Source organism: Lemur catta, chromosome 19, assembly GCF_020740605.2.
Source record: "Lemur catta isolate mLemCat1 chromosome 19, mLemCat1.pri, whole genome shotgun sequence".
Lineage (NCBI taxonomy): Eukaryota > Metazoa > Chordata > Mammalia > Primates > Lemuridae > Lemur > Lemur catta.
In genome coordinates, this window is record NC_059146.1 from 31,529,630 (window position 1) to 31,601,718 (window position 72,089).

At 36.8% G+C, this 72,089-nt stretch overlaps 2 protein-coding genes and 1 pseudogene across 5 annotated transcripts; 2 read left to right on the forward strand and 1 right to left on the reverse strand.

Annotated features, from left to right (window-relative positions):
* Positions 1 to 6,136: 6,136 nt before the first annotated feature.
* LOC123624232 lies at positions 6,137 to 7,914 on the reverse strand (annotated as a pseudogene).
* Positions 7,703 to 33,516, forward strand: ZNF566 (zinc finger protein 566). Of its 4 annotated transcripts, none has more exons than XM_045532211.1 (5): positions 7,703 to 8,041; positions 15,943 to 16,012; positions 18,809 to 18,935; positions 19,258 to 19,356; positions 32,083 to 33,516. In XM_045532211.1, exons 1-5 carry the CDS (start codon positions 7,920 to 7,922, stop codon positions 33,105 to 33,107), a joined length of 1,443 nt encoding a protein of 480 aa, XP_045388167.1. In that variant the 5' UTR covers positions 7,703 to 7,919; the 3' UTR covers positions 33,108 to 33,516. The 4 variants fall into 4 exon arrangements, with proteins under 4 accessions (XP_045388167.1, XP_045388168.1, XP_045388169.1 ...); XM_045532212.1 differs by having other exon boundaries at positions 19,261 to 19,356; XM_045532216.1 differs by having other exon boundaries at positions 7,969 to 8,102.
* A 7,857-nt stretch (positions 33,517 to 41,373) lies between these two features.
* On the forward strand, positions 41,374 to 61,966 carry ZFP82 (ZFP82 zinc finger protein). Its single transcript, XM_045532205.1, has 5 exons — positions 41,374 to 41,545; positions 48,085 to 48,152; positions 49,430 to 49,556; positions 51,922 to 52,014; positions 59,629 to 61,966. The coding sequence occupies exons 2-5, from the start codon at positions 48,144 to 48,146 to the stop codon at positions 60,996 to 60,998; spliced, it is 1,599 nt and encodes a 532-aa protein (XP_045388161.1). The 5' UTR covers positions 41,374 to 41,545; positions 48,085 to 48,143; the 3' UTR covers positions 60,999 to 61,966.
* The last annotated feature ends 10,123 nt before the right edge of the window (positions 61,967 to 72,089 follow it).

A 72,089-nucleotide genomic window follows, 5' to 3' on the forward strand; every position in this document is an offset into this window, starting at 1 on the left:
AGGGAGAATCATTTGAGCTCAGGAGTTCAAGACCAGCCTGAGCAAGAGCGAGACCCCGTCTCTACTAAAAATAGAAAGCAATTAGCTGGACAACTAAAAATATATAGAAAAAATTAGCCAGGCATGGTGGCGCATGCCTGTAGTCAAAGCTACTTGGGAGGCTGAGGCAGTAGGATTGCTTGAACCTGGGAGTTTGAGGTTGCTGTGCGCTTGGCTGATGCCATGGCACTCCAGCCCAGGTAACAGAGTGAGACTCTGTCTCAAAAAAAAGAAAAAAAATATTTCTAAAATTATATCTTTACTTTAAAATATGAAGTAATTTTTAATTGGTTGGCAACTTAACAAATGCAATTAGTTATATTTATTTTTGTGTGTCACATTACTGATCTGTGCATACTCAAAAGTTATAGCATGATTTGCAACAGGTTGGTTGGGTGACATACACTTAAGGATCATATCATTAAATAATAGGTGCACATACTTGGAAAGAATTAGTTTTTACTGAAACCTTTATCAGAAATTTTAATACTCTGCATAACCAGTATTGGCACTAGAAATTAGACTTCTTTTACAGAGAGAGACAGGAGTCTCACTCTATTGCCCAGGCTGGAGTTAAGTGGTGTGATCCTGGCTCATTGCAGCCTCAAACGCCTGGCTCAAGCAGTCCTCCTCCAGCCCCCCAAGTAGCTGGGTCTACAAGCATGTGCCACCACACCTGGCTAATTTAAAAAAAAAAATTTATAGAGATAGGGTCTCACTATGTTGCCCAGGCTGGTCTCAACCTGGCCTTAAGCATCCCTCCCACCTCAGCCTCCCAAAGTGCTTGGATTAGAGGCATGAGCTACCATGCCCAGTCAGAAATTAGACATTTTAAAAATGAAACCATGTCATCCTTAAATTTTTTTAATAAGCCATTGAAGAAAACATCAACTTCTGAATTTCAGCTTCAATTTTAACCTGCAGAGTAATTTTCTCTATTCTCAGACATACCCAATCAATCCCCACCTCCCTTGTTTGTTCACTTGGGGAAATAGTTATAAAAAGGGAGATCTCCGACCTAAACAGTATTCTGTTACTTGGAGCAATCTTTGTGAGAATGTTTATTTGATTTCTTTGCACAATAACTTGATATAGAGAAAGCTGTTAATGCTTTTTTTGAATAGTGATAAAGATGAGTATACGGCCTTTCAATCTTAGACATTTTAAATATATTAATTTCTTGTAAACTCAAAATAACAAAATGCTAATATAATTATAACACTGCTTATTATTAGCATTTTTGAAGGTTGGTCTTGAGATAAGATTAAAAATGGTAGGGGTTGATTTTTCTGAGGTAATATGCTCAAATAATATACATGTATATCCACATGAATCTAAACTATCCTATTTTCTTCCATTCCTCATGTTGCACTACTTAAACATTCTTTCATATTTCTTAAGTGGTTTGCCCATGTACTCATGCAGATTTGAAGTCATCAGAGCAACTAGGCCTCTAATTCAGACCAAACTAGGAGGACTACATTTTAGTGCCTTGAGTTGCCCGGGGTCCTGGACCCAGCAACAAGGATTATGAGGGCCAGATAGAGTAAAAATGAGCAATTGCTACATAGTATTCTCTGATATTGTGTACCGTAAATTTATTCAGCCCCACCACCATTGATTCACTTACTGCTCGTTTGCCACCGTAAACAGTATTACAATAAACATTAATATAATCAGCCCTTAAATTTCAGGTGTCTTTATTTCTGTGGGGTAGATTATAGGGAAGAGATTGCTGGATCAAAGGAAATATGCTATTTTAAATTTTCAAACAGATGTTAGTTAGAGTCATTTCCAAAAAGATAACAAACATATCCTCTTGCTCTACAATAAATAGCATGATACTACTTAAATTTATGCTTCTTTGATGAGTATAAGCCCAACTTGCTCCTAGATTTGCTTGTTTGTGAATTTTCATATTCTTGGCCCATTTTCCTGCAGGAGTATATCTTTTTGCCATTTTAAAGGCCTTAGAAATTCTTCTAATTTTGTCATAAGAATGATTTTTCCCTAAAATGTTTTTTTACTTTCTGTGTAACCAAATAGATCTTAATTTTTTCTAAACTTCTGGATTGGTTAAGAAGATCTATTTAATGTAGATTGTGCATGTAATTTCTTAAATTTTCTTGCAGATTATTTATTGTTTCCTTTTTCAATGTGTAAATATTAATCTAGAATTTCAATTTTTAATGTCATATAAAATAAAGGTTCACTTATTTTCTTCCAAATGGGTTTCCAATTATACAAGAACAATTTGTTAAAATAATTCTTCTGTTCAGCAGCCAGTCACACAGCTCTGACACAAATCTGCCATGTCCACCAATATCAATCACAGTTTTTGATGGGCAATTGAACAAGCAACAGAGTAGGCTTTAACCTAGCACTAGGTTTATTAGCTTTGCCAGGGCAAGAAAACACTTTCACAGCATTTTCATCAGTCCTGCAACTGCCCAAGCAAGCACAGCTTACAGGGGCCCAGCACTGCGCGGGGGAGAAGAGCTCAAAATGAGTGTGGTTTATCTCAGCACTGGGAAACATTAACAATCTTAATCCAGGACATCTTTCACTAGTTCAGCTGCATCTTCTAGTGTCAATGTCACATAGAGCCCAGTTAGTTGTAAGAGATGCAGCTGATACTTAAGCACAGGGAAACCACAGTCCTTGGTCTCCCAAGACTTAAAATACCTTAGTTACATGGGCTACCAATGTCTATGTGCAAATTCACAGCACTCTCCATTCAGGTGCAGGCTACAAAATGGAGTTTACAATGGAATACTTCAAGGAAACAGTGTGGTAGCAAAGCAAATCCAAGGTCACCTTTCCTGACATGGGTCAATGGGAAAGGACTGCTCTTAATCCTTTACTGACAGCATCCTTTTCCTATCCGACTGAAACTTTGCCATGTAATCCTTTACCCATATTATCCTTTCCACATTCACCTGAAACTGCCATGTATTAAATTTTCATTTGTACTAAGATCTTTTCCAGTATTCTGTTTTACTAATCTCTTTTTCTATTCCTGTACTAATTTTAATTAGTAACATTAATTTAACATTACCCTTATTGTATTCATATTTTGATGTTTCATAATAAAATCTCCCTTGGCGTTTTTTCAGTTTTACTGGCTAATCTAAGTTAATTTTCTTTCTATACAAATGAGTATGGTTTTCTCAAATTATAAAACCTTTTAGTATTCTAATTACATTTAATTATTTACATTTACTTTGGGAGAATTGACATTTATATTAAGTCTTTTTGTTCCAAAACATAGTATGCTGTTGCATTTGTTCAAATTATGCTTCATGTCCTTCAGCATTAGGATTCTGAACAAAATAATTTGAAATGTATGCCTGCTTGATACCATTATATACAAGAAAGTTTTGTTCAGTGAATAAGAAATATGCCCCTCCTGCTTCACTCCACCACAGTCAGTTACATATGGGATACTTACCAGATACTTACTATGTGCTCCTAATGGGAGCCAATCATAATTCTGAAAGACACAGTCCCAAGCACCATAATCCCAAATGTTAAAATCCCAAAAGATCAAAATCCCTAAAGTCTAATATTCCCAAAATCACACTCCCAAAAGATCAAAATCTCAAAAATATAATTCTGGAAAAAGTAATTTTAGAAATTCTTTAAAAGTTATTTACATTTTTAAAGGGAGATTTGAGAGGCAAAAACAGGACAGACACTTCCTCAGCCACTTAATAAAATAGGCAGTAATAACTATACATATTTTTATAAGCATAAACAGGTATACTTGTGACAGTCACATGGACATAACAGTATGAGCAGATGAACTTTATTTTTAAATAGCTAAAAAAGGGAAATGTATAAACTCATATCGCTATGCTTGATAATTGTGTGCACCCAGCTTTATGACTATAGTAATCTGAAATACCATGCTGAAAGATCAATCAAAAACTGCAGTGGGTCACCAATGCACATGCAATTGCCCAAAGATCTGAGATCTTGAGAATTTTTCACAAGTGCAGATGTAAAAATGAAAAAAACTCTTCATGTATTGAAAAAGTTTCAACATTTTTACTTAAACACACAATACTTATACACAAAGCCAAAGTTGCAATAATGAACTTTCATGGAGTAAAATTTGCAAAAGTTGCATAAAATGAATTAGAACAATCTAAGTCTCTAGACAATTTATACGTCCAATATTGGAAATGATTTGAACATAAAATGCATAGTGAATTGTAAAAAATAGTGCTGACAGTTTAAATAGTGAAAAAAATCCTTTAAAAACCCCAAACCAATGATAGGCACTCTTAAAGCCCTGACTAAAGCATTATAAAAGCTATCCATGTAACAAAAGCATCTGTACCCCCTTAATATTTTGAAATTAAAAAAACAAAAAAGCTAAAAAGAAAATTTGACATATGAAAAAATGTATTACAGTAATAAATTATGGACAGTTGCACAAAGGTAATCCATTAGAGCTGTCTGATATTCACAATTATTCACTACATTTTGAAGTCTTGTATCACAATGAATAGCTACTTTCTTGTTCTGGACATGGCTCTCATTAGAGAACACATTCATTTTCTATGTGGCACTACTCTTTTGAAATTCTATGAATTGTGATACAACAACATGAATAGTCCCTATTAAATTTTCCCATCTTCTGTGCCACGCTTCTGTGTTGTTTTGCATACTCAGAAATCCATTCCCCGTGCACTTATATACAGACCACAAACTTGGTGGAAACAATACTGATGATCGAACAGCAACCCTGTTGCATAAGTGTATTCCTATTCAGTAGCTTGGCTGGCTTTCTTCAAGCAAATGCAGCTTTAATTCATTAAAATTAAAAATCCTTCATTATCAGTAATTACATTAAGTGAACATTGTTTCAGCTCTTTGAGCAAAAGACAGAGGTTGGCAAACTAGATTTTTTAAATGATACAAATATACACTGTGTACCAGAGAATCACTTTAGCTCTAAAGACACAAATAGGTTGAAAGTGAAAGAATAGAAAAAAGATATCCCTGTGCAACATTATGGACAACTGCACAATCAATAGGGCCTGTCTCCTATAACCATTCTGCCTTCTAGGCCTCTGGGCCTATGATAGGAGAGAGCAGCCTCAAAGATTTCTGAAATGCCTTCAGGGACTTTTTCCCATTGTTCTATCAGACTTGACTCCCTTTGTCTGTGCTAGGATCTCTAACAAGTAATAGCTCAGTTGCACCTGTGGATTCCTTGCCTGAAAATGCTCTTTCCTTCTCTATCGTATGGCCAGGCTGCAAATTTTCCAAAATTTTATACTCTGCTTTTCTTCTAATTATAAATTCCACCTTTAGGTCACTCTTTTGCTGCTCCATTTGATTCTGCAACTGATGACATTCTGATCGCTCTGATGCATGGAGCCAGATCCACTCAGGACCCAGCCATCCAGCAGAAACCTTAGCATCACCCCTGCCAGGCCACTGAGGGAACAGATGCTCCCCTATGTCAAGCCCTGTGACTGGGGGCTAAGCATGCCTCCTCCCCCACGAGGAAGCCAAACAGGGGGAGCCTCAGATACCACAGGCCCCACTTGGGAAGCCTCAGGCAACTGCCTAAGTGGGTCCTAGGTGTTGGGGGAGAACCTTGGCCTTTCCCACACTTCTTGAACCACCACTGCACTGTACATTCATTAGCAGTACCTGGGCCAAATGTTGTTACTGTTGCGAGTTGTCTCCTCTGCTTTACGACCCATTTTGAACTCGAATAAGAAAATCACTCGAATCTGCTTTCTGTCTAACATCATTTCCATAGTCTAAAATAAATATAAAATAGATAGCAAGTAATAAGTCATTAGCAAAAAAAATAAAGCAAGAAATGTACATTAAAATTATGTATAACATAACCACATTTATTTAAGAATGTATTCCAATATTAAAGGGCAAATTTCAACAATGCAAAAACCACAATTACTTTTGCACCAACCTAATAGTTAAAATGTAAATTTCCCTCACATTTATATATAGATTTAACACAATTCAATCATTCAACAGTATTTTTTGCAGACTGAACAAGCTGATTCAAAAACATACATGGAAAGACAAGGGAACCAGAATAGTCATACAAATGTGAAAAAATAAAAGCTGTATAACACAAACTACTGATTTTAAGACTTATTGTAGATCTACAGTAATCAAGACTGTGCTGTATTAGTGCAAGAATACACAGATAGATACAGGAATACACAGATAGATAAAAAGAACAAATTAGAATCCAGAAGTGGACCCACAAAAATATGATCAACTGATTTCGACAAAGGTACAAAAGCAATTCAATATAAAAAGGATAGTCTTTTCAATAAAATGACAGTGGAATAATTAGACCACCTATGCAAAACAGAATATTATGTCTAATACAAAAATAAGCCTTATATTTTATACAAAATTTAACTAAACATGGATCACTAAATGTGAAATGTAAACCTATAAAACTTTTAGAAGAAAACATAGGAGAGAGCTTCCTTATCTGAGGTTAGGCAAATTAGATAATCATACTGAAAACTCTTACATGACTAAAATGGGTAAATTTTATTATATGTAAACTGTACCTCAATAATGTTGACATTTTAAAAGTACACAAAGAAAGTGGTTAAAAAAATCTGTAAAAAAGCAGCTGGTCTCTCAACCTTCTCACCAAGGTGATTATCACAATATTACTCTGGGAGGATATAGCATCTTATTATCTAGAGAAATTTAATCAGAAAAGCAAATGACTTGGGGATAATAGTTCAAGCAGATGGCATATGAAAACAGGATAAAGTTACTTTCCTAGCCCCTTTCGGCTAATTAACAACTTTTTAGCTCATATTAAATTTGAATGAACATCTAGGTATCACCAAATAATTGAGGAACACCTTGAACATAAAAACTAGATCTATAAAGCAAGGACCAGAACTTGTCCAAACAAACTACTGCAGAGAGCCAACAGCAAATACTATAGCAATGTAGCAATGAAACTATTAATAATAAGGTCTTATAAAGAAGTGTGTTTTTGAAAGTCATCAGTATAAAAGAAGGCTTAGAACAAAAAGTTGAATAAATTTTCCAGAATGTAGAAAAATAAAACACTAGGAAAAAAGAGAAAAAACAGAAAATTAGAGAATAAATCCAAAGTGCTTCAACAACTGCCCACCTCACTGCCCCTCATCCTCCACCATGCATAAAGAAGTCAGTAGCTCAGAACAATACCAGCCTTTGCAATTTCGGAAACTCCTCTCAGCCACTCCAAACCCGTCAAAGGTATTGTGATTCTCCCCTTCAGCCTCCCCAGTCACGTCGCAGGTTCCTGGTCTCCACCCCTCCTACCTCCCTGACCGGCTTCGGTCTCACAACCTCAGGTTCTACAACCCCTCTGCACTGAGGAACATCAAGATAAACGCGCCCCTGAACAAAGGCCAAAACTGCAACCCAGGAAATCTGCGCCTGCGCACTGTTTGGGTGCACTAACTCCTAAAAATCTTTGGAATTTGGCCAAGCGCAGGTTTATCTGTGAGAGGAATTAAGATGACTTTTGAGCGGTCCACCAACTCTTTTCCCTGCTCCGAACTACATTCCCCAGAAGGCTCGGGTGCAAATTATCTTCGCAGGCAAACTTCCTCTCCTCTTCCCGAAGCTGTGCAGCTCCCGGGATAGTAGGGCAGGTCCGGGAAGTAAGCCCATCTCAAACGCATCGTCTGAGTGGCCTTCCTTCGGAGCCATGGCCTAAGCTTGAGCTGGGGCTCCGTGAGGCCACCGGGGCGCGGTTGGATAAGGGACGCAAACCTGTCGGCAGGGCCACAGTTTAGCACTGAGAGGAATCCTGACGATCGCCAGCCATCTTGCCCGCTCCTCCGTTTCCCAGAGGACGCCTCGGCATGACCGTGCTTCTCGCGGGAATTCAGCCTCAAAGTCACGCGCTGGCGGGACCCTCAGGACTTCACCAGCAACTACTCCTGCGCGGTGAGGGGCTCTTCTTTGGAAGCTTGGAAGGCCTGAGGTCAGGAGGCCAAGGAAAGGGCGGGCCAGAAGCTGAGCCTCGGCTTTGTGCGGTGGAGGAGGTGAGATTGAAATTGTGTGGTTGTGTTTGTGTCTTGGTATGTGGTGAATGATCGTGCGTTTCTGTCAGGCTGTTCTTGTGACGAGTGTGTGATTCTAACGATAACACTGTGTGCAACACAATCGGCGAGTCTGTGACTGCCGGTGTGACAGGGTGAAAGCCTGTGGGGTCTGTGTGTGACTGAGACCATGTGCAGTATTGTGTGCGGATGTGGGGAGCCTGTGACTGGTTGGGTTTTATCGAGTTTGTCCCCATAGTGGTGTGTGATTGTGTGATAGCGTGACCGCGTGCAGCAGAGGACAGGTGGGGATACCTGTCTGTACTGTTTGTTTACATCTCTGTGTGTCTGTGGTTAGTGTGTGATCGTGATTGTGACCAGGTGTGGGTGTGCGGTGCATGCGCCAGTGTGGTTGTGCCTTGAGTGTCCCCTTGGTGAATGTGCTATTGTGCTTATGTGACCTTTTTGAGGCCCTGGATGTGTGGCCCTGTTGGTGTGGGTCGCCTGTAGCTGAATGTCCCCATGGTGGGTGTGTAATTAGGATTCTGCAATTTGATAAGTGTGTGAGGTTTTATACTTATGTATACCTCTCTAGGCATTATTCTCTAGCTTTTCCCTGTTTTGAAACTTTATATGAATACTGTCATACAGTCTTTTGTCTTTTTTTTGTACAACTATGTTTGTGAGAATCATCCATATTAGGTATAATTTCACTTCATTGTTTCTTTGCTATATTGTATTCTAGCCTTTCAAGTATGCCACAAATATTCATCACTTCTAGTAATGATAGACATGTGAGTTATTTCTAGTTCCTGATTTTATAAACAATGCTACCACATTCTTTTACATAGGGTACACGTTTATTTACCAATCGAATTGCTGAGTCATATATCTTCCACTTTACTAAATATTGTTAAAATACATATTCAAGTGGGTGCACAAATTTGTGCTTGCACAGCAATGTTTGAAACATCTTATTGTTCCATATCCCTATCAAAAAATAGTTCCAATAGTTTTTTTTAATTTTTAATGAGTTATATATATAAAGTACACAAATCTTAATTATACAGTTGTGTGTAACACTCTCTTAGGTCAATATAAAGAACTTTGCCACGATTCCAGATTGTTGCCTCATGATCCTTTCAGTCATTTCTCCCCCACAATCTATTCAGAATTCTGTCACCATTATTACCCATTCTTGAACTTCAGGTACATATGGAATTATGTAGATTTTACTCTTTTATGCCTGGTTCCTTTTGCTCCATATTATGTTCATGAAATTCACCCATGTTGTTCAATGTAATTAGTTCTCATTACATTTGGGGATGCATTGTAATAAATTAATTGATTGTACTGTTAATGGATATTTGAGTAGTTTCCAAGTTGAGGCTATCACAAATTATGCTGCTGTTATGAACATTCTACTATGCTTTTGGTGATCATGTGAATGTTTTTCTCTTGGGTAAATAGTTATGAGTGGAATTAATTGCTAGACCATAGGGTAGGCATATGTTTTATACCATCAATTTTTCATGTGGTTGTTTCAGTTCACATCCAACAATACGTGAGAGTTCCAGTTGCTCTCCATCCTCTCCCTTATTTGGTACTGTTAGTCTTTTAATTATTCTGTTTGTTGTGTAGTAGAATTTCATCTTAGTTTTAATTTGCATTTCCTTGATGTGAAATGATTTTCAGCATTATTTCACATGTTTATTGCCATGTGGATACCCTCTTGTTTGAAGTGCCTGTTCTGGTCTTTTTGCCCGCTTTCCCCGTTTTAATTTTTTTTTATTTTTAAAAATTTTGGAATTCCCATATACTCTTCATTCAGTTGCACATAGTACAATTATGAAAACCAGGAAATTTACACTGATACAAGACTTTTAACTAATTTACAGACCTTATTCAAATTTTGCTAATTGTCTTTTTCTGTTCCAGGATTTAATCCAAGGTCCCACGGTGATTTATTTGTCTTGTCTCATTAATCTCCTCCCATCTGAGATAGTTCTTAGTCTTTTTTATCTTTTATGACCTTGATACTTTTGAAGAGTATTGGCCAATTATTTGGTAGAATATCTTTTAATTGGGGTTTGTCCAATGTTTTCTCATGGTTAGATTTACACTATGCATTTTTGACAAGAAGATCATGAAATGATAATTGAGCTCTTCTTAATCTATCATGTCAGGAGTTATATGATATTAGTATATCTGATTACTGGTGTTAACTTTGATGACTTGGTTAAGATATTTTTTGCCAGGTTTCTCCTCTGTAAAATTACTGTTTTTCCCTTTTTACTTAAGTATCTTGTGAGGAGACACTTTGAGGCTATGCAAAAATCCTGTTTCTCATGCTTTTGCTCATTAATTTTAACATCTTTTGAATCTTTTGATGGTTTTTTTCTATAACAGTTGTTATTGTGATGTTTGCTTAATGGTGATTTTCTCTTTCCATCATTCCTTCTGCATTTATTGACTTAAATTCTACTATTAGGAAGAGCTGTCACTTTTTCCCCATCTGTTTATTCAATTATTTATTTATGCACTCATGGGTATTTATTTTATTCTATGGGTTTTAGTCCATTATTATTGTTACTTATTTTGCTGCTCAAATTGTTCCAGAGTTGGCCATTAGGAGCTTAAGTTGGCTCCTGTGTTCGTTCAACATGCCATCACATTTTTTAGCCTTTTTATTTTTTTTTAAACTTTCTGGCACCATAAGGTGTTCCAGGCTCATCTTGTATTTTCCCTCCCCAGCCCTGGAATTAGCAATTTCTGCAAGGAGCCCTAGTTTCTTTCATTAGAGAATTGATTTATAAACTAAAATCTGGGCATTTGATGTGCTCATTGCTGACAGAAAACATTAGATTTCTGGGCCAGAGATGAAGGATGGTTTGTTGCTAATAGCAGTTGTCTGAATATCAACATTCTCTTCCACTGGTTCACTTATACCCACAAGGTGATGAGAAATACACAGGTATTTGTGTGCTCCCATGAGCTTAGGGAACCTAAATCTTTTATTAATCGGTATTAAGCGTGCCTGCCATTTGCTAGAGAGGGAGACTGTCTCTGTCTTCCAAGGCTGTTCACTATGTAAATATCTTGGAAAAATAATCCAGAACAAAAGCACTTAGTATCTCTGGTTGCAAGATGTGCAGAAACATGCAAGACCCATGGAGAATTGTCTCCCATCAAGTTTGGCCATTTCCTTCTTACTCCAGTCTCCAACAGTGAGAAAACTGCCTCTCAGTATCAGTAATTTGCTCTATCCTAGAATACATATAAAGTAGTTTCAGAATTGCTAACCCACACCTTGTAAAAAACAAATTTAATAACTACAATAGAGTATTTATATTCAATTCTTTTCTTTAACCTTGCAGTCTATAGTCAAAACATTTTCCAATACTTAATTTAGTTGTTTTCTGCACCACTCCTTTCAGTGTAGTTTTGTTACTACTAAACTATATTTACAAGATATTTTATACATTTAGGTTCATTTGTTACATTTTGGGTTCCCTCACATCCTGATTGATTGTAGCATGCCTCAATATTTTGAGTGTGAAAACATTATCATGGTTTCTGTCCACTCCCTGTACATACTCAACTTCACTGGTTTCCGCTTTATCCTTCCTGATTTCTTTCACACAAATGAGCAGTTACATATATTCTTTTTGCATTAAAGGTACTCTTCTGTACATTGCTTCTTTCACTTAATGATATATCTTGGACATCATTCCACAGCAGTCTGAAGAGATACTCATAATTCTTGTTTAGCAGCTACCTAATACTGCTGTCTATGGACTTATCATAGTTTATTTAGCTACTCTCTTATGTATGGACATTTAAGTCATTTACAATTTTTTGCTATTAGAAACAGTGGTGTAGGCCGGGCGCGGTGGCTCACGCCTGTAATCCTAGCACTCTGGGAGGCCGAGGTGGGTGGATCGTTTGAGCTCAGGAGTTCGAGACCAGCCTGAGCAAGAGCAAGACCCTGTCTCTACTAAAAAAATAGAAAGAAATTAGCTGGACAACTAAAAATATGTAGAAAAAATTAGCTGGGCATGGTGGCGCATGCCTGTAGTCCCAGCTACTTGGGAAGCTGAGGCAGTAGGATCGCTTGAGCCCAGGAGTTTGAGGTTGCTGAGAGCTAGGCTGACGCCACAGCACTCTAGCCCAGGGAATAGAGTGAGACTCTGTCTCAAAAAAAAAAAAGAAAAAGAAACAGTGCTGTAATAAATAACTTTGTGTATATGTATTTTTGTATTGCTAAGTGTTATACTTAGGGTAGATTCCTAGAAGGGAGATTGCTGGGTCAAAAGGTAAGTGCTATATAGTTTTGTTAAGTGTTGCCAAATTCCCCTCTAGAACTTTTGTGCTAGTTTTCATTCCCACTTGGAATGTATGAGCATGCCTGTTTTCTCCCACAGCCCATCAACTGACTGTGTCATCATGCTTTTTAGTTTTCACCACACTAATACATGAGAAATAGTACCTTAGAGTTGTTTTCTTATTTCTTTAATTACCATTGTGCTTGAACATTTTTAAGTCTTTTTAAAGATTGCCTGCTTATATCTTTCCCCATTTTTTTCCAGCAGGTATTTATTTAATCCTTTGTCTTTTATGATTAGTGCTTTTTTTGTATCCCTCAAAGTCTTGAAGATATTTTCCTATCTTTTCTTCTAGAGGCTTTATTACTTTAGCATTTACATCTAAATCTGTAAATTTTGAATTAATTTTTATGTATGGCAAGAAGTAGGGGTAAAGGTTGACTTTTTTCCCCAGTGGGGTACCCAGTTGTTCCAGCACTATTTATTGAAAAGACCATCCTTGCCTATCTAAATTGCAGGGAAGTTTTGTCATAAATCAGGTGATGTGGTTCTCTTTCTGGACTCTGTATTCTGTTTAGTTTTATTTATTTCTCTATTCATCAGTATTACTGTCTTGAAATCTGCAGTATTTAGTCCTCCAACTTTTTTTCTTCTTCAAGACTATCTTGGCTACAGTAAGCCCTTTCAATTTCTCTATAAATGTTAGAATCAACCTGTTAATTTCTACCCCCTCCCCCCAAAAATCATTGCTGAGATTTTGTTTATAAATCTATGTGTTAATTTTGGGAGAATTGACACCAATATTGAATCTTCCAAGTAGTACATATGGTATATCTCTACATTTGTTAAGATCTTTAATTTCTCCCACCAATTCGTTATAGTTTGCTGTGCACATCTTTTGTTAGATTTATACCTGGGCATTTGATGTTTATTGTTGAACCTTTAAATAGTATTTGAAGTTTTTTATTTTACAGTGTTCTGTTGCTAGAAGTACAATGATTTTGTATATTGTCCCTCTATCAGACCATCTTGTTTACTTCACTTGCTAATTATAAGAATTTATAGATTATTTAGTATTTTCTGTCTGTATATCTTATCATTTTATAGATTATTTAGTATTTTCTGTCTGTATAACTTATCATCTGTGAATAACCACAGTTTTATTTCTTCCTTTCCAATCTTTTGCATTTTATAAGAAATAATACACATTATTCTTTTTTTCCTGAATTCAGAAAGAAAGTTTTCAGTATTTCAACATTAAGTATAATATTAGCTGTAGTATTTGATTTTTTTCCTACTTATAAGCTAATAAATTAGGCTATTTCACAAATGCTGGCAGGAAACATGAGACTCTTGGATCAGAGACAAAGTCTTTATTACTCATAGCACAGCAAGCAGCATGGGCATTAGTTTTTATCAGTTCCTCTTTCCCTTACCTCCCATGTAGACAGCATGAGGGCCCACATGGATGCTATTCATGCAGTGGATTTCATAGCCACTGGGGAACACTGAGCCTAGAGAATCCATTGCTTTTATAGAAAGCAGTAAGCAAGCCTGCTGTTTGTGCAGAAGAGATGTTATCTTATCTCTCAAGGTTATCAGCTGCATAAATAATTTGCAGAAATGACCCAGGTAAAGAGTAGTTAGAGCCTTACTTTCTTGGCACACCCAGCAAGATGTGTAAGAGTGTGAGAGACGTATGGTACACTGTCTCCCAATAGTAGGTATTGCATAGATACTATTTATCAAGTTGAGGAAGTTCTATTTCTCATTTGCTAAGATATTTTTACATTAATGAGGGCTGAATTTAGTAAAGAAAGGAGCAGATCCCCTAGATGCAAGAATTCAGCCTGGGAGGTTGCCCTCCAGGGGAAAAGATGAGGAGTGTTGGGAGTGCAGCAGGCCTAATATGAAGCTATTGAAGTGGGAATGTTTCGTGCCATTCTGTTTGGAAGGTACAGCACTTGAGGACATCCCTTTAACCAGGGGAAGGCGAGGAGGAGACACCAGAAGGGGGAGCTTAAAGTGAGGAGTGTAGAAGGAACTGTTTCCAAGTCTTTCTGGATTATTTTTGATTCTTTAGTATCTAGCACAATGCCTAGCTATTATGTTTAATAAGCTGTTTGATTGATAAACGAATACTAAGAGCTTAATATGTAGTAGTAATAATAATATAAATGAGTACACTTAGATTTTAAAGAAGAGACCTTTTTTTATTACTTTGGTTTTCATTTCCTGGAATATGTGTACTCCTGGGGAAATGTAATGAATGTCTAGGAGTAGAGGAAGTCATTAGAGAATTGGTAACATGGTCCTGCTTGCTGTGTAGTCAATTTTATGTGAAATAATTGATAAGTTGTTTAATGATCAAGGAGTTTTGTGCATAAAGAAAAATGTTGACTGCTCTTTATAGTTTGTATAATGTACAGTTTATAAGTTCTTGTATCTAATAAACAAAAAACCAAAATTTTCTTAAACATTTAAACATTGATCACTAATTCAGTTACTCTCCTTTAAACAATTTAGATTTCTATTAGTTTTTTAGTATAACTTATTCTTTTGGACACTTTAAACATCTTAAAATGAAGGTGTTTATAAAGAATACATATAATTGTTATAAGTTTTATTACTATCCTTATGGTCAAAAGCTACTCTAAAGCATCAGTGATGTTAGTTTCTACGTTATTTCTATTTCCATTTCTACATTATTTCTATACTTTTTTATTATTTCTTATTGTTACTGTTATGCTAATATTAGCATCTTCCTAAGGTTTCAATATTATTATTTTGTTTGATTTTCTGAGTTTCAGTTATCTTAAGCCAAAACCTGTTAAACCCAAAATTCTTCTCAAACTAGGCAGGATAGTTGTTTCTTGGTCAGCACTTGGGACCTGATTGTACAGTCCAAGCACATTGAAAACTGATTTTACCAAGGTATATCCAAACTTAAAATGCATATAATCTTTGAGCAATTATACTTTTAGGAATTAACCATTCAGAATTTATAAATAGATACAATAATGTATGCACAAGGATATTTATTACAGCATTGTTTGTTATAGTGAAAGACTGGAAACAACTCAAATGATCATTGGCCTCTGATTAGCTGAATAAATTAAGGTATATCCATTTAATGGAATACAGTGTAGCTATTAAGATAATCCTGTAGCACAATATGTATTAGTTGGGATTCACTCCAAGATATATTATTAATAGGTAAAAATAGCAATGTTTACAACAGTGTGTATAATATGCTATAATTTGAGTAAAAAATTTTATATTTTTGTATGTGTGTTGTGTGTATACAAATTTATGTTCTCTAAGCCATATTGGGTTAACCAAATCCATCCTGCTCCAGTCAAAACCTGGCATCTTTGGAGCTTGGGATTATGAGATATTTGCCCATTCTTCTCACTGATATCCCTCAAGTGTTTGTGTGGCATGAACAGAGGGGAAATGATCATATTGGGAGCTGTGAGGCATGTGGGGTCTCATGTATCTTCTTTTGCCTCCCCCAGCTCTCTACCCTTTTCCAAAAGAAGAGCCCAGAGAAGGTCCTTTTCTACAAGTATCAAAGCTATGGCTCAGGTGAGATACTGTTTCCTTTTGCTGAAATAGAGTCATTTTTACCCCTAGTGCATGTTAACATTTGCTTTCCTCATCATGATGCTTTTTGGTGTTAAAAAACAAATGAAAAAACAAATCTTTCAGACAGTTTAGTTATTATAAGCAATGCTAAGTTCTCTTACCCTTGCTGTAAAGGAAAAGTTCTCTAACAGGCCAATCAATAGAAAGAAGTAGTTAAATGATCATTGTTAGAAATTTTACACTTTTAACTTACAATTAACTATTAGTCAGCCAAGTGGTTAGATAACAAGTTTCTCTGAAGAAGTTTTAATCAGATTAAAATCCTTCAGAAAATTGCTTATCTTCTTCCCATAAAGAGACTATGCATTATATAAAAATGATCTGACCTAGACCAGGTTTGGAATAATTTCTTTGACAGGGTCCTCCTTCAGAAACTTGACCCTCATTTCCTCCTAAACAACCCAGTGCCCTCTCCAGTTTTCCCTTTTTTTTAAAACAATATTTACATACTCATTTACTAAGTCCTTCAGCATCTCCAATCTCAGACTTCTGCCAGAAATCATGATAGGACATAAATGTGCTCCTCCCATTGAATTAATGAATCTAATTTTCTTGGACAGTGATTTAATGGAATAGAAATGAGTAATTAGGGAATCCTCATATGGAAAAGCCCTGATTAGCTCCACAGACCTGGGTTTTCCAATAAGAATTTATGTGTGATGGTTTTCTTCAATTTTAGTCTTAGTACATGGCAAGATCTCCCGATTTATGAGCCTTTTAGGTTTAAGAGTATGACTAGTGGTTGGTACAAAGCTCTGGTACCCCACTAAGCATCCATGAAAAAGTGACATCAGTGATGCTATTGTGTTAATCTTGATCATCCTCCATCAATTTTTTGTAGCTCAGTTACAAGGGGAATTTACAGCTGGGCAATGGGTAGTCATAAGTGAGAGTGAGCCAACAGTCAGGTCTTTAAAGATCACCTCCAGCCCAAATGTCTAAAGGCAAAAGAAAAGTTGTGGAACCCGGTACAGTGGTTCATCCCTGTAATCCCACTGACTCCAGAGGCAGAGGCAAGGGGATCGCTCGAGGCCAGGAATTTGAGACCACCTTAGGCAACATAGTCAGACCTTATCTCTAAAAAAAGTTTGTAAAAATTAGCCAGGCATGGTGTTGCAGGCCTGTGGTCCCAGCTACTTGGGAGGCTGAAGCAGGAGGATCACTTGAACCCAGGAATTCAAGGCTGCAGTGAGCTATGATTGTGCCACTACACTCTAGCCTGGGTGACAGAGCAAGACTTTGTCTCTAAAAAAGAAAAGAAAAGTTGCCATATATATGCTCACAATAGAATATTATTCAGTGAGAAACAAAAATGTGCTTATGAAAAGCATTTGTTGTAACAAGGAATAATTCTTATTATATTAGTAGTGGGGCAGGAAAATGATCAGAGTCTTCTATGCAAATTTAATTTTCTAAAATACAATATTTTTAAAAGTCATTTTACACATGTCTGCAAGGAAAGTAGTATGATTCCAGCCTTGCCCCATCACCAGTCCTACTACCAAAAGGCCAGTGCCCTCAACTCTTGGATGTGGTTTTTTAATTGCTGTTTTTTGATGAATCCATTTTACTCATCTCTTGATTTACTGCAAAGCAAAAAGGAACATTGTATTCCCATGTTACACTTTCCATTTTTCCTGACTTTGCTGTTAATTATATCACCATTTTTGGTTAAATCAATAGTGTACACATTATTATGGCTGCAAATATCATTCTCTGCCAAGTCAACTCATGGTTTTATTCTATATAACTTTCATTTTCCTAGAGTTAATTGCTTTTGTCCCCCCATTTGCTTAGTTGTTCATGTATTTAAATTCAATATCTCCAGTACCACTGCCACATGCCAATCAGTAAGTCTTTTATGTGGTCAGACACATCAGTTCCTTTTAAACACAGAGACTTTCCTCCCTTTTCTCATTGTCTCCTTGCTCCCATCTGGTCTGGGCCTGCTGCCCAGTTTTCCAAAGATTTCTCTTTTGCTGTTTTTCCTGGATTTTCTTTCACAACTCTCCTGTGTACATTACCTGTTTCCTTAATCCCATGTCACTGTCTTCTGGTTTACTCCCTCATTTTTGTGGAGCACATCCTCCAGTAGTTTCCTAAGAAATTGACTTGAGTCCTTGGATGTCTGTTTTCTACACTCACAACAGAATGATAGTTTAGTTATGCAATTCTAGGTCAGAATTTATTTTCTCCATGAGAATATTTTAGAGTTGTTCCTATTGGTTCTTGCTTTTGGAGATGTTCTTGAGAATTCATTGCCTCTCTGATTCTTGATGCCTTTTAAATGACCTTCTCTCCTCTCTGGATGCTTTTAATATCTTACCTTTATCCCTTATTCTGAAATTTTACTCTTAGCTATTTGGGAGAAGGAGAGGGAGAAAGAAGATCCCATGTATTGTTGATTTATTATATGACAAGTATTATGCTAGGCATTGTATATATAATTTCATTTAATTAGGAAACTCCTCTTAGCTGAATTTTATACCTTCCCAGCATTGTTTGAATAATGGAAGTATCCCACTATACTCAGGTAGTTTTGTCTGGAAGAAACAGAATGACATGGAAGCACAGTGATTCAGTTGTGCTTATTTATTTACAGTCTTCCACTTGTGTCCCAGATATTCATGTGCTCGTTATATTTCACTTCTTCTACCTTAATTTTTTTCTTCTCTCTTTCCTTCACAAAAACATTTCTTTTCATTAATCAAGTCATGTACACGGTTGTTGTTCCAGGAGTCAGTGATGTTCAGTGATGTGTCCATAGACTTCTCTCAGGAGGAGTGGGAATGCCTGAATGATGATCAGAGAGATTTATACAGAGATGTGATGTTGGAGAATTACAGCAACCTGGTTTCAATGGGTAAGGACATCTGTCCGTAATAATTCAGATTCTGCTCTTGGAAGGCCTACTTCCCCAATGTGAAATGCTTACCTACCTTTCAGAAACCAGTTGGATTTCTACATCCTGTTCTCACATGAATGTTCTGAATATTGTAGAGTTAGAAAAAGGAAGCTGTATTGAATTATGGGGCATGTTTCAAGTCTTCTCTTATGTTTTATAAGTCTGCCGTCCCTTTCTTTGACTCTTTCTGTAATGTCATGTCTTTCTTTGCACTGAAGGAACTAGATTTAAATTCTGGAACATCTTCATTATAAATTTGTCTCATTATTTCTTTCATAAGCAGGACATTCTATTTCTAAACCAAATGTGATTTCCTACTTGGAGCAAGGAAAGGAGCCCTGGTTGGTTCACAGAGAGCTGACAAGAGGCCAGTGGCCAGGTAAGTGAGGCACAGCTGATACCTACCCATTGGTCAGTGTAGAAACTGCATCTTTGAGATGCTATTCGGGAAGCTCCCCTAAAAAGCTTTAGGCCTGTTGTGCAAACATAAGATTTTTTTCAGCATGAGCTTGCAAATGATCCTACCTTTTTCCCTTTACCTAACATACTACTTTGCCTGCTTTTTTCCTCTTGTACTTCTCTCAGTTCTAACTAGCTGGTGCCCTCCTCCATCCTCTCTAATAATATTTAGTATTACTTTCTTTCCATATTTTGGGTCCATTTCCTTCCCAGCTTCTCATCCTCTTTTGTATTTAGTCTTGTAAAAGCATCACTGTCTCCTGAAATATATTTTTTTCTACATTGCCAAAGACTTATTTTTTTAACTAGGTATTTTTAGATGTAGGAGTTTATACCCGCATTGATTCATTGATACTTTTTACCAATATTTACTGATTTTCTAACACATGAGATACTCAGGTGCCACACAGATTAAAAGGAAATAAGCAGGCTGGGTGCAGTGGCTCACACCTGTAATCCTAGTACTTTAGCACTTTGGGAGGCTGAGGTGGGAGGATCTCTTGAGGCCAGGAATTTAAGATCAGCCTGGTCAACATAGTGAGACCCCATCTCTACAATTAATATTTTAAAAAGTCAGTCGGGGATAGTGGCATGTGCCTGTCATCCTAGCTATTTGGGAGGCTGAGCCAGGAGGACCACTTGAGCCCAGGAGTTGGAGGTTGCATTGAGCTGTGATCACACCACTTCACTTCAGCCTGGGCTATAGAGCAAGACCCTGTCTCAAAAAAAAAAAAAAAAAGGAATAAGCAAGTTCAGAATTTATCACCTAGTAGGAGTACTAGAACATGTCTACAAATAACTTCTACAAAGTAGTACCACCATAAGAGAAGTTAAAATAGGAAGCTTAGCAGAAAGTGAGAGCTAAAGATACAGAAGAAGAGTTGATCCACATAAAAGTTATAGGGGGATATTTGGGCATGCATGTCATTTACTTTAGATAGAGTTAGAAATACAGGGCCTGTATCTCTATGGAGAAGTTAAGAGCTGGCAAAGATAGAGAGATTTGGCATAAAGGAAGAGCCCCTATTGTATGCTCAGCGCTACTCTCAACATTGAGGTTATAGTAATGATTAGAACATGGGAAATCTCTCTTCCCAGAGCTTAACACCCCACCCCTGCCCCAGTGCAAGGAAAGATTGAAAAAAATGAATAAATAATATATCAGATGATATTAATAGTAAGTGCTAAAAAGAAAAAGTGGAGAAAGGTAATAGAGGGTGCTGTTTTATGTGAAGTGGTAGGAAAAATTTTTTCTGATGAGGCAACATTTGGGCAGAGACCTGAAGAAGTATAGCAGTAAGTCATTGTATGTGGTTATGGGAGGAAGACGGCTCCCGATAGGGGAAGGCAAACATTCAAGGGCCCTGGGGCAAGTGTACATTGGCTTTGTTTGAGGAGCAGCCCAGGAGGCCAGTGACTGGAGCAAAGTGAGAGCAGAGGGGTATGTGGGTAGGCGATGAGATCAAAGAGACAAGAGTGGGGAAGAATGGATCAGTTTATATACTGCCACACAGGCCATGGTAAATCATGCGAAGGCTGTGAACATAGGGGTACCAGGATCCAACTTATGTTTTAAAAGGATCACCCTAGCTACCTTGTAGAAGGTGAGGTTGGAAGCACAGAATCCCTTTAGCAGCATTTTGTAGTAGTCTGGTTGAGATAACAGTGGTGGCTTAAGGACCATTTAAATGATATCAGTGACAGTGGAAGGAAGTGGTGGGATTTGGAATCATTTTTTCAAGGAGGAGTTGGCAGGATTTAGTTTTGGAGTGTAAGAGAAAAAGAATCTTGCTTTTTAGAGAAAGCCCATGGAAGAATAGGCTTTGTGATTACTTAGAGGGAAAAGAGTGGATTTAGGGTTTGCAAAATCAAGGGCAGGTTTGCTTGTGTTAAGTTTGAGGTGCTAAATTGGACACAGAATAGATGTCTTGTAGGCAGTTATATAAGGCTAGAACTGGGAGGTTAGATCAGGGCTGGAGAATAATTGGGAGTGCCTTTTATACAGAGCCTTATGATTGCATGAGATAACCAAGGGCATGAATATACATAAAGGCAAGGAAGGACCCTGAAGCACCCCAATGTCCAGAGGTCTACAGAACGAGGAAGGTATGGCAAAGAAATGTAGGTTGAGCAGACAGTGGGATAGAAGGTGAACTCATAGGAGGCAAAGTACCATGAAGATCTGACTGTGAAGATTAGATAGAGTATGTAATAGTTTCCACATGCATTTTCTCATATATTATTTCTATTTTATTCTTTTAGTGCAGTTCAAGTATTTATACTTATATCTTTAGGTTGCTTTCCAGTACTTATTTGTAAAAGGACCCTTCTGGTATGCAACTTTATACATAAAGATATTTCCATATTTGTTTAGGGTAGATTCTCAGCAGCAAGATATTTTTTAAGCTTTCACATACAATGTTTGGTAGTATTCATTTGTTATACTCTTTAGGAATGGTTAATTTTTTAAAAATGTTTTTGCTCATCTCTTTGACAAGTAATATAATATTGTTTTTTTATTGTGAAAAGTTTCAGAAATACATTGCTTCATCTATCCATATTGTTGCTGAGGTATTTTCATATGAATCCAAGCCCTCATGTCATTTCACCCTTGCATAACCTCAGTATATAATTCTAAAAGACATGGATGTTCTCTCTTGGATGTACTTTCCCTTATACACCTTAATGCAGTTATCACCCCTAGTAAATTTTACAATTTACCAGATCCAATTGATTTCTTGATGTATTGCATTGGATTTATAGATCATTTTTATAGTAACTGATATCTTTATTATAGTCAATTATGTTATCTGTGATCATGGTGCTTTTCTCCATTTATTTAGACCTTGATTGTCTTGCAGTACATTTTTATAAACTTATCCCAAAAACGTCATACATATTCTTTTGATATTTTATTTCTAGGTATTTTCTATTATTTGTTATATGTGTTTGTGAGTATACAAATGCAGTTGACTTATTTATTGCATAGGACGTAAACCGAGAGAATTCTAGGAGAAGCCTTCTAGTTTTGGCTGTAGGAGCAGGAAATGGGATTCTTAACACCCAGAGAGATTGGGGCAATCTCTTGCATGTGGGTGTATATATACATTTTTGTTTTGTTTTGTTTTCTGCTGCCTCAGCCTCCAGACAATCCCACACTGGCAGCAATAGGGGCTTGCAGGTGCATGAAATTGTGAGGTGTAGGACCCTTTCTTTCCCATAAGAGGAACTGTGGAATGAACACCCATTTTTTTTTTTTCTCTGTTTCCTGCTGCCAGACAATACATAGAAAGTACATGGCAGGGGGAGGTAGCTAAAGCCCCAACTTTGTGACTGGAGGACTGAATTAGGGAAGCCCCAGAGAATCAGAAAGTATCAAGAAGATCACAGAAAGGAACAAGCTCAAGAAAGCAACTCCATAAAGTGTTTATGAACTCCTAGGCTCACTCTTGACCCAAGTATATGTGGATCTGATCCAAAACAGCTTATCAAAGACTTTGAGAACTGAACTTATAGATAGACCACTATCCAAATTTCAGACTCACTGTTGGGTGGTGCACATCCAGATCCAAATAACACTGCAAACACTTTGAAACTTAAATTGCCGTTGGAATCATAATCCACAGAAGGTTCATTGGAACATGCAGACTGAACTCAACAGGGTCAATATTGGTGAAACAAAAGTATCAACAATTCCATAGGATTTAAACAACACCCAGAGTCTTACAGAATAATACTCAAAATGTCCAGGATACAGCCCAAAATCACTAAGCTTATGAAGAATGAGGAAAATTTCAACTCATGGTAAAAGAAAATCAACAGCACCAAAATAAAGATGACTCATGTTGGAATTATCAGATAATGACTTAAATCAGCTATTATAAAAATATTTGAACAAGCAGTCATATACACTCTGCAAACCAATATAAACAGAAAATCTCAGCAAAAAAATAAAACAAATGGAAATTTTAGAACTGAAAAATACAATAGCTGAAATAAAAAACACTGGATAGACTCATTAGCAGAATGGAAATATTAATAATAGAGTAAAATTAGTGAACTTGATAGTTCAAAAGAAATTAGTTAATATGAATAACAATGGAAAAAATTGAAATTTTAAAAAGAACACAGCCTCTGGGAATGTGGCAATGCAACAAAAGGTTTAACATTTGTGTCATCAAAGTTCCAGGAGGAGAAGAGAAAGTGCAGGGTTGAAAAAATACTTGAAGAAATAATGGCTGAAAACTCTCCAAATTTGGTGAAAGATATACCAATTCAAGAAGCTCAGCAATCCCGAATAGGATAAACCCAGAGAAAAATCTATATTCAGACACATCATAACAACTGCTGAAAATTAAAGACAAAATAGGGAAAGCACTGTAGAAAAACAATGCATTACTTGTAGAGGAACAATGATGTGAATGACTGGATTTCTCTCCATAAACTTTGGAAGCCAGAAGAAAGTGGAATAGTAACTTATTGTGCTGAAAAAAAGAATTACCCAGAATTCTATGTTCTGGGTTAATAAAAATATCCTTCAGGAATGAAGGTGAAATTAAGAAAAATGATATTGCAAATGTACATGACAGCTGAGGGTCTAGCCTTAGGGTCTGTGTGGGACTACACAGTAGTGGAGACAGCAGCTAATGAGAGAGCCTGTACCCTGTCTCAAAGGGATAAGCACTTTTGAAGTCTAGGAGGCAGCTGTCATGTAACAATGGAGGTCCAGTACTGCCAGATAATACAGTTCTCCAAGGAAGACCAGAAATCCAGATTTCTATATTACGTCCCCTGATATCTCAAATCTGGTAACAAATTCAAAACTTTAGAGAACTGTGGGAGCAACACCAAACACAAATATATGTATAGGATACAACCTGAGTCTCTAGGTTTTTACTTCAATGGGTTTTTCTCTCTTTCTTTGAACCTCAGAAGTTATACCAAGATACAGCTAATTTAAATTCTTTCCTCAAAACTACCTCTTGGCACAGAAAGGAACCATCTGAATAATAAGAGTTTTAATCAGCCCCGGAAATTTGTGTTATTTTTGGTTCTGCATCATTGCCATATTCTTCTGGAACTCATGTTTTATACTTATTTTATTTCCTATGTCAAATTTGCTTCCCTGTGACTCATTATTTTCTGTCACCATTTCCATCTCCTTTCTCTGAAATTTTTTTTTCAATAATTCACTCCAATTTCAGCTTTATTGAAGTATATTTGACAAATAAAAATTTTATATGTATATTTGCAATATACAATGATGTTTCACTGTACATGTACATTGTGAAATGATTACCATTACCAAGCTAACATATCAATCACCTGACATAGTTACCATTATATATGTTGGGGGGAAGAACATTTAAGATCTACTCTCAATAAATTTCAGCTATACAATTCAGTATTATTAACCAGAGATGCTGTCCTAGCCATACATGCTGTCCTACTATTACATTAGTACATACAAACATAGTAGAACATGCTATTAGTATGTAATACTGTGTATTACATCTCCAGAACTTTTTGTCTCACATAGCTGGAACTTTGTCCCCTTTCCCTTCCATCCTACCCACCTCCCCAGCTACTGGCAGCCGTCATTCTACTCTGCTTCTATGAGTTTGACTTTTTTAGATTTTATATATGAATGAATGAAATTCAGTATTTGTCTTTCTGTGCCTGGCTTATTTCACTTAGCGTAATGTCCTCCAGCTTCATCTATGTTGTTGAAAATAACAGGATTTCCTTCATTTTAAAGCTAAACAATACTCCATTGTATATGTGTGTATATGTGTATATATTTTTTATATATATAAAATACACACATATATACCACATTTTCTTTATCAAATCATCCATTGATTTCATACCTTGGCTATTGTGAATAATGCTGAAGTGAACATAGGAGTGCAGATATCTCTTCCACATACTGATTTCATTTGCTTTGGATATATACCTGGAAGTGGGATTGCTGGATCATATGGTGGTTTTAAAGAACCTACATGCCATTTTACATAACGGCTATATCAACTTATATTCACACTAAGTGTACAAGGATTCTCTTTAATCCATTTTTAGTTCATTTTTGTATATGGAGTGCTATAAGAGATCCAATTTTATTCTTCTGCATGTGAACATCCAATTTTATCAACATTGTTTATTAAAGAGACCGTCCTTTCCCCATTGTGCATTCTTGGCACCATTGTCAGAAATCAATTGATCATAAATGTGTGAATTTATTTCTGGGCTCTTTATTCTGTTCCATTGGTCACTGTGTCTGTTTTTATGGTGGTACCATAGTGTTATGATTACTGTAGCTTTGTAATATATTTTGAAGTCCAGCTGATGTAGATTTCTCCAGCTTTGTTCTTTTTGCTCAAGATTGCCTTGGCTGTTCAGGGTCTCTTATGGTTCCATATGAATTTTAGGATTATTTTTTCTATTTCTGTGGAAAGTGCTGTTGGACCGATTGCATTGACTCTGTAAATTGCTTTGGATAGTATGGACATTTTAACAATATTAATTTTTCCCATCCATGAACACAGAATATCTTCCCATTTATTTGGGTCTTCAATTTATTTCATCAGTGTTTTATGGTTTTCGGTGCCACCTCCTTGGTTAAATTTTTTTTCTAAGTAACTTTTGGTTTTGATGTTGTTATAAATGCATTTATTTCATTTTCAAATATTTTTATTGTTAATGTGTAGAAACACTTATTTTTGTATGTTGATTTTGTATCTTGCAACTTTACTAAATTCATTTATTCTAACAGTTTTATAGTGGCATCCTTAGAGTTTTTTATATATAAGATGTCATCTGCAAACAGACAATTTTGCTTCTTCCTTTACAATTTGGTTGCCTTTTATTCCTTTTTGTTGCCGAATATCTCTGGCTAGGACTTCCAGTAATATGTTGAACACAAGTGCATCCTTGTCTTTTTTCTGATCTTAGGAAAAAAACTTTCAATTTTCCACTGTTAAGCATGATGTTAACTGTGTGTTTGTCACGTGTGGTCTTTGTTATTTTGAAGTACATTCCTTGTATACCTCAGCAAACAAGCTGCTTCAGGCAGGCGTTTTCACCTGACCATTCACCTTGCTCATGTTCTTTCCATCCAGCCATCCTTTCTTTCCATATAGGTCAGCTGTTTTCAGCTGAGCTTTGCACTCAGCAAACAAGCTGCTTCAGCCAGGTGTTTTCTCCTGACCCTTCATTCACCTTGCTCACATTCTTTCCATCCATCCATCCATCCATCCATCCATCCTTTCTTCTAGGCCCAGCCCCTACATGCCCCACTTTTTGTATATTTAAAATTAGAGGCGGAATGTGAGTAGGAGAAAGAGGGATATAAGCTTCAGCCAGTGTCTTTTCATAATGGCGTTGAGAGGTCATCCATTGGCAGATCGGTCCTGGAAAATAAAAGAGACAGAAAGTGAAGAGACCAGGCACGACCGGTTGATAACGTAGACATTTTTGAGTGGTCATGGGAATTTACCATGTTGTATTATGTAAGTTGGTAACACACACACAGGAGGATTAGAGGAATAGTAAACTACTGACTGTGATATTAAGCCGGTCTCTTCCATTTCTCTGCCAGGAACGTGGAGGCAACCATACTCCTCCACTCCATGTCTACTCATTGGCAGACAGAGGGATCTCCGAGGCCCACTGTGTTAAGGGGCTTTAAACACAGGCAGGTTTGAAACATGAGTCCAATAAACTGTGGCTGTACTGCCTGGGAGAAATAGAAGGAGAAAAAGGCTGTAAAGCAGCCCTCGGAGTATCTGACTGCTATTATGGGCAACAATAGCCAGATATGCCAGAAAATTGTTCCCCGGGGTAGGAGGAGCCCCCAAGTGTGTCATCATAGCTGAGGCCCATGTCTCAATTGACCCCACGTGATCCTGGGCCCTGTCATGGTGTTACATGTCTGTCCCGGTGGGACCCCCAATGGCAAGGGCTGGAAGGAGAGAGGTTTCATTTGTGAAATCCAGCTCATGATGTAGGCAAACTCGTCTGGAAGGGAAACACTCGGGACCTGTAGAAGTTTGAACATAAGCATATCCTCTCCCCATGTTAACACACCAAAAGGGCAGTCCTAGGTTCCTGCGGAGTCCCATCACTGCACTCACACTTTCTGTCGGGGCTTGGGTTGGAATCCAGAAAGGAAGGTGTAATGAGGAAGGACCGTGGTGGAGGGTGGCTGGAGACTCGACAAAGTCAAAAAATTAAAGAGTGTATAATGCTTTTGCTACTCTTTGTTGTGGAGGGGCAGGGTACTCCCCCGTTTGTTTTTCCAAACAATTTTTTAAGGTTTGGTTGGTCCGCTCAACAACTGCCTGTCCAGTAGGGTTATGTGGAGTGCCAGTGATGTGGTGAAAGTTCCAGTCCTATAAAATAGTCTGAAAGGCAATTGCGGTGTAACAGGTTCCATTATCAGTCTTTACAGTATGAGGAAGCCCTAGATGAGCGATGGAGTTTAACAAATGAGTGATAGCATGGGAGACACGCTCATCCGATCATGGAGTGGCATGAATCATTCCTAAGTGCCAACAGTTGCCTGTAGATATCGAATGCACCCGAAGGCAGGGAAATGAGTAACGTCCATTTGCCAGAGTGAGTTAGGAGTTAGGCCGAGAGGGTTAACCCCAGGTGATAAGGGCCCACCTTGTACACCTTGTACAGCCTGAAAAGCTGAGCAGGCATGTATTATGTGACTAGCTTGTTTCTGGGCAATGGGAAACTGTTTAATAATCGTTCGAGTGTTTTGGTGAAAGAACTGACGGGATGTTATGGCATTTTTAAAGGCATTAGTGTAATATAATTCCTAAAGTGGGATGTATCCAATTCACATGTCCCAAAAGTTGTTGTAATGAATGTAGCATCAGGATAGAAGGCAAGGAAATTGCTCTTTGTTGAGGTCACAGTGAACGTGAAAAAAGTAGATAACCAAGATAGCGCCAGGGTTGGGTAAGTTGTATTTTGTCTGGGGCAGTTTGCAGCCCATGGACGGCAGTATATGTTTGTACTTAAGCAAACAATCATAATATTTCTGCTTGAGTAGGAGCTGCTAATAATACGTCATCCATAGAGTGATAGATGATAGCGGATGGGAACTGGCGCCGAGAAGGGAGTTGGGCTTGATGAACATAATATTGACAAATAGTGGGACTAGTTAACATTCCTTGCCGAAGGACTTTCTAGTGATACCTGTTGACTGGATGGGCATTATAAGTGACAACAGAAAATGCAGATCTTCCTGGTCTTGTTTCACTAGAGGAATTGTGAAAAGACAATCTTTTAAATCAATTACAATCAAAGGCCAATCTCTTGGAATTAATGACAGCTGGGGAAGGCTAGGTTGTAAAGGCCCCACTGGGACTATAATAGCATCAAGAGCTCTTAGGTCCTGTAGTGAATGCTACTTATTGTTCTTTTTAGTATGAGGAATATAGGAGTGTTCCATGGGCTCAGGGAAGGCTCTATATGTCCCGCTTTAAGTTGGTCCTGGACAAGAGATTTTAAATGTTTTAATTTATCTTGCTTAATGGGCAACTGCTCTATCCAGATGGGTGAATTAGTCATCCATTGTAAAGGTGTGGGTTGTATTGGATGCACCTGAGCAGTGGCCCCTCTTGAAAAGGCTGGGTCGTTAGAAGAAGATTCCATTGTTCTAGCAAATCTCATCCCCATAAAGATTAACCTTCTCGTATGCAATGTTGAAAAGTGGATGATTTACCAGGGGGGGAATAGAGATCCCTTTGAGAGGGAGAGGAGGAGGAGGAGGTAGCTGCTCCTCCTGTTAGGCCACAGAAGGCCATGGTGGAGAGAATGGGTGAGGATTTGGGAATTTTTCAGCTGACCTTTGCACTCAGCAAACAAGCTGCTTTGGGGAGGTGTTTTCGCCTGACCCTTCACCTTGCTCACGGTCTTTCCATCCATCCATTCATCCTTCTAGGCCCAGCCCCTACATAGACGTTCTTGATGCTTGTGGACATATGTCAGTGTCTGGGCATTGGAGAGTTAGATATTTATTCCAACCATCACAGTCTGGGCTCATTTGTACCCACCCTTGAGAAGGCTTTCTACATATTCAAAATAAATTGAGTGTTGTGATCTAAGCCTTTGGTTACTGCAGCCATATCAGCACTAGGGGGCACTGTAAGCCCATGAATGCTATGACTCTTGCCAACTCCTAGATATACCACCTTGGTGGGCTTTGGTAAGATAAGGGAGGATTCTCTGGGTTATCAGATAAAATCTCTAGCTATTTGTCATCTCTTTTCCCCAATCAGGAGTCCCTCTCTGAGCTGGGCTGCCTGGAGTTGGGGGAGGGGTGATGTGAGTACTCGACATTTTTTATTAAGAAGTATATATTTAGACACTTGCTGATTGAAGCAATAAATAAATATTTGTTGATCTTCCAATATGTGGCAGATAGTGTGCTCAGAGTTAAATACACTTTAGAGAAGATGACAGACATTATCCTTACCATCATAGAACTTAAGATCTACTGAGGAAAAAACATGTTACATGAACCCAAATAAATATATAATTACAAACTGTGAAAATCCTGTTAAGGAGGAGAGCAGAGTACTAAAAGGGTAATTATTAATACAAGTGAGACATAATTTAGGGATCAGGGAAGGCCTTGAAAAGTATGACCTTAAGGTAGAGATTTAAAAAATGAACAGTAGTCATCAAGGCCCAGAATGAAAGAAAACACTGCTAGACTTAAGAACAAGTACCTGGAAAGACCTTGAGAGGGACAGAGAGCTGGAGGCACTTGAAGAACTGAAAAGTAAAACCAATGAGGATGAAGCTTAGAGAGCAAAGGGGAGAATTGTGTGAGATTTGGTTGAAAAGGCAGGCAGGAACCAGATTATTCCAAGCTTTGTAGACCACATTCAAGAGTTTGGCTTTTATTGTAAGAGCAATATTGTACGGGAAGCCACTGGTTTTAAGCAGAGCAGTGGCAGGCTAATATCTTTCTAGTGCTACATATTCAGGATTGCAAACCTCAAATGGGGAAACTAGGTAGGAGTCTAGGGGTCCAGGGGAGAGATGTTTTATATTAGTTATTATATTGGATAGAGAAGGAAGAGAAGTATTTCAAGAGAGATTTAGGAGTAAGGCTAGACAGAATTTGCTGAATGATTGTATGGGAGTAAGAGGAAGAAGATGGTACACAGAAGGATTTTCACCTTTTACGCTTGAGCTTTTCCTTCTGGGTCCCTAGTTGTAGTCTTCAAAACACTTCTCTTGCCTTACATCCCCATTTTTGTGTAGAAATTCTTCCACAGTATTATCTCCCACTTATTTTATACCAAGTACTTTACATACATTTTTTTCCCAGTCCTCACAACAATCATAGGAATTATCATTCCTATTGTATAATAACTGCAGCCTCAGAAAGATGAACTAATTTGCCCAAGAAAACAAAGCTTGTAATTATCTGAGTTTGAAACTCATATACTTAATCTAGTACCTCTGATCTTTCAATACAATACGCTCCCTTCCAGTTTACTTTCTTCCCTCCTCTTTGAACCTACAAATACCTTTCCTGTCAGCCAGTAGTCACTACCATAGTGCTCATGCACTTAAGTCCCCTGTTCTCTTCTCCCAAGGTCAGCATCTCAAAATTCCAAGGCAAACAGTATTTTCATCAAACCCCAACAACATATACCATATCTATCCACAAAAGAATCCTCCCTTTCTATCACTCATACTATGTTCATTCAACACTTGCTTTTTCTTAAGCTAGGCTTTTAGATTGCCATCCTCTATTTCCTTATTTGTTAAAAATCTCTGGCCCTCTAATTACAGAGTCTAGACCTGTGCTGCCCAATGGATGATAGAAATGTTCTATATTTATGATTTCCAGTAGAGAAGCCACTAGCTACATTTGGCTACTGAACACTGGAAATGTGAATAGTGTGACTGAGGAACTGAATTTGAAATTTTATTTAATTTTAGTTATTTTAAATTTAAATAGCCACAGGTAGCAGGTGGCTACTATACTGGACAATGCAGATCTAAGCAGGGGCTAGCAAACTTTTTCTTTAAGGTCCAGATACTAAGTATTTTAGGCTTGCAGTCCATGCAGTCTCTGTCATACATATTCATGCTTAATTTTGCCATTGTAGCTCAAAAGCATCCATAGACAATATGTAATAAGTGTGGTTGTATTCTAATAAAACTTAATTTATAAAAATGGGTGTAGGGCTATAGGCCATACTTTGTCAATCCCTGGAAATTTTCCATTAGGCATATTTATTTTATCCTGAACCACAGCCCTGTTAAATAGGTGTGATCATTTCCCTTATTTTACAGTTCATGCTGTTAGCTACTATTATATATCTATGTGTGTGTGGGTGGGTATGATTAGAGTCATCCTGTAACAAGGAAGATAAGACTAAGGCTTATATGTATTTAGCAAGCTTCCCAGAGTAATTCTGATCTATAGCAATGTTTGGGAACCAGTGACTTCATTTTCCTAAACACTATCCTCATCTTCTGATGTGACCTATCACTCTTTTTTCCTCATCCCTTTTTTTTTAATTTGGTTAAATTCTCAATTTTAATTAAAGTTTTATTTCTCCTAAACAAAAAAAATATGAGTGATTGCTTTCATATTTTCTTTCAGTCCTGGAATCAAGATGTGAGACCAAGAAATTATTTCTGAAGAAGGAAATTTATGAAATAGAGTCAGCCCAGTGGGAGATAATGAAAAAACTTACAAGACATGACCTTCAGTGCTCTAGTTTCAGAGATGATTGGGAATGTAATGGCCAGTTTGAGAAACAGCATGGCTCTCAGGAGGGACATTTCAGTCAAATGATATTCACTCATGAAGACATGCCCACTTTCAGTCAGCATCCATCCTTTACATTACATCAAATCATTAATAATAAAGAGAAATACTGTGCAACTAAAGAATATAGGAAAACTTTTAGACATGGCTCACAATTTACTACTCATCAGATAATTCATACCATCGAGAAGCCCTATGAATGTAAAGAATGTGGAAAGTCCTTTAGACATCCCTCAAGACTTACTCATCATCAGAAAATTCATACTGGCAAGAAACCCTTTGAATGTAAGGAATGTGGAAAAACCTTTATATGTGGCTCAGACCTTACTCGACATCACAGAATTCACACTGGTGAGAAACCCTATGAATGTAAGGAATGTGGAAAGGCCTTCAGTAGTGGTTCAAACTTTACTCGACATCAGAGAATTCACACTGGTGAGAAACCCTATGAATGTAAGGAATGTGGAAAGGCCTTCAGTAGTGGTTCAAACTTTACTCAACATCAGAGAATTCATACTGGGGAGAAACCATATGAATGTAAGGAATGTGGCAATGCCTTTAGTCAGAGCTCACAACTTATTAAACATCAAAGAATCCATACAGGTGAGAAACCTTATGAATGTAAAGAATGTGAAAAGGCTTTTCGTTCTGGTTCAGACCTTACTAGACATCAGAGAATTCATACTGGTGAGAAACCCTATGAATGTAAGATATGTGGGAAAGCCTATTCTCAGAGTTCACAACTTATTAGTCATCACAGAATTCATAATGGTGAGAAACCCTATGAATATAGGGAATGTGGAAAGAACTTTAATTATGGCTCTCAACTTATTCAGCATCAAAATTTGTACTGGTGATAAACCATAATATATGAAATATATAGGAAGGCTTTTAATTATGGCTCAAAACTATTCCACATCATAGAATTTATCTTGTTAATAATTCCTCTAGATAGAATAATGTGGAAACATTATTTGTTGACTACAGCTTATTCAGCTCATGAAAAATAATGTTGGAGAAACACCATATGGATAGAATACATTTTGGAAGCTCTTTAATAAAAGCTCATATTTCTCTTGACATCAGATAATTTGGTCTAGCAAATATTGGAAATGACAGCACTTTTGACACCTTTCTAATCTTCTTAAATATCAGAGAACTTATGTGGAAATATAATCCTGTGATTTTCATTCCCCCCCCAATTTGCCTATAATTGTTACATTCTTAATATTTTAAAACATCTTCAATTTATATGACTGTAAAGTTTATCAGTTCACATCATGGTTTGTAAAATATCTTTATTTTTAAAATACCTTTAATACCTGAGAGAATTGACCTCTTTATTTTTGAAGATGGCTTATTCTTTTTTCTCTATATAAGATTAAGGCTTTCTTATTGTAAAAATGTTCGTGAACAACTTTCCACTCAGTAAATAGAGATCACTTACTATCTTCATGGTGTTTCATTGTGTTTCTATAATACCATTTATCAAAGCCCTATTGATGGACATCTTAGTCTCCTCCACATATTTTGCCAAAATACATGTCCCTGATGGACATTCTCCCTGGGTACATCTTTGTATTTTATATTATCTTTTGTTATGTTTTTAATAGATAATATATATCATTAGAAATTATAAAATGGGGATCATTAAAATACCTACCTCATAATGTTTTGTGAGGAGTAAATGAATGGAGACACATAAAGTGCTTAGAATTGTGCCTGGCATATAATGAATACATACTTATTGAATGTTAGTCATTGTTATTATATTTAGTGTCATCAGTATTATTATTTGTTGAAAGGCTTTTTAACTTTTGCAGACCTTACTTACTATTAGACAGGGTATTTAACTGAAGAAAGCCCCTTTGAGGGTGATGAATTAAGAAAATTTTCCATCGTCGCCGATTTCCTACTGAACATTAAATGATCCTAGGTGTGGTGGGGAAAGTAATGTGAGTAATATAATATGTGGGAAGAACTTTATTCAGACTGGTATCCTTTTTGTTACATCATAAAATACCTAGCATAAAAAGAAACAAGAATATAGACAAAATATTGGTGATGCTGATGAAGAAAAAAGTATAAAGAGAGAAATAAACAGCATTACATTTTAAAAATGGACAAAGAGAGATAGAAACCTTATAGTTATAGATTTAAAAGGTTATACTGAATACTTTTGTCTGATACATTTGGGAACCTAAACAAAATGATTTTTTAGGAAAATGTAAATCACAAGTATTGACTTAAAGATAATTAGAACTCTTAGAAGACTGTCATAAACAGAGGACAGGAAAAAATTAGCATGTGATCAAGTAGCTATTGCTCATGAAGCACCAAATCCAATTTATTTTTAAACAAAACTTTATCAAGTGTTAAGGAACTACAGGGTGTCCCAAAATTCTCCATACAACACCAAAATTTTATAAAACTTTGTGATAAATATTTTGTAAATAAAGGTACATTTAGCTACAATTTCCCATTTTCCTTATGTAGGGTGACTTTTGGGACACCCTGTATTTCAGTTATATAGAAGTAGACATCTCATTTTACCATTCTAACATAATTTTGATGTCAGAAATGAATGAGGAGGATACAAAAAAGAAAGCTATATTTCAGTGTCAACTATGAAGATATATACACCCATTCTAAAGAAATTAGCAAATTGTAGGTATCTATTAAAAGAATAATAAAAACAAACCTGATTGGGACAGTACTGAAAGAGTATACCCAGTGCTCAGTTCCAGCTAACCATGATGCTGTGAGGAAGCACAGGCCTTGTTTTTCATCTGACTTTGTGAGGAAATCCAAAAATCTACATTTTTTAAATGTTTGAGAGCTCCTGATTTTTAAATGGCCAATGTAATTTTTTTTTAAATCATTGTGAGGGACAAAGAAGATATATTGGCTCTTGAGCTATATATATACACACACACAAGAGAAAATAAAAATTTTTAAAGAGTTAACCTATCAAAACTAAAGCCATACCATCACAATTTTGCCATAGCAGCAAATATGTCATTGTAATTTTATGTTGTGTTTAAAGTTTTTAAACCAAGGGTCAGCAAAGTTTTTCCCTAAAGGGCCAGATAGTAAATATTTTAGCCTTTGTGGGCCATAGCCAAGTCTGCCATTATAGTGTGGAAACCTAGTAAAAGTCACTTAAGAAATCCTGAAGTTTAAAAAAAAAGCCCACAGTCTAGCTTTGTTTAGGTTTAGGATAGTTTTTGAGATGGCCCTTTATTGTGCCTCAAATTTCATGCTCAGCAAGCATCTCCCTACATTGGATAGTTACTGTTCTGTGGAAGGAAAATTCATATATTTAGATACCTTAGATCTGTCTTATCATGCCCCACTCCCTTTTCTATTAGATCCTTTACAGGAATGGTTTCTTTGAACATTGAGTTACTTTATTTTGTATAGGCATAAGGAGGTAAAAATATTTCATAATAAATTTGAGAAAAATTGAGCAAATATCTGCAGAAGAATTACTAAAAACAATATTCCATTCTAATGTTTTGCATTATTATCTAAATGAGAACTGCCAAATGAAATTTAATTTTGCATATTTAAATCTTTTATTAAGTTCCTCACCTAAAATTATGGAGATAGTACATTTGCACCCAAATTAATGAAACAGTACCGTAAAGTAAAAAGAAAAAATCATTATCTCTGTCCTGCATTCCTCATTCTCTCCCCCTTTGTCAATTTTCTTCTGAATATTTAAAGATTGTATATATTTCTTCATGTTCAAACATTAACATACAAATTATTTGATTATGTTTTTTACAAAAAATGGATGATACTTTATACATTTCTATGAAATTTGCTTTTTACATTCCACTGTACATTTTGGATATTCCTTCAAGTCAATAGATGATTATTTAACTTAAATCTTTTTTAGGGTTAAAGTATCTTCCACGGTATGCTTGTACTAATACCTATGCAACATTTCCCCACTTGTGATGTTTCAGATTGTTTCCTCTTTTTATGCCGTTTAAGAATAATGCTGCAATAAACATTTTTATATTCTTGTCTATTTTATTTCTATAAAATAGGTTTCCCAAGTTATTTCCAGTGTTTTCTGTTTCTTAGGAAGGTTTTGCTTCCAGAAAATTTCAAAGGACAAGAGAATAAAGGAAAAGAGTGCAGTTTTTCATGTGTGTTTCTGTGTTTGTGTAAACACAAATTTATTATTTTAATCTATCTGGAATTGATTATTGTATATGGTATGAATGAGGTATAATATTTGTTTCTATCCAGAAATAAAACCAAATATGCCAGAAGTAACTATTAAATTCTTCATCTTGGAGGGAGGAGGAGGTGCAGGAAAAAAAATTCCTCATCTTTCTCCTGCATTAAAATACTGTCATATATTAAATGCTCAAATCATCACATCTATTTCTGTTCCCTATATTTCAGAAATCTTTGACACTTTAATAAAAGTGTCAAAGATACACTAATAAAAGTTACAAGTAACTTACAAGTTTACAAGTAACTTTTATTACTTGTAAATAAGGATACATATATTATTAATGTATAGTTTATTATTTGGCAATAAAGACAAATGTTTCTTCATAAGGATTTTTAAATTATTTTATCTAGTTCTAACAAAAAATTCATTGGGATTATATTTTGAATTTTATTCAGTTTAAATACAGAGTATCCCAAATGAATGAACAATTGATATTGAGTAGATATTGATTAATACATGTATGTCTTAAAATTTCTTTGACAATTCCTCATCCCCCTTACCTTTTAATATCTAATAACAATACCCACTAATGTAATGTGTCACAATGCTTAAAATATGCTAGTAATATCTAAAAGTTTCATGTTTTAGGGTACTGCTTATAACGTGATAGATTCTTTTAGGCTTTATAGTTATATAATCTGCAGGTAAAGGTGACATACCTATCTTACAATATTCATACCTATTTTATTTTCTTGTCTTTTGCATGCTGCACACCAGGTGACACTGGGTGTTAGGACTTTTTACCATGTTTTCTTCATTTTTATAGAAGGGTTTGTTTTTGAGGATTATTCCTGCTTCCTATTTCACTGTTATTCGTATGTCATACGCGAAATGATTTATTGCCTTGGTGAAATGTGTTCAAACACATATATTATCTCCCTTTATTGGACCTTTAATTTCTCCATGGTCTCTAGGGCAGGCTATCATTCTCTATGCCTACTCTGCAGGCCCAATTCTCCCCTTGTATATGTCCCAATATCTAGAGTTTGAATGCAACATTAGGATGTGCATTTTAAAGACTCCAGCTGCCTTTTTCAACAAATCATTACCCAAAGAGATGCTCTACTTTTCAGTTAATCTAGAAATCAGAAGGGGAGAGGTATGACTGATGATCACCAACAGAAATTTCTATTGTTCCTACTTCCGCCACCTATATACCTGGGGTCACCCATCACCCAGATGGAATCTCCACAGTCCCTGTTCCTTTGTATCATTGCCATGCTGTTCTGAGATGGGCGTACTTGAGTGGTTGAGCCTAGGTTTCATCCCTGTGCGATAGCTGCTGGGCATGCTGGAGTGCATATTCAGTTTATCTAGTGAGAATCAGCAGCTTCTGCTTAAAGATGAGTGTTTCCCATCATAGCAAGGGTACATAAATACTGGGCAGCCAAATGAATGACTAGTGTTCACAAGAGTGCATCCCATCAATATGCATAATTCCTTCCATAACTGAAAGTTAAAATCTCACCTAAAATAAGCTAGTCATTCCTCATTCAACCAAAAATGTGCTGGGTAAATACCTGTACCTCCTCCCTATCTGTCAGGATCCTCTGTAGACATTCTGTAGCCTTAATCTAAATTGTAACTCAGTCTACACAAAGGAAAAGGGGAAGCAAAAAAGAAATGTAATAATAATATAACTATATATTAATATAAATCAGATGCTCCTGCCTCTTTTTATAAATGATAGTTGTGACACTGTTCCCTTTTAATCAGCAGATTGGGGAGTTTTTAAAGTTAAAGTGACTCAAACCATTCATAAAGGATCTAAATCCTTGTTACTATAGTTTCTATTAACTTTTACTACTGGAAAAGATAGAGGTAGGAGTTGACTCAGAAATCTTTGGATTCTATCAGAATCAGAAGGTTCAAACCTATTTCTCCCTTGAGAGCCAGGATCAATCTACCCAACAAACACTAACCTTCCTCTTTACCTCTCCCACCTCAACCATTGATCTGTTGCCTGTGGTCACAAGGAGCATCAAATAGCCAGACTGTAGTCTCACTTTCCATTTTATTGGAATCACTGTTGTGACCACTGGTGAAAGCATACCTTCATGTGTTCTCTACGTTATCATTAGACAAAGTATCAAATTGTGGCAATATTTTTGATATATAGGCGTGACTTTATAGATGATTCAGAGTATGCTGAGATTTTTATTATAGTTTATGGCCTGGATATTACAGAGGGGGCATGAAGAAAAATAACACCCTTGCAAAGTAACTACCTCAGACAAGGTTATTATAGGATCTTGAAATGAGGCATGTCTAATAGTACATCTTGTCTTAAAATTTATGTTGTCTGCAATAGTATAGTTACATGAAGTTTCTTGTTTATTGTTTGCATGATATAACTTTTCCATCTTGAATCTCAATGTTTTTGCATCCTTAAGTTATAAATGAGTTTTGTAAGCACAATATAGTTGAACTTTTTAATCCAGTCTGACAAACTTTGCCTTTTAAGTAGAATTTTAGATCCACTTTTATTCAATGCAATTACTAATATATTTGGTTTTAAATCTATCTTATTTTGTTCTTTCCTGTTTACCTTGTCAGCTCTGGATTTTTAATAATTATGGATTTTTAATAATTGTGCCATTTACCTCTACTCGTTTTGAAATTCTACATAGCGATTTCTGTGTTTTAAGGATTACCTTAGAAAATATCATGCATATCAAAACCTATCAAGGTCTAAAACAGTTCAGTAAACATAAAAAAGATATAGAGGTGAATCTCTAAGTAAAAAGGTTTTATTTGGGACTAATATAGGAGAAGTAGAATTGTAATATGGGACATACATATAGAGCAGGGTGGCATCTGGTATGTTTGGAAAACAAAGGAAAAGGTTAGGGTTTATTGGGGAAAGAGGAGGTTACGCAAGTTATTTTGAGAGAAAACTTACTGGCACTGGCAGCATCTTACAAGAGCCTGCAAGTTCTGATTGGTGAGTGTCAATAGGTAGGTTGGTAGGTATGACTTGTAATCTTGGAGTTATGGTTAGGCTCTTATAGTTTTGGATTGAGTTTGTGAGACAGTTTTGGAAACAAGCAAGTGTTCTTGTCTAAGCAGCTAACTGTCCTTGTGCTGCTAGCTGTCCTTGTGTGACTCATAGTTAGCTGCAGTCTGGAGAAATTTCTTGTGATAGTTCTGTTATCGGGCAAATTGTGCCTGAGAGCCCTCCTTTTCTGGCCTTCCATAGCTCCATTTGCCAGGTTTTGACACAAGTGACTCTATTTTGAATCTTACAATTTTCGCAGTTCACATCTTTACTCATTCCCATTACAATAGAAAATACTTACAGTACTCTACATGCATTTATCCATACCCACTTTCCAATGTAGATTATTGTTCTCTTGTATTTTTATATCTCCTTTTTTAATGCTATAGGCATTAGTGTTTTTTAAAACCAATATTCATTTGCATCTGCCCCCATAATTCCTATATTGCTTTCCATTCCTTCTTGTATTTCAATACTTCCATCTGACATCATTCTCTGAGAAACTGGAACATAGTTTTCCAGCAAATATGAATATTTTCAGTGACCATCAACAATACTGACTTTAGAGTCAATGGTACTGACTTTTATGCCTTTTCCCCTCCATGTTTACATGTTTTGAGGGAGGGAAAGGTCATAATTCCTGACACTCTTGGGTTTTTTTAACCTTTTTATTGTAAAAATAAAACACAGATATAGAAAAACATTTAAAAACTAAAAAATATAGCTAATAAAATATAACTACATAAATATAGCTAAATGAATTGTTATAAGACAAATACCTCTGTAACCATCACTCAGGTCAAGAAATAGAAATTTACCAGATAATCTATAAGTTCCTGTATGTTCCCTGTTCCCAAAAGTAATCACTACCACTCTCCTAACTTTTATAGTAATCACTACCTCTTGTTCCTTTATTATATTATTAACCATTTGTACATCTCTGAACACTGTTTTGCCTTCCTTTTTTATTATTTGACATGTCTTTTAAGTGTCTCTGAACCTAAAATAGTACCTGACACTCATATGTTGATAAAAGTTTTTTATTTTGCTGTGCTGGATATAAAATATTAGCTTATATTTTTTATTGAGTACCTAAAATATGTTACTCCGTTTTCTACTTACTAAAGCACTTACTGTCAGAAAGACAATCATAACCCGATTTTCTTGGCTTTTTAAGTCACTTATATTTCTCCTTAGTGGTGCAAATAATATTTCCTTTCTTTAAAGTAATTCTAATATGACTTGGAGTTTATTATTTTAGATTGATATTCTCAGGCACATCGTATGCTATTTCGGTATGTAATTGTAAATCATTTCTCAGACACACACTGAGTGACTCACATTGACCATCTCCAAGGATGGCCCGAAAAGGTAAACCTATCAAAACCCCGTCACATTAATGTGACTATAAAGTCAGTTATAGACATGTCCACAGAAATAATCTCATGCACTCACAGTCAACCCTATTATTTCACAGGCCTCCTCACCACTCTGTCCTACAGAGCCCAACACAATTTCAGTCATAAAATCTCCCTCATTCCGGTCCCCTCAGTCGCACTGTCTGAAACACAAATCAGCCACCACCATTGAAAGAATCCCACCTAGAACCACCCTAAAGACGGACACACAGCACCGTCCTCGCTCACACAGCTCCCAGTTGGCTCCACGGAGACTCACATTCACGGGCATCTCTCTTTAACGCTCCAGCCGTCTGCCTCTGCCCCGCCGCCTCAGGCGCTCGCGGACTCGCAGTCCCCCCTCGCTGGGGCGGGACGGGCTCTCCGGCTCGCGCAGACACCGGGCGAACCGGCGCTCCGCCCTTTGGGGCTGGCTGCGCCTGCGCACCCGGTGAGCGCGGCTAGCGCTCCCAGCAACCCTCGCGTGCAGCCCGTTAGGCCCCGGGGGCGGTGAACTGGCCCGGGCGGTGGCTCCGTAGCTTCGGTTGGGCATCACAGCGGGACCGGTTCCCGCCCCCAAGTCAGCAGTCCTGGCCCGAAGCGTCGGCCCTGGTCATCCATAGGAAAAGCGTTGCGGCCGTGGGGGTAAGGAGAGGGAAGCGAGGCTCTGAGGCGCCTCAGAGCGTTGAGAGCCGCGCGCCTCAGGCCCGAGTGTGTAAGAGGGGCGGAGGTGTAACTGCGTGTGTCTGTGGGCGTGACAGGGCTGGTGTGTAGCTTTGGGACCGTGTGCGGTTGTGAGGCCGGGACTGATGGCATTTGTGTGACTGAATTGGGTGCAAAGCCTCTTGTGTGAGGGAAGACTGTCATTGCGGTGCAGTGTATGACGCTGACCGAGCCGCTGAGAGTTGGCCCCAAGTCAGTTTCTGAGCGCCAGGGAAAACGCCCAGCAAAAAGGCTCAGACCGATCTTGGGATAAGACTGGTAGAACCGAACGATCCCCGTAGGTTGGCCCCCGGAAGGACTCCCACCACATACACACAGCTCTGAGAAGGAGTCCATCTGCAGATTTCAGAACCGCTGAGTTACCTCCAAGAAGCTATTGTGAACTCGGATTCCAGTCCCGGGCATCCGTGACCCTGGCCTTTCTTTGACACCGGGAAGGGTCAACAGTACTCCCCACTTATTTTACTCTGGGTATGTGTGGGTGGTGGTTGGTGGGGGCAGATGTGGTAGTGGTATTGTTCCTTAATTTAACCAGGTTGGCCTGAGCTCCAAGAAAGACCTGGTGTGTTAAGATTCCCTTCTTACCTAGTCCTGCTGAACTCAAAAAAAGGGCTGTGAATAGGAGGAGGAATGATTGTTGCCTATTTAAAAGTCAAGGTCAAGGGGAGTGGGTATTTCCTTTGTTTTGTGAAATGTAGTTTTGTTTTTTAGGACTTGGAAACATTTGCTTCCTTCTCCTTAAACGTCCTGCCCGTTGAACCGATACATAGGCCCCTTCCCTAGTATGCACATAGCCATTTGGCAGATGCTTTCCATTATTTCTGTGAGCTTTCTTTTTATAACTATGAATAAAGCTCTTAGAACAACTCCTGATACTTCATAAGTACTTAATAAACATTAGCTATTTATTGTTAAGTGGTGATTTGGGGCAATTCCCCATCAGCCTTCTATAGATAGGGAAAAATGAAAATACCAAGCTAATTGTGATAGGCATTTCCTAGGAAAAAATAAATGAGCCAGATGATGCTCAAATAATCTGGAACAGAAATTCTTAATCCGAGGTAATTTGAATTCATTTGGGGCTTTCAGGGGAACAGACACCCTTTGAAATTGTATGTACAATTATTGTAGTATGTTATTATGCCATTCTTCTGGAAAGAAAGTCTATAATTTAATGAGATTAGCAAACATGACCCAAAAAGATTCAGATCCACTGGCTTAGAATCAAAGACTGTAATATCTGAGAATATTCTTTTTAACCTCATACAAAATTAGTGTCTAGCAATAGGAAATGATTAAACCACACTCCATCCATGTAATGCAGCATTGTGCCATTAATAAATATTAAGTTAATCATGAGAAGGAAAAAGCATGTGATTGATGTTAAACAATAGTTTTGAACAAGATGACTCAGGAAAGTTTTAATTATGTACAAATCCCTTTCAATACAGTAGGGATTTTTAAAACATTTTGCAAGGACTATAATATGAAAATGTAATTAATTATTCAGTGGAGAAAAGCAGGGATAAAGTATTATAAACTGTTCTTTCTGCTTTGGTTTACTTTTGTTGAATTTGGAAATGCTGCTTATACTTGACTGCGTTTATTCATAGAAGAATCTTGATAGTAAAGGTAGCCCACTTCATCTTTTGATGAAGAAAAGTAAAAGAACTGATGAGTATTATTTATTTCTGCCATGCTAATTTTTTTGAACCCACTCATGTCATAGGCTTATAGACTTAAAATTTCTTAACAACTAGAAGGTACTCCCTCTTAACAACTGTTTTTAATTTTATGTTTGAAAACAGTCTAATTTTTGTTTCTGATGACCGAGTTAATGCAGATTTATTGTAAAAGGAAAAAAATCCGGCCCGGCGCAATGGCTCACACCTGTAATCCTAGCACTCTGGGAGGCCGAGGCGGGAGGATCGCTTGAGGTCAGGAGTTCGAGACCAGCCTGAGCAAGAGCAAGACCCCCGTCTCTACTAAAAAATAGAAAGACGTTAACCGGACAACTAGAAATATATAGAAAAAGTTAGCCGGGCATGGTGGCGCATGCCTGTAGTCCCAGCTACTCGGGAGGCTGAGACAGTAGGATTGCTTGAGCCCAGGAGTGTGAAGTTGCTATGAGCTAGGCTGACGCCATGACACTCTAGCCCGGGCAACAGAGTGAGACTCTGTCTCAAAAAAAACAAAAAACAAAAGAAAAGAAAAAGTCCCAGGGACCTAAAGAACTTAAAAAGAAAATTGAAATTGCCCTCATAGTCCCATCATCCAGAATTAATGAATATTATTATTTTGATGTTTGTTTTTTCCATTTTTTTGTACACTTGTGAATATGTGTTTGTTTTCCAAAATAGAATCACAAAAATTGATCCTTTAAGGAGATGAACTCTCTCATACTTTGTTTGAAAAAGGAACCCAGTACAGTCATAGGTTTTATTATATTACTATACCTGTACAGAGTAAAGGGCTCCCCTTTAATTTGAAAAAACATTCCAAGATTTTGCACCTTCTAAGATTGTGGAGAATCAATTAAAACAATTATCAGGGCAAGTTATAAAGTAAGATACCTCTTCAGAATTAGAGTTGGTTTTTTTTTTTTAGTGGCTTAGGGTTACTCCTAAGGACAGATTTTAATAATAGGGAAAAACATGGTAATAGTGATAAATATTTAGGCATGTTGGACAGAAATACTTGATTGAGCTTTTTAAAAATGTGTTCAAAAATATATAAAAAATAAATGTGTTCAATATTATACCTTATCAAATCAAATTTCTTGAGCTGATTTTATGATGCAGCATGTGCCTCTCTAGAGCTACTAGTGATAGAGAGCGAAAGAGGCCTTGCTCTTGATTTTTGTGTATCTTTTTTTGCTAATATCATAAATTAGGAAGAATGATATTTTCAAGCCTAGTTCTAAAATTTATCAGTCAGTGTTATAAGAGCAATCCTGAAAATCTCAGGTTTACTATAAGAAAAAAAGTAAATGGCATCCTAGTATTAAAATTACTAAAGAAAATTATTGAAGATAATTTATCAATAAATAGCAAATTTTTAATAAAATTATTAATAATGGAATAAGGGGCATGTAATGTTTTTCATTTTATTTAGTGCTTATAATAAGCCATTTTAAGTGTTTTATATGTATTATGTTCTTAACCTTCACAACAACTCTATAAGGTAGATACTATTATTTCCTATTCCCCAATTTATGAGGAAACAGAGACATTGAAAATTAAGTACCATGTCCAAATTCTCACAGTTAATAAGTGTCAGAGTTTAGATTCATATCCTGAATCCTGACAACAAGGTCTGCATTTTTAACATATGAATGTCTACAACCTCCTGACATTATATATATTATTTTAGTCTGCCTGTCATACCTAGTAATTTATCATGAATATCTGTCTTCCTTCCTTAATTAATATGGACCAGTGTCATCAGTATGCTATCATATAGTGGAACATAATTTATTCAACTTGTTGCCTACTGTTAGATATTTTGGTTGTCATAAATTATTCTTTGATGAACTTCCTTGCATATACATCTTTGTGTACTTTATTTTTAATTTCAATAGATTTAGGGGTACAAGTAGTTTATACTTACATAGATGAATTATAGTGGTGATGTCTGGGCTTTTAGTATACTCATCAACCAATTAGTGTACATTATCCCCAATAGGTAATTATTCTTCCCTTACCCCCTAACCCCCTCCCTACTTCTGAGTCTCCATTGTCCATTGTACTACTCTGTGTGTCCCTATGTTCCCATGGCTTAGCTCCCACTTACAAGTGAGAACACGTAGTATTTGGTTTTCTGTTCCTGAGTTACTTTACTTATGATAATGGTCTCCAGTTCCATCCAAGTTGTTACAAAAAACATTATTTCATTCTTTTTTATGACTGAGTAGTATTCCATGGTGTGTGTGTGTGTGTGTGTGTGTGTGTGTGTGTGTGTGTGTAGGTATATATATACACATATATATGTGTGTGTATATGTATATATACATAGATATACACCCCCACATACCATTCCATGGTGTATGTGTGTGTGTATATATATATATATATGCACACCCCCACATACCATTCCATGGTATATGTGTGTGTGTGTGGTATATATGTATATATACACACATACCACATTTTCTTTATCCACTCATCAGCCCTTAGGATGATTCCATAGCTTTGCAATTGTGAATTGTACCATGATAAACATACAAGTGCAGGTGTCTATTTGATATAATGACGACTTTTCCTTTGGGTATTGAGATTCGTGGATCAAATGGTAGGTCTACTTTCAGTTCTTTGAGGAATCTCCATATTGTTTTCCATAGAGGTTGTACTAATTTGCAGTCCCATCAGCAGTGTGTAAGTGTTCCCTTTTCATCACATCCAAGCCAACGTCTGTTGTTTTTGACTTTTTAATAAATGGCCATTCTGACTGGCGTGAGGTGGTATTTCGCTGTGGTTTTAATTTGCATTTCCCTGATGTAATCATGTTGAGCATTTTTTCATATGTTTGTTGGCCATTTGTATATCTTGTTTTGAAAAATATCTGTTCATGTCATTTGCCCACATTTTTAATAGGATTTTTTTCTTGCTGATTTGAGTTCCTTGTAGATATTGGATATTTGTCCTTTGTTGGATGTTTAGTTTGAGAATATTTTCTCCCATTCTATAGGTTGCCTATTCACTCTTTTGACTATTTCTTTTTCTTTACAGAGCTTTTTAGTTTAATTAAGTCCCATTTATTTTTATTTTTGTTGTATTTGCTTTTGGGAGCTTAGACATAAATTCTTTGCCTGGGCCAATGTCTCGAAACTTTGTGTACTTTTAAAAATATTTCCTAAGGATAAATTCCTAGAAGTGGAATTTCTAGGTTGAATTATCAGACATTTTTATCCTCGAAATACCAGATGCCATACTAGTACTTGGGGAAATACCATAAACAAAATGACATGGTGGTTATCCTTATGTTGTTTGTTATCTATGAAGGTAGGTAAGCCTATGGAGGAATAAGACTAAGGTAAGTGTGACAGAGGTCATTGAAAAAGTCAGATGGCATGGCTTGAATGTTTATGGGAAGGAGACATCTGATTATAGCAAGCACTATCAGGTTATGACCAAATAATACACAATCCATGGGATTTCTGTGGGGTAAGAGATTTTATGTAATAAGCATTATGCCTTATAGTTTTTATTCTCATGATATTGATGCAAAGTGAGACTAAGAGGCCAAGAAGATTCAGCAGCTTTTTGGAGGGCATCATGGCTAACATGACTTGTTTAGAAGCAAGATAAATGCATTGTCAAAAAGTCATGAGAACTGGGCACAGTGGTGAGTGCCTGTAGTCCCAGCTATTTGGGACACTGGGGTAGGTGGATGCTTGAGCCCAGGAGTTTGAGAGCAGCCTGGGCAATATAGTGAGACACTATCTCTTAAAAAAAAAAAAAAAAGGAGAAGGAGAAGAAGTCATGAGAAGCAACAATGGTGAACCAAGGCATTAGTTGGGAATGTTTAGCCACTGTAACATACGTGAACAAACTTACAAATCATAGAATTGGTTCAGATATTGGGGCCTGAAATAAACAAAAACCAGTTAAAATATAGCAGCTGCTTTTAGAGTATCAATTTTTTTCCCTCCAAGTATAAGGGATGGCTGCTTTAAAAAGTATCTCTTTCACCTATTTAAATAAATATATATTTATCTATTTAAAGTTAAAATATATATTAATAAAAGTTAGCTTTTTACAAAGTTAAAAATATATATATTTGAAGCATATATACAGCCATATAAAATTATGAAGTAAATGTAAGCAAAAAGGAGAAAATCAAGATTACAATGCAGAAATAACCAGTATTTCCAGATTTTTTTCTATCTGTTGATAATTTTAGTGCCTCTTTGCGCTGATTTGTATGTATACTTTACAAATATAATCATAATCTCCATTTTATTTATTTATTATCGTCAAGCTGCTGAGAGCATGAATCTGTGCCTCTTCAGCCTTGGTCGTAAGAAAGAGAATGGCAAATGAAGTCATGCAGGAAAGGAATGTGGATGATTCTGATTGGAAATAGAAACTGATGAGCCCAGAGGAGTTTGAAAGTTGTCATCCTAGTTGCAAGCAGGCAGGGCTCCCAGTGCAGCAATTTTGTGGTAGTGGCTACCAGGCTTGGTCCTTATGAATTTCTCTCTTTATGTTTGGTGAATCCAAGCAAGCTTGCAAGACTTTGAAGGAGATTCTGGTTTAAGTAATGTGCCCCCTAATCAGCCCTGGAATTAATGAGGGATTAGATTTGTCCAGGCTCTTGTGTGTGTGTGTGTGTGTGTGTGTGTGTGTGTGTGTGTGTGTGTGTATGTTATATCAGAAGAGGGAAAAGGTCATATTAACTCAAGTCATTTTTGGAGTTCTGAGGCCTATCTGATCTCATAGCCTTGTTTTCCTCCCCCCTAGCTCTGGCTTCTGTGGACTCTATGCTTCTCTTGGTTGACCAGTTCTTGAATTTCTAAACCATGGCCCATGTAAGTTACTGATTTTTTTCTCCTTCTGGAAATACTATCATGTTAAGGTCCTGTGAACGTTTCTTTGTTCTGAAACTTCCTACCTATCAGAGCCCCATTCAAGAAACGTCTTCTAGTTCTTCTAAATCCAGTGAGGGGTGAAGCACAATGCCTATTCTGTGAACACTCTTTTTTCCAGTTGTTCATGTATTCATTGAACAGATTGTTCAGCATCTTCTTATCTGTGCTCAGTCTTCTGCTAAAAGCTGCAGTGGGGCAGAAATGTAATCTCTTAAAGGAGATAGTTGACCATTCCTTGTGAGTTAATGAGAGAGAATGGGCCCATTTAACCACTCATAAGAAAACTGAGCTTTTCTATACTTGAGTTTTCCAAGTATATAAGAGTTGCTGTTGGTTGGCCTCAGCTTTAGTATATGGTGAGATTGCATGCTTTGTGAGGCTTTTAGGACTGAATAAAAATGTGGCTGGGCAGGAACAAGATTCTACCTACAGCTGAATAGGATGTGCTAGTCTAGAATGACACCTTTGTGATTCTGGATCATGCTGCATGGGTATCCTTTAACTCAAAAGCAAGGAATGCATACAGTGCAGGATCGAAAGTGACAGCAGATAAGATGACCCAGATATACAAGTAGTTATATAAACCCTCAGAATTGAGGAGGACCTTAATATTTTGTCTAACCAAAATATCTAAATATAGAAGAATGATTAAGTCTCATATATCCATAACATAGACTATAATATAACCAATTTTTTAGGAGTTTATTGAAGAATCTGTCATAACAAGGAAAAATGCTTATGATATCTTCTATGATAAACTTGGAAGAAATTCTTTAATTGTATTCATATCCTTTTCTAAGATAAAGATATTGGGAGCTTTTAAAAAAATCTATTTTTTAAGGGGAAGAGTGTAAAAAGAACTCACATTTCTTGAGAATTTATGGGGGGGACATAGCAGGCAGAAGGCTTATATACAGTATTTCATTTAACTGGAAAACTGATTATTCTTTTTCTTTCCCAGACATGTTTGAGTTATAAAAGTATGCCAGAGTAGATAAGAGGCTATGTCTGTAGCAACAGGATGATCCTTCAGGAACACATAGGCACTCTGCTTCAGGTACACTCATGTCCTAACCCACTATCTTATAGGCTTCCAGCCCACACCTGTTTGCTTGCTGTATGGTCCATTTCCTGCAATATCTTTTCCATCTTTTCTCCTTCCATCTTAAAGTAAGTTTTCTTTCATATTAATTATAATATATGGTTTGTCATTTCAGGGTTCAGTGATGTTCAGTGACATATCCATAGTCTTCTCTCAGGAAGAGTGGGAATACCTGGACTTGGAACAGAGAGACTTGTACAGAGATGTGATGTTAGAGAACTACAGCAACTTGGTCTCACTGGGTAAGGTTATCTGCCTTTAGGAATTTAGACTTTGTTTTCTGTAACATCAGCTTTTTCCTCTGCAATTTTCAAGAATATCTTTCAAGAAACCATCCAGATTTCTGCTTTTTATTCTCCAGGGAATGGTTTGAGATTTATTTCATTGGAAGAGAGTATCTCCATTAAGCGTATTTATCTTCCTCATCCTTAAGTGGTCTTCATGCCTCCCTTAATGATGAAGGGGCTGGATTTGAAATCTGGGTGATTTATAGCCTTACCAGTGTCAAAGCAGGTTTCACTTTGTGTTTGAACTCAGAATTGCTTTAGATGTTTTGTTATTTATCGATATACCTGTAGGGGAAATAGCTAGACCCTATTTCTTGATTTTTCTCTGACTATCAAGAGAACACATATCACTTACATAGTGGTAAAATCTTCACAATAATCGTCTAAGATAGGTTCTATTATCCCTATTTTATAGATGAGGATCAACAAGATTTATTTACAATTCAAGAGAACTCATTACTTTTGTTAATAAACATATTCAGTTTTACCTACTTTTATGACTGAAAATTAAAAATCTAAGAATTTTTTTGTGGTGTTTTATTTCACAGCAAGATGACTATAGTTAATAATAATGTATTACATATTTTAACATAGCTAGAAGAGAGGATATTAAATGTTCTCACCACAAAGAAATGATAAATATTTGAGGTGATGGATATGCTAATTACCCTGATTTGATCATTCCACAATGTTAAAATATATCAAAACTTCACATTGTACCCTATAAATATACACAATTATTTGTCAATTAAAACATATTTTTAAAGATAAAATAATTATTGGTGAGGATTTGGAAAAGTCAACTGTCATACATTACCAGTGGGAATGTGTAGTTATGATCCTGCAATTCTTCTCCTAAGTATCTATACAAGAGAAATGAAAACATATATCTATATAAAGATATATATGTATTCATAGCAGCATTCTTCATAATGTCTAAAAGGGAAAACAATCCACATATCCATCAACTGGTAAATGGTTAAATCAAATCTGGTAGAGCCATACAATGGAATATTATTCAACAATTAGAAGGAACAAACTACTGATACATGCTACAGCATGCAAGAATATCAAAAACAATATGCTAAGTGAAAGAAGCCAGATGCAAAAGATTACATATTATATGATCCTATTTATATAGAATATCCAGAAAAGGCAAATCTATAGAGACAGAAAGCAGATCAGTGGTTGTCTGGGGCTGGGAGTAGGAATGAGGATTGATTGCCAATAAGTAGGAGGGATATTTTGGGTGTGATGGAAATGTTCTAAATTTGGATTATGGTGATATTTGCACAACCTTATAAATTTACTAAAAATCATTTAATTGTACACTTAAAACAGGTGCATTTTATGGTATGTAAATTATATCTCAATAGTCCGGGCACAGTGGCTCACACCTGTAATCCTAGCCCTCTGGGAGGCCAAGTTGGGAGGATCACTCGAGGTGAGGAGTTCGAGACCAGCCTGAGCAAGAGCAAGACCCCTCTCTACTGAAAATAGAAAGAAATTATATGGACAGCTAAAAATATATATAGAAAAAATTAGCAGGGCATGGTGGTGCATGCCTGTAGTCCCAGCTACTCGGGAGGCTGAGGCAGGAGGATCGCTTGAGCCCAGGAGTTTGAGGTTGCTGTGAACTAGGCTGATGCCACAGCACTCACTCTAGCCCGGGCAACAGAGTGAGACTCTGTCTCAAAAAAAAAAAAAAAAAAAAAAATTATATCTCAATAAAGCTGTTAACAAAAAATCCGAGAGCTTTGCATTTAACATTGTATGAATATCTCAAGAAGTAACAGTAAAGGTCCCATAAAGCTTTTTGTCTTCCTCTCAGCAAAATAACAATAACTAATAGCTAATGAAGTATATATAGTGCTTGATATATACTCTAGGTCTAGGCAATGTTTAGATACAGATATATTTAATATAATCTTCACAATAATCATCCAAGATAGGTACTATTATTATCCCTATTTTATAGATGAGGAAAAGGAAGCATAGAAGTAACTTGTCAAAGGTCACAGAACTAGGATGTGGCAGAGGCAGGATTTGAACCAGTCTGTGACCTCAACCACTATTGGCTCTGAAAAAGGAAAACTTGTATGAATATAAATTTTTGAAAGAACTTTTTCCTCCCTCTCTGATCTCTATTGTGTAATCTTATTGTGAATGTTCTCTCCTCTTCCCCTTCTTTGTTTTACCAGCTTTATCAATCACTATTTTGACCTATAATTTATTGCAAATTTAACCAAGACTGAATCTAAATAACTTTGAATTTATTTTTTATTTCCATGTCACCTTATATTTCTTTTTTTCTAAACAGGATGCTTCATTTCTAAACCAGATGTGATTTCCTTATTGGAGCAAGGAAGAGAGCCCTGGAAAGTTATGAGGAAAGGAAGAAGACAATGTCCAGGTGTGTGAGGGCCAGTTGGGCAGGGAGAAGTCATTACCAAAGGAAACCCCAACTAATTGGAGAAGAAGCACACCCTTTTGACGTTGTTTAGAAAGTGCTCTTTAAAGGTCCATGGCCCAGGGAAAAAAGGTCTGAGACCTGGGGAGTAAATTAAAGTTTTAGCTAGGGGTACTGAAAGAACCACTTCTTTATCTCATTTACCATATGTCTTTTTTTGTTGTTGTTCTCTCCAGTTTTCCTCCCCTTTGAAAGGGAATGAGGTGAGGAGGTACTCTCTTTGTTCATATTAACAACCATTCTATATTTTGTTCTTTTGCTTTCCTCTTTTGTATTTATAGATTAGATAACCTCTGACCTGGGCACTATTATAAGCACTATCAATACAGTCCCTGTCCCCATGGAATTTGCCTTGGAATGAGAAACATAGTAACTGTAAATAAATAGAAAATATAATGTCAGGTAATGAGAGTGCTATGAAGAAAAGTAAGCAGAGTAAAGGGATAGAGAATGGTGTGGGATGGAAAGACTATTTCAGTTATGATCAGGGAAGCTTTTTTTTTAACTCATAAAATTTTAAATGGGAAATAAAAGACTGCAATAAAAGGTATACTTGATATTGTAATAATGTATGTATTATCAGCAACTAAAGTTTCATATGAGTTACTCTCTAGAAGATAGATCCTGGATCACAGAATATTCTTATTTGCCCTTTCCATCTATGTATCTATCTTCACATTAAGAAGAAACATAGATGTGTAATAGACTATAGGGAGAATGATCCCTTGATTTAGAGTCTAATCTGATCCCACTGTGCTCTCTTCATCTCTTTGCAACTCCTGTTTAAAGACATTCGTTAAAATTCTTTACATAAACACATCTGTTGTAATTTTGTGTTTGTTCTCTGTATAATCAGGTCTGGCTGAGCAGACTCATTTTAGGTAATAGTTGTTATTTTGTAACCAGAGGGCCATTTCAGCACCCACACTGTATATTGTTATATCTTTTGGCTCACCTTCTACCAAAGGAAAGAAAAACATGCTTTTTCCCTCCAATTTTAACCTATTTCCTTATTCACATCCAGATAATTACTAATAAATTACATTTACAATTATTAACATTCAAAGAAAATAAAATGCAGAGATTGCAAGTTAATAAGATAATATCAGTTTAGTCAGGAAGCATTTAACCAAAATAACAACTGTTGGTCCAAAGTTAGACATTTTAAACAAGACCATTCATTTTCTTCCCTTTTCTATTCTTCCTTTAAGTAAGTTTTATTAAAGTATAACATGCATACAGAAAAATGGACAAATGGCTGTTTTGAGGAGGTGATATTTAAGGAAAGACATGAAGTAAAGGCTTAAGACATGCGATTCTTTGGGAGAAAAGCATTATGAGCAGATAGAAAAGGTCTGAGTGGGGAGTTATCCTTGCTTGTTTGAAGAATAATAAGAAGGCATTATGGCCAGAAGAGGGGAAGGGAAAGTAATGAGATGAGATCAGAATTAGGCAAGAACCAGATAATGTAGTCACTAAGAGAAATTGGAAGCCATGACTTGCTTGTGTTTTAAAATGATCCCTCTGGCTGTCTGTAAAAGCAGAAAGGACCAGTATGGAGGCAATTTTCAGACTAGACATAATGGTGGTTTAGATAAGAATGGCAATAATAGGAAATAGTAAGAAGCTGTTAGACTCATGATATGTATGAAGATACTGTCAAAAGAACATGCTGATGGAATTATAAGTGCAGTGAGTGGGAAAAGTGGTATAAAAGTAGGAAGTAAGGATGTTGGCTTGAACAACTGGGTGAATGGAAGCACAATTTATTGAGGTGGGGAAGACAACAAGAGCAAGTTGGAAAGTTGACATTAAGAGTTTGTGTTCGGAATATTTTAAGTTTGAGATGTCTGTTATTCAGTTTGAGATGTTGAGTAGGCAGTTGAGTATGTACACCTGGAACCTAGGGAGCGATTACAGCCTGACAGACATTTGGCTGTTTTTACCTTATGGTTAGATCACATCCTATAGGTCTGGATGTGATCAACTAGGGAAGGCATGGAAGAAGAAAGAGGCCTGAGGATTGATTCATGGGACACTCCATCATTTAGACCTTTGAAAGAGGGGACAACAGGGGAGATAGAGAAGGAGCAGCCACTGAGATAAAATAAAAACAAAAGAAAATGTTTCACAATGGAAGGAGTAGAGAATGAGGCTAAGAATTGATCCTAGGTTCTAGCATGATAGAGAATGCTGATGACCTTGTCAAGAATAATTTCATGACAGTAGAGTCAGGATGAAAACCTGATTTAAGTGACTTAATGAGAGAAGAGTCAGCAAGGCAGTGAGTGGTGAGAATGAGTATAAGACAACTCTTTGGAGGGATTGTGTATGAAGGGAAACTGAGAAATAGGATTGGTAGTTACATTGGGGATATGGGTTATAAGCAGTGTATTTTATGATATGAGATATTAGAGCATGTTTGTGTGCTCATGGGAGTGATTCTGGAGGTCAAGGGAACTGATACAGTACACAGAGGGCATAATTGTGGGAGCAGTAGGTTGGGGGGTGGGGATCCAGTGAAAAGTGGGAATAAAAGGGAAAACAGTGTAGTTACGCATGCAGGTAGGTTGGTCAGGGTGGTGCAGAGAAGATAGAATATTCTTCTATTGCTGTTTTCACAGTGAAATAAGAAAAAAGATCATCAACAGAACGTGAAAAATATTTTTTAACATTCAGTATAGGGTTTTTGAGGATGTGATTAAAATTGATTCTCAGAAGTACAGTTCACTTGATGTCAGGTTTTATTATTTTCAGATCTGTGGACATTGTTCTGTGTGTTGAAATACAAATAGGACTTCCTTCAAACCAAATCTTTTATAATCCCAGACTTTCTTGTGTCAACAAAGTAAGGTGGTTGATACAATGCCCAAATAGACTAAGTCTAAGTGATTTGTATGACATTTTCCATTTAATTAAAGCTGGTTCTCTGGAAAGGGAGAATCACATTTATGATTTTTTTATATTTATTTATTTTTACCTGATCAAACAATGTTCTCATCATCAGTATTTAATATAATAGAAATTCTTCAATCCAACAGATTTGGGACTTGTAATTGGTCTGTTAATTCATAAAACTGGGTTGGATATTTTATATACTTACCGTAAAAGTATTATTATTAACTCAGAACATTAAATTGTGTATCTATTTGGCAATATTTTTTATATGTGTCCAGGCCTTCCTTTCCATTGTCTCATTGTATTTAATTTTTTATCTAAATAACACACATAATATATAGTCTGTTATTTCTGGTTTTAAGTTTTTTTAGATAAAATAACCAAACTTTCAATGTGAGTACAGAATACTTCTTGATGTTTTCCCCCATCTTTCACTATTTTCTCTCCCACACTACAGCTGTGTGATTTTTAGCAATGTGTCTTTTTTTTTTTTTTTTTTTTGAGACAGAGTCTCACTTTGTTGCCCGGGCTAGAGTGAGTGCCATGGCGTCAGTCTAGCTCACAGCAACCTCAAACTCCTGGGCTTAAGCGATCCTACTGCCTCAGTCTCCCAAGTAGCTGGGACTACAGGCGTGCGCCACCATGCCTGGCTAATTTTTTCTATATATATTTTTAGTTGTTCAGATAATTTTTATTTCTATTTTTAGTAGAGACGGGGTCTCGCTCAGGCTGGTCTGGAACTCCTGACCTCGAGTGATCCACCCGCCTCGGCCTCCCAGAGGGCTAGGATTACAGGCGTGAGCCACTGCGCCCGGCCGCAATGTGTCTTTAGGAACAGTTTTTCAAAGTGTTCACTTTTGTTTTTGTAGTATTTTTTTCATAGTTACTCATGAGTTTACATATTATTTAATTAAATTAGATACTTTCAGAAGAAAAGCAAAACTGGCCTAAACTTGTTTGGAACAAACATAGTTGCCTCTTGTGAGTTGGAAGTGCTTTGTCAGCTGGGCCTGTGGCTGTGGCTGTCTCCCCAGGATATAACCAGCCACTGACCTGTCTGTCATACCCATTCCCTTGTCTATTGCCTCTTCTGGAGGCAAACACTAATAGTGGCTCTCTGGCCTAAGGGAGATAATGTGCAGAATTCTGTATATCTGACTACTTTGAACACAATTACCTTGTGTTTTGCCACTGTTTCCACACGTGCTTTTTGCTCAACAACTTCTCTGCATGAATACCCTTGGTAGGCTACTCTTACTCTGTGTAGAGTAATCTCCCTCTTGTGATTTGATATGGGATTTCTTCTAAAACTCTAATGCCAAAGGCTTCATAAATGTTTTCAGGTTTTCCTCATAAAGGTTATGTATATATTTTAAATTTACTCTTTTTTACTATTGTGATGGATCTTCCCACCCATTATATTTTATTGTTAAATGTATATATTCATATAAAGGCTATTGGAATTGTGATTATGTCCTGCTGCCCCACTAAATTCTGTTACCATTTATATTATTTAACCTCTTGAGTTTTCTAATTATCCAAGCATACCATCTGGAAAAATATGGTTTTACCCCTTTCTTTCTAATTCTTCTACCTCTGATTTTTTTTTTTTTTTTTTTGAGACAAAGTCTCACTCTGTTGCCTGGGCTAGAGTGCCATGGCATCAAGCTCACAGCAACCTCAAACTCCTGGGCTTAAGCAATCCTTCTGCCTCAGCCTCCCAAGTAGCTGGGACTACAGGCATGTGCCACCATGCCCAGCTAATTTTTTTCTATATATATAATTTTAGCTGTCCAGATCATTTCTTTCTATTTTTAGTAGAGACAGGGTCTCGCTGTTGCTCAGGCTGGTCTCAAACTCCTGACCTCAAGCAATCCTCCCCGCTTGGCCTCCCAGAGTGCTAGGATTACAGGCGTGAGCCACCGTGCCCGGCCTGATTTTTTTTTCTGATGTTTAATTGTGTTGACTAATAGCTTCAATACTATATGGTTAATAGTAGTAGTGGTAATGGTAAGTGGCGGCCTTTTTGGTAAGATAATATATATTTTATCAACTTAGGGAAATATTACTGTTACATTGAGCTTTTTTTAAAAATCAGCAATAGTTCTTGTCTTTTTTTTTACTTGCCTTTTCAGCATCTCTGGAGTTGATCATGTGATTTTCTTTTTTTCTCCTTAGTTCTGTTAGTATATTGAATTATCTTAATAGATTTCCTCACTTTATGAAAACAGTTTGAAAGTTCTTTTTCTACTCAGTTGAGATAGAATTTGGATGGCCTGCCTTTAAAGCTTTAGTAAGCTTTGTAAAGCTTTTTTCCTGGGGAATAGGGATGGTAAGTCTGACCACATTCTCTGTTTACTCTATGGAAATAGATCTGTTTGTTTGTACCTCCTCTGTAGTCAGTTTTGGTTTTAAGTTAAAATTTTTCTAGAAAATTATCCATTTTATCTATGTTTTAAAATTCATTGGCAAAGACATCTATCTTCCATATTCATGATTATTTTTACTTTGCCATTTCTTATTTCTATGTCTATATTTTCTTGCAATTTTCATTTTATTGATTATGGTTTATGTTTTGCTGATTTTTAAAGAATCTATTTATGCTTTATTTATTAGTTCTTTTTTCTGTATTCTAATTAATTCTGCTTTTATATCAATTTTTTATGTCAGTTTTGTCCTTGTGCTTTGCTTCAGTTTATTCTTTTTCTTTTTAACTTATCATTGTTCTCTAAAAACCAAAAATACTATTTTGGATCTTATTTCCCTATTGATCTAAGAGTTATTTAATATAGTCTTTTAAATTTTCAAGTGGATTTACTTTTGGTTCTTTTTATTTTGTTATTCTAGTTTTAGTAGAAAATGTCTATATGATTTTAACTTTTTTATAAAGACCATATTTTAATAATTGGAAACCTCATCCTTTTTCTCTCTCACACACAAGTCACTCAGCACTTAGATTTTCCTCTGTTCCTGCTACTGGCTTGCCATCCTCGGGTCTACATCTAACCTTTGTTAGCAAGTCCTTCACATTCAGATGACTGCAAGACCTTTTGTCCACATTACTGAGTTATGAACATATCACATTGGTTTTTGCCAAGAATTCTGTCTGAAAAATTGTTGATACACTTTTCCAAAAAATATAGGAATGGCCTTGCCTATGAGGGAGTGGAAGGTAGAAGACCTGAGCAAGGAGAGGAAAGAACAAAACCAGTTGAACATTTGTAAAATAAATGAGTATTAGAATGAACTTAAGGGGAGACTGAGTAAGTAGAACTCCTCAATACTTTTGCTGTGATGTAGAGACAAAGAAAAAGTAACCCATAGCAATGTGAAGGAGGAACTGGGCCATGCAGAGAACACTGCATAGATAAGGGTATAAGCAATGGAAGGATGCATAAGAATATACAACCACCTTTTTCCATTCATTTATTTAGCTGGGCTAGCTTGGATGAATAAAGAGAATATTTAATCACTGCAGTAAGGTGTGAGAGATTGGAGGCAGAGAGATATATTCAGAACAAGTATATATCTATGGGAATTAAGTGAGTAAAACCTATTATGTGCTTAGCATAATTATATAATGGAGTGTAAAGTGGGGATTGTTTCTGTCCTTTAGGAGGTTTGTGGGTAAGAATAATCAGAATAACAAATCAGAAAATTTAATACATATGTAATTTAAAAATTGAGAGGTATTATAAAGACAAGGAATAGAGAATAACAAAATACATTTAGATACTGTCAGTAGGGTCAGCTTTAAAGGGAATGATTTTTGATCTAAGATCTCAGGAGGAGACAGAGCCAGCCATGTAAAGAGCCCAATCAGGAGATTTGTGGGAGATGGAACATACTGTGAAAAGTCCTGAGAGATGGAAGTACTCTCCAGGTAGGAGTAAAGGGAACATTGATTTGAGATGATGTGATATAGGTCAACAGAGGCCCTGTTAACCACTGTGAGTTTGATTTTATTCTAAGAATAAAGAGATATGAAAAAATTTAAGGCCAGGCATGGTGGCTTATGACTGTTATCCCAGCTACTCAGGAAGCTAAGGCAGGAGGATCACTTGGGGCCAGGAGTTTGAGACCAGCCTGGGCAACCCTATCTCCAAAATATAGCTAGGAGTGATGATGCACACCTGTAGTCCCAGCTGCTCTAGAGGCTGAGATGGGAGGATCACTTGAGCTAGGAGTTTGAAGCTGCAGTGAGTTATGATGGCACCACTGTACTCCAGCCTAGGTGACAAAGCAAGGCTCTGTCTCTCTAAAAAAAAAAAACTATGGTATGAATTTTCAAGCTTTCATCCCCACCAGAATTATTGTGTGGGGAATATTAAATATTCTCCCAGGACTTGCCTGAATCTCATTCAGATAGTTTGGGTGGGTGTCTAAACCTCAATATTTGTAACAAGCTCCTTGGTGATTCTGATCCACACCTCAATTTGAGAACCACTAACTTAAAATGTTTACTTAGTCACCAGTCTCACTTTTTTATATGAACTCTCATTTTTCCTGAGGCTTTTGCTTTTTTCTTCCCAAAATTGTATAACAATATTTTAGAGTTTGGTTGACTATTACTTTTGTTGTCTTTTATTTCTGCTGTAGAAATTTTATGTCTTTCAGAAAAAGTAAACAGCATATGTTTGCTTTCTTGTTTTATTTTAGATTTAGAGACCAGGTATGAGACTAAGAAGTTATCTTCAGAAAATGACATTTGTGAAATAAATTTATCCCAGTGGAAGATAATGGGAAAAATTAAAAATCACAGCCTTAAGGGTCTCATTTTAAAAAATGACTGGGAGTCCAAAAGAAAATTTGAAGGACAAGAGGGACCTCAAGAAGGATATTTCAGTCAAGTGAAAATTCCATCTGAAAAAGTGTCCTCCTACCAGAAATACACATCTGTTACTCCACATAGGAGAATTCATTTTGTTGATAAACCCTATGAATGTAAGGAATGTGGGAAGGCTTTTAGAGTACGTCAACAACTTACTTTTCATCACAGAATTCATACTGGTGAAAAACCTTATGAATGTAAGGAATGTGGGATGGCCTTTAGACAGACTGCACACCTTACTCGACATCAGAGACTTCATTCTGGTGAAAAACTCTATGAATGTAAGGAATGTGGAGAAGCTTTCATATGTGGCCCAGACCTCAGAGTGCACCAGAAAATTCATATTGGTGAGAAGCCGTATGAGTGTAAAGAATGTGGGAAAGCCTTTAGAGTACGAGGACAACTTACTCTTCATCAGAGGATTCATACTGGTGAGAAACCCTATGTATGTAAAGAATGTGGGAAGGCCTTTAGACAGTATGCACACCTTACTCGACATCAGAAACTTAATATTGCTGACAAACTTTATGAATGTAAAGACTGTGGAAAGGCTTTTTTGTGTGGCTCTGGCCTTAGAGTACATCACAAACTTCATACTGGTGAGAAACCCTATGAATGTAAGGAATGTGGAAAGGCCTTTAGGGTACGACAACAACTAACACTTCATCAGAGAATTCATACAGGTGAGAAACCCTATGAATGTAAGGAATGTGGAAAGACCTTTAGTCGTGGTTATCATCTTATTCTCCATCACAGAATTCATACTGGTGAAAAACCTTATGAATGTAAGGAATGCTGGAAGGCCTTTAGTCGTTACTCACAACTTATTTCACATCAGAGTATTCATATTGGTGTTAAACCTTATGATTGTAAGGAATGTGGGAAGGCCTTTAGACTACTTTCACAACTTACACAACATCAAAGTATTCATATTGGTGAGAAACCCTATAAATGTAAGGAATGTGGGAAGGCCTTTAGATTGCGCCAAAAACTTACCCTACATCAGAGCATTCATACTGGCGAAAAACCCTTTGAGTGTAAGGAATGTAGGAAGGCCTTTAGACTTAATTCATCCCTTATTCAACATCTGAGAATTCATTCAGGTGAGAAACCTTATGAATGTAAGGAATGTAAGAAGGCCTTTAGACAACATTCACACCTTACCCATCATCTGAAAATTCATAATGCAAAAATATAATTATTTTCACTCCTGTGTTATAGAACATTCTGTGAATGTAGTAATTAATCTGTTTTGTTCTATACATGGAACTGACTTGGCATATGAGGTTTTATACCATTAAAATAATGTATTAATGTAATGTATTCCACCATCACTCAAATCTGAAACTTAAGCATATTTGTTCTAAAAATATTATATTAATAAAACACATGGGAAAGACACTTACCATCTTTATCCCATGAATTTCCTACTTGTGTCATATTGAACAAGATGCTTAACTGTTCTACGCTATAATTTCTTCATTTGTAAAATGGTAATATACTAGTGTGGTAAAGATGGCTACACATTCTTTGACACTCTTTCCATCAAGAGGTGGATTCTACATCTCTTCCCTTAAATATGGACAGACTCTGTGACTGTTTTGCCCAGTAGAATATAGTGAAGTACTGCTGTGGTGGTTTCTGGACCCAGGCTTTACTGGTAGCATTACTTCATCTTTTGAAAAACTCTCTCAATCCCTGAACTATCATGTTAAAAATTCTGGCTACTTTGGTGAAGAGACAACATGGAGAGGCTCTGAAACTACATGGAGAGAGGCACCTTGCTGATCTCAGTCTTCCAGACATCCACCAAGACACCAGACACTGAAATGAAATAGTTTTGGATCTTCCAGACCCCATCAGCCGAATGACCCTGGGTGACCTCAGCTGATGCTATATAGAAGAATGACCAGGTGAGCCCCTGCCCAAATAATGACCTATAATAAAATGGTGGTTATTTTAAGCCACTAAGTTCTCTCATTATTATCATTAGTATTACTCCTAAGAATTTATATTAAAGACTATGGGCATAATGAATATAATATAAATGCCTTCTACTAATAGTCATTCCTTACTGAACTTTAGGTATCTTATTCTTGTTAAAATATTGAAAGTAAGAAATTGTTTTTCAATGTGTTCATTAAAAAACAGATATTCTACAATCTACATTCTCTGGCCCCAGTCAATATTTAATTAAAAATTAACAAAGAATAACATCAAAGGAAACTACTTGGAAACTTAAAAATCACTTGTATTATAATTCCTGCCTTAATTTTTTTTAATCATTCCATTTTAGCTTTTTTCAAATGTTGAACTATTCTATCTTTGGCCAGTGGGAATCCCCTCAAATTGGCTCTTGTGTCCTTTTGTTGTGACCACTCTAGCCTTTGATTTTTTTTTTTTTTTCTGAACCAAATACATTGAGCAGCTATGGAGCATACTAGAACATTATTCATAAATAAAGAGTGGGGCATTTATCTTGCCTTTCCTTTATGAACTGTATTTTAAGAAAACCAAAAGTTGGTGAAGGAAAGTTCTTTATTATTAGAGAATTCCAGCTATTAAAGGTCAAAGGAATGATAGAATTTGAAAATTAACACTTTTTAACTTATGAAATAATGGATTTGGGTGGTGATAGCAATTCATGTCAAGACTGTTAAGTGGAAGATTGATAGCAGCTTAAAATGGATGGAGCAGAATGACAGAACCCACTAATCTATATTAGCATCTCTAAGTTAGATCAGCCAGACTCTGCATTTGTTGATGTGATGCAGTGGATGTACTGCCTGTGAAGTATTCTTGCCCAAAAAATTGATTTAGAATTATAATTCAGTCTCTAAATCTAATTACCAGTTTATAGGAAACATGGAGAATAAAAGAACAAATTAATGACACAAAGAAGCAAACAACCAAATCCAAAATTTGGGAAATTTTATAGAATTAATGGCCTAGTTTCTTAACCAATACATGTCAAAAAAGATAAAAGTGGAATCTTACAAATTAAAGGAGACTTAAGAGACATATCAATCAAATACCGTATATGGAGTGTATTAGGAGCCTTGTGTTAAAATGTACTTGGGATTTGTTTTAAGACAAGCAGACATGGAAATGAAGGAAGACGTTTATACTCAGATCCCTAGAAACAGGCGGCCTGGCATGCCACGTAGGGCCGCATTGTTAGAACCGGTTCCCCGTTCGGCCCCAGGAACAGAATGGCAGAGTCCAAGGCTGCAAAAGGCAAAGGAGTTTATTGGCTGGCTCGAGCCAGGGTCCAAGTCCCAAAGCACCAACGCAGTGGTCTCTTTACGAACTAGGACCCTGCCCTGGGGTAAAAACTAAGCTTTTATGCCTTTCAGTAGGTTACATACGCTGTGCACACCATTCCCCCTCCCCCCTTAGTTCATTTGCTCCTTCAAAGGTGGCTTGATCGAGTTGTCTCCTGATTGGTTGGCTCCAAGGTGCTCCATGTCCCAATACTTTTCCAGCTGTTTTGCAGTCATTGGGCGGGAAGAGGAGGACCCGTCCCAGGAACTCGTGACTTAGGCCCACCCGTCTTGGGGAAACCGAAACTTAGGCCTGTGTCAGGAGATTCAGCCTGTCATGGAGTCACTCCTGCTCCCCCTTCTGCCCTTCAGCATCAGGAGCAACCAGGTCTTATTTGGAGGCAGAAAGGGTGAGGACAGAGCATGGCACAGAGCCTTTATTGGAGTTTTCATGGGAAGGAATTGGTAAGGCAGGGTTAGGCACACTGAGTAAGCTTAGGATTGGATAGTTTGGAAAGTTTTGCTATGCTCTGCAGTATAGGAATTCACCTATACCCCAGAGGAGTAGGTGATTCCTACTTAAATAGTACCTGGCCCTGGGAGAGCAGGACAAATATTGACTTGGTGTATGAGTGTTTGATAAAGGAGATAGTTGGGAGTATGGGCTCTGGATTGGTTGGTTTGTATATCAGAGGTATACTTACAGGGGAGTTGTTTGCTATCTGTGCATTAGCTGGCCCTCGGAAGGGCAATCTCTCTAGGATCAAGGCCCCAAATACCAGAACATCAAGAATACAGAAAATAAGGATATATAGTCAGTACAATCCAGATTTGAACAAATAAATGAAAATTTTTTAGATATTGTGGAAATGTAAACATGGATTAGGTATTAAATGATACTAAGTAATTATTCATTTTGTTAGGCATGATGATGGCATTATAGGTGTGTGTAAGTCTTTATGTGTTAGAGATCCATACTAAAGTATTGAAGGATAAAATTATGTCATGCCTATGGTTTGCTTAAAAATACTTAAGAAAAAACAAAAGGTGTGAGGGATCAGGTGAATCACAATTGGCAAATTGTTGGTAAGTGTTTAATCTGGATAATGTATACATAGGGTTCATTGTGCTATTCTTCCTTATATCTGAAAATTTCCATAATAAAATTTTTTTAAGTAGAAAATAAAATCTGAAATTTTAGACTATTCATTGATGAATGATAATGTGTTGCCTACAAATAAAATCTGTGGGAAACCACCAAAGCTCTATTTGATAGAAAATTTAAAGCTTAATGCATTTAGAAAACCTGGATTGAGAAACCAGTGTTGTCTTGTTCATTACTGTGTTCACACACCTACAATCCCTGTCATGTAATAGGGAATTGATAAATATGGTGAAAAAATAAGTTAACTTAATCCAGAAAAAAAAAATGTTTTAAAAAGTAAGGTGAATAACAGGAAGTGATTTATATGACAAATTAATGAAATAGTTAATAAAATAGTAGACTAGCCAAGGATGTTCTCTTTAAAAAGACTATTAATACAGAATTCGCAGTTATTGAGGGAAAAAGATGACTCAGTTATAGCTTTGTGTATGGGAAAGATGAAATAGCTACATATATCAAGGAGATTTTTAAAAAGATATATTACTATATACATATATTTCAATATATATAAAAATATAGATAATGAATTATCTAGAGAAACCTAAATGATTAAAGTTGACTCAAGATTCTAGAGAAAACCTGCACAATCTATAATAGGAAACATTAAATGTAGTTATTATCTTGTTTTTTAAAAACTAGAATCTATAGTTTCACAGGCAATAAAAAGTTTTAAAAAAGATAACCTCTAACAAAATTTTGCTAAAACATTCTATAAGGCAAATATCCCAATAATAAAATTAGATGAGGATACCCCTTAAAAAGCAAAATCTGGGCCAATTTCACTTAAGATACATGCAGACATTCCAAATGAAGTACTAGTAAATTGAACTCAATTGAACAAGTATAAAACATAAAATGATTTACCAGGAATACCCAGGGTTCTGACCTTCTGTCAATTAAATATGTATCCAGATTTTAGGTTTCCTAACTTGAACAAAGTTATAATACTGGAAAAAAATGGCATGATTCAGCTCCAGTATCTTTTAAATTGTTTCTCTTATTCTCATTTATCTTAGCTTCACTGACTTTACAAAATAAATGAACAATACACAGAAAAAAACAGGAATTCAACACAAAAATTGTTACCTTTTGTCTTAGTCTGTTTTGTGCTACTATAACAGAATACCACAGAGTGGGTAATTTACAATGAACAGAAATGTATTGACCCACAGTTCTGGAGGCTAGGAAGTCCAAGATTAAGAGGCTGGCATCTTATGAGGTCTTGCTGCATCGTCCCACGACAGAAGGGCAAAGAGAAGGAGAGGGAGGAGAGGGAAGGAGAAGGAAGAGAGCACTGAGCTCATCTTTTTATTATATAAGGAACACACTCCATGGTAATGGCTTTAATCCATTCATGATGGCAGAGCCCTCATGGCCTAATCACCTCTTAAAAGTCTACCTCTTAATACTATTGCATTGGTGATCATTTCCCCCCAAAATTTAGGGATGAACACTGGGGGACACATTCAAACTATAGCATTCTTTCCCTGGCCCCCAAAATTCATGTCCTTCTCACATGCAAAATACATTCACTTCATCCTAATTGCCCCAAAGTCTTAATTCTTTCCAGCACAAACAAAAGTCCAGAGTCTCATCTAGATCAGGTGTGGATAAGACTGAAGGCATGAATCACGCTGAGGCAAATTTCCCTCTAGCTGCAAGCCTATGAAATCAGGCAAGGTAGCTATTTCCAAAATGCAATGGTGGGACAAGCATAGGATAGACATTTCCAGTACAAAAGAAAGAAACAGGGGAAAAAAAGGGGGTAATTGGTCCCAAGTAAGTCCAAAACCCAATAGCATGAACAACATTAAATCTTAAGGCTCCAGAATAGTCTTCCTTGATGCTATGTCCCTCCTTCTTGGCACCTTGGGGTGAGTGTTGGGTCCTCAAGGTCTGGGACAGCCCTGCCCCCATGGGCTCATCCCACACAGTGTCTCTCATGGGTTGGGTCTTGTGCCCACAGCTCTCCCAGGCTGGAGTTGCACACTGGTAATTCTACAGTTCTGGGGTCTTGGGGGTGGGCTGGCTCCCACAGCTCCACTACGCATTGCGCTAGTGGGAGCTCTCTGAGGTGGCTCCACCCCTGCAACAAGTCTCTGACTGGGTCCCCAGCCTGTCCAAGACATCCTTTAAAATCTAGGTTGAGGAAACCATACTGCCATAGCTCTTGCATTCTGCACACCTGCAGAATTAGCACCACATGGATGCTGCCAAAGATTGCCACTTGTGTCCTCTGGAGTGGTGGGGTGAGCCACACCTGGGCCTGTTAGAAATGTGGCTGGGGTGGCCAAGGGGCACTGTGCTGGAATGTGGGGAGCAGAGTCCTAGGGCAGCACGGGGCAACAAATGCTGATATCCTGCAGGTGCTTCTCTGGAAACCTTGCCTCAAGGCTCTGCTCTGGGCCTGTAATGAGAGGGGCAGCCTTGATGATCTCTGAAATAACTTCAGAGTCATTCTCCCGCTGTCTTGATAAATAGCACCTGGCTCCCGTCTATTAGTATAATGTCGTTAGCAGTCACTTGACTGCACCCTTGGTTTGCTCTCCTAAACATGCCTTTTCACTCTTTAAATGGCCAGGCTGCAAATTTTCCAAATCTTTCCATTCAGCTTCCCTTTTAATTATAAATTCCATCTTTTTTTTTTTTTTTTGAGACAGAGTGTCACTTTGTTGCCCGGGCTAGAGTGAGTGCCATGGTGTCAGCCTAGCTCACAGCAACCTCAAACTCCTGGGCTTAAGCGATCCTACTGCCTCAGCCTCCCGAGTAGCTGGGACTACAGGCATGCGCCACCATGCCAGGCTAATTTTTTCTATATGTATTTTTTTAGTTGTCCATATAATTTCTTTCTATTTTTTTTTAGTAGAGACGGGGTCTCGCTCAGGCTGGTCTCGAACTCCTGACCTCGAGCGATCCACCCGCCTCAGCCTCCCAGAGTGCTAGGATTAAGGCATGAGCCACCGCGCCTGGCCTATAAATTCCATCTTTAAATCATTTCTCTCGTCTTGCATCTTACTATACGTGGTTTAAAGAAGCCATGCAACTCTGAATATTTTGCTTAGAAATTTCTTGCGCTAGGTATCCTAGTTCACTCTTCTGAACTTCTGCCTTCCATAAAGCCCAGGGGTTGGACACAATTCAGCCAGGTTCTTTGCCAATTTATAATAAGGATCACCTTTACTCCAGTTTCCAATACCTTGTTCTTCATTTCCTTCTGAGACCTCATCAGCCTTTACTGTCCGTGTATCTATCAACATTCTGATCACAACCACTAATCTCTAAAGTTTCAGTCTTTCTCCACAGCTCTGCTCTTCTGAGTGCTTACCAAATTTGCCCTTAACACTCCATTCACAGTAAGCAGTACAGGCTTTTTCTAGCATTGACTTCAAAACTGCACTCCTACCCATTACCCAGTTCCAAAGCCACTTCCACATTTTCAGGTATTTGCTATAGTAACACCACCTTCTCCAGTACCAGTTTTCTTTCTTAATCTGTTTTGTGCTACTATAACAGAATACCACAGACTGGGCAATTTACAATGAGCAGAAATTTATTGGCTCACAGTTCTGGAGGCTGAGAAGACCAAGATCAAGGGGCCAACATCTTACGGGGGCCTCTTGCTGTATCATCCCATGGTGGAGGGGCAAAGAGAGGGTGAGAGAAAAAGCGAAAGGGGACCAAGCTCATCCTTTTTTAAGGAACCTACTCCTGCATAACAAACATATTCCCATGATGAGGACATTAATCCATTCATACGGGCAGAGCCCTCATGGCATAATTACCTCTTAAAGGTCCCACCTCTAATTCTGTTGCATTGGGGATCAAGTTTCTCCCAAAGACTTGGGCATAAACTTTGGGGGATACATTCAAAACATAGCACCTTTCACAAAATAAAAATGAGTATTGCCAAAACTCTTCATTTTTAAATAGAGCTCATTTATGCCATTGCAGTCATATAGTAAGATTTGTACCTCCAAGTCCATTTTGCTCAGATTGGGCAGATGTCAGTAGTAATTAATCATCTGGAATAATTCATCTTTCCCACTCAGGATTTCAAATTGTTTTTAATTTGTAAACAGTAAAATGTAACATAAAGAAGAGTATTTTAAGTGCTATAATAAAATTTGTTTTTACTAATAGGTCAATTGTGTTTCTCCTCTCAGGTAACATTTTCATGTTAACAGAGGTCTCCTGGAGACAGTACATTTACTCAAAATTTCTGAAAGTATGTTCCACAGAACACTAGTACTTAATGGTAGTTGAAGAAAATGATTTTGGCAAACAAGCATGGGAGCTCTGTATTTCTTGGGGGGAAAATCACATTAAGTGCCTATCAAAAAACTAACAAAATGTTTCATTTTATCTAACCCAGGTATCTTAGACTTCACTATAGAACTCTCATTCCCAGTACATTTTAGAAATGTGATTCTATTTTGGGAGATACTGCCATAACCAAAAGGACTTCAAAGATGGCATATCAGCATAATGGCAGATGCATGGTTACTTGTATGGTGAGGAAAGCAACTCACATCATGCTTTGTAACCAGCTGCTTGCTTTTTTTGAATTTAAAATGGTACTTTTCAATAGAATATAAAACCTACTAGTCCTATCTTTTATAAATACACTAGATGTATTTAAACTGTTTATTGATCAATATTTAGGTTATATACAGTTTCTCACTGTGAAAAAATGCCTTACTGAATATCTGTGTGGTTATTGTTGTACATAAGCAAGAGTTTCTCTAAGGTACTTATCAAAAAGTGGGATTGCTCAGTCACAGTTTATATTTACTTTCAACCTCACTAGATACTGCCATAAAAATGAAGAGCATCAGTGTGGTACCAATTTACAATCCCTTCAACCAGTGAAATATTTTTTCATTATATCCACACTTCTGGTATATGTATTAATATTTTCCTGGTTAATAGTGTGTTGAGCATCTTTTCACATCTGTTTATTGGCTAAACACTGTAACTTGCCAATTCATGTCTTTGCTCATGTTCCTTTAAAAAAATTTATGTAAGAATTGTGAGATTCTTAAAAATAAATTCTAGATAGTAGTCCTTTTACCTATTATAAATGATGGACTTATATTCTCTCATATTGTGGCTTAAATCTGCATTTATTCTGGTATTATCATATTAAAATTTTAAATAAGTATACAATCTTATCCGTATGAAATATTTCATTATTACCTAATAATCTTTTTAACTTTATTTTTTACTAAACTCTTGGTTTTCTAGGAAATCAGGTGAGTCAACTGCAAATAGATATAATTTTGATCTTTTTCCTTAATATTTATGATTCTTTTATTAATTATTCTTATTGTAATAGAATCACCAAAATAAGGTTCAGTATTAGTGGTGATAGCAGGCATCTAGTCATTGTCTCCAATTTAATGGAAATTACTTGGTGTAATGTTTACTCCAGGTTTGAGGTAAATAGACTTTGTTGTAGCTAAGTTGTTTCTTTTCTAACTTTTTTATTAGAAATGCCTGCTGAATGTTGTCAGATGCTATTTTGGCACATTGATATAATGTTTTTCTCAATGAATTTGTTAATGTGATATATTGTACTGTAGTCATTAAGGCAGTATGATATTGGTGCAAGAATGAACAAATAGACCAGTGGAACAAAATAAAGTCTCAGAAATACACCTATGTGGTCATCTAATTTGCGATAAAGGTTCCTTGGCAATGGGGTTGGGAAATGAAGGTCTTTTCAATAAGAAGCACTGGGTCAACTGGATCTCTATATTGATAAAAATTAATCTTTACCCTTACCACACACTATACATAAATCAATTCCAGATACATTAGTGATCTAATTGTAAAAGGTAAAACAGGCCGGGCGCGGTGGCTCACGCCTGTAATCCTAGCACTCTGGGAGGCCGAGGCGGGTGGATCGCTCGAGCTCAGGAGTTCGAGACCAGCCTGAGCAAGAGTGAGACCCCCGTCTCTACTAAAAATAGAAAGAAATGATTTGGACAGCTAAAAATCTATATAGAAAAAATTAGCCGGGCATGGTGGCGCATGCCTGTAGTCCCAGCTACTCGGGAGGCTGAGGCAGGAGGATCGCTTGAGCCCAGGAGTTTGAGGTTGCTGTGAGCTAGGCTGATGCCACAGCACTCACTCTAGCCCAGGCAACAGAGCGAGACTCTGTCTCAAGAAAAAAAAAAAAAAAAAGGTAAAACAAAGGCTTTAGAAGAAAATGTAGAATATCTTTCTTGCACTGAGGTAGCAAAATTCCTTAGTTCACAAAAAGCACCAACCATAGAGGTAAAAAAATGGTAAATTTTACTATACTAAATTTAAGAATCTATTTTAATCAAATGACACCATTAGGAAAGTGAAAAGGCAAAACACAGTGGAAGAATATGTTCACAATATATATATTTAATTAATGACTCATCCAGAATATATAAAGAACCCCTACAGATCAGTAAGTGACAACCAAATAGGAAATGGGGAAAATATTCAAATAATCACTTCAAAAAATGGACATCAAAATGGCCAATAAAGACATGAAAAGGTGCTCAAATTCATTAATTATAAGGAACTGGAAAAATTAAAACCACAATATGATATCACTACACACCTCCCAGAACAGCTAATAAAATAAAGTGTACAAAGTGCTTGTTTCCTGATGGCCTGGCATGGTGGCTCACGCCTGTAATCCTAGCACTCTAGGAGGCCGAGGCGGGTGGATTGTTTGAGCTCAGGAGTTTGAGACCAGCCTGGGCAAAAGCAAGACCCTGTCTCTACTAAAAATAGAAAAAAAAATTAGTCAGGTGTGGTGGTGCATGCCTGTAGTCCCAGCTACTCGGGAGGCCGAGGCAGAATGACGCCACAGCACTCTAGCCTGGGCAACTAACTCTGTATCCAAAAAAAAAAAAAAAAAAAAAATGCTTGTTTCCTGAAAGAATAGTCAATTCATTAAGACGACATACAATCATAAATGTGTATCCTCCAAATAATAGAGATTCAAAATACATGAAGAAAAACTGAACAAACTAAAGAGAGAAATAGACAAATCCACAATCATAGTTTGAGAGTTTAAAACTTCTTTCTCAATAATTGATAGACAAAAAAATCATGAGTTCAGAAATCACAATGAAAATTAACACTAAACAATAATACAATAATAAAAATACATCAAAATTTGTGGGATGCAGCTAAAGTAGTATTTGGAGAAAAATTTATAGCTTTTACATACTTACAACAAAAAAGCTTTTAATGATCTCAGTCTGTACCCTAAAAAGCTAGAGAAAGAAGAATAAAACTCAAATAGAAAGAAGAAAACACTAAAGAGCAGAGAGGATATTAAAAAAACAGAAAATTTAAATTTAGTTCCTTGAAAGGATTAATAAAATTGGTAAAAACCCTAACAAGACTGCGCAAAAAAAAGAATACACAAATTATCAATATCTGGAATGGAAGAGGGGACATGATTATTAATTCAAAGGTCATGATGACATTCAAAGGTTATCATGAAAAACATAATAAATTGAACAACATAGATGAAGAACAAATTTCTTGAAACTACCACTTATGAAAATGGACACAAGATGAAGTAGAAAATCTGAAAACTTTCCCTCAAAGAGCATTCCGTGTCTAGAGCATTTTACTTGTGAATTCTATCAAACTTTCAAGATATAATACTAATCATGACACCAGGATGTGCACAGGGGGATGACCATGTGAAGAGGAAGCAAGAGGGTGGCCATCTGCAAGCCAAGGAGAAAGGTGTCCAGAGAAAAGAGACCTGCTGACACGTTGATCTTGGAGTCTGAGAACTACAATTTTTAGACCCTCTTGCCTCCTGAATGCGGTTTATGTTCTTCCAAAGAGATAAACTCAT

What these genes read in the sequence shown, in the direction of transcription:
- ZNF566 (XM_045532211.1), top strand. Translation starts at nt 7,920, where the DNA reads ATGACCGTGCTTCTCGCGGGAATTCAGCCTCAAAGTCACGCGCTGGCG. An exon ending in GTATCAAAGCTATGGCTCAG is followed by an intron (nt 16,013 to 18,808) that starts GTGAGATACTGT and finishes TTGTTGTTCCAG; the next exon opens with GAGTCAGTGATGTTCAGTGA. An exon ending in GACAAGAGGCCAGTGGCCAG is followed by an intron (nt 19,357 to 32,082) that starts GTAAGTGAGGCA and finishes ATTTTCTTTCAG; the next exon opens with TCCTGGAATCAAGATGTGAG.
- ZFP82 (XM_045532205.1), top strand. An exon ending in CAGCAACTTGGTCTCACTGG is followed by an intron (nt 49,557 to 51,921) that starts GTAAGGTTATCT and finishes TTTTCTAAACAG; the next exon opens with GATGCTTCATTTCTAAACCA. An exon ending in AGGAAGAAGACAATGTCCAG is followed by an intron (nt 52,015 to 59,628) that starts GTGTGTGAGGGC and finishes GTTTTATTTTAG; the next exon opens with ATTTAGAGACCAGGTATGAG.